General features: G+C 39.3%; 3 protein-coding genes across 5 annotated transcripts; 1 reads left to right on the forward strand and 2 right to left on the reverse strand.

Annotated features, from left to right (window-relative positions):
- Window positions 1–1,095: 1,095 nt before the first annotated feature.
- Window positions 1,096–4,704, reverse strand: LOC115969846. 2 transcript variants are annotated; one of them, XM_031089472.1, is made up of 4 exons: window positions 4,150–4,704; window positions 1,822–2,233; window positions 1,673–1,753; window positions 1,096–1,581 (listed from the first exon to the last, which is right to left on the reverse strand). In XM_031089472.1, the coding sequence occupies exons 1-4, from the start codon at window positions 4,602–4,604 to the stop codon at window positions 1,261–1,263; spliced, it is 1,269 nt and encodes a 422-aa protein (XP_030945332.1). In that variant the 5' UTR covers window positions 4,605–4,704; the 3' UTR covers window positions 1,096–1,260. The 2 variants fall into 2 exon arrangements, with proteins under 2 accessions (XP_030945332.1, XP_030945331.1); XM_031089471.1 differs by having other exon boundaries at window positions 1,664–1,753.
- A 21,816-nt stretch (window positions 4,705–26,520) lies between these two features.
- On the forward strand, window positions 26,521–27,597 carry LOC115970407. Its single transcript, XM_031090045.1, has one exon. The coding sequence runs from the start codon at window positions 26,521–26,523 to the stop codon at window positions 27,595–27,597; it is 1,077 nt and encodes a 358-aa protein (XP_030945905.1).
- Window positions 27,598–43,842: 16,245 nt separating this feature from the next.
- Window positions 43,843–54,361, reverse strand: LOC115972435 (mediator of RNA polymerase II transcription subunit 33B-like). 2 transcript variants are annotated; one of them, XM_031092723.1, is made up of 12 exons: window positions 53,833–54,361; window positions 52,461–52,571; window positions 51,404–51,751; window positions 50,847–51,166; window positions 50,648–50,739; window positions 49,538–49,898; window positions 48,795–49,005; window positions 47,753–47,867; window positions 47,467–47,628; window positions 46,175–46,835; window positions 45,515–45,721; window positions 43,843–45,140 (listed from the first exon to the last, which is right to left on the reverse strand). In XM_031092723.1, the coding sequence occupies exons 1-12, from the start codon at window positions 54,132–54,134 to the stop codon at window positions 44,020–44,022; spliced, it is 4,011 nt and encodes a 1,336-aa protein (XP_030948583.1). In that variant the 5' UTR covers window positions 54,135–54,361; the 3' UTR covers window positions 43,843–44,019. The 2 variants fall into 2 exon arrangements, with proteins under 2 accessions (XP_030948583.1, XP_030948584.1); XM_031092724.1 differs by having other exon boundaries at window positions 51,404–51,642; window positions 53,833–54,358.
- Between the last annotated feature and the right edge of the window lie 17,728 nt (window positions 54,362–72,089).

Here is a 72,089-nt window from a genome sequence, read left to right on the forward strand (position 1 = left end):
ATTTTTAGAGTTTTTGAGATAGAATTTTGTTGAGAATGAAGGAGGGCCTTTTATTTTTGTGTTTGTGTTTGTTTTTTAATTAGATTTTTTTTTTTTTTTGAAACCATTTTTTAATTAGATTTAAGTTTTGTTTTTTAATTTATTTTCTTTTTTGGTTTAAATTTTCTGACATAGCTTTTTATAAAAAAATTAAAATGCTGACGTGGCATATAAAAATGCCAAATAATATTTTTTAATAATATTTTAATCGCTACATTAGTGCCACGTCAGCTAATAGGGTGTTCCGTCTGCCACCTCAGTTTTTCCCGTTAGTTGGCTAGCAGAAAGAACTTAAATGTCACGCATTAATTGATTTAGCAACTAAAAGTGCTAAAAATAAAATATAGGGACCAAAATGAAAAAAGTGCAAAATGTAAGGATCAAAAGTACATTTATGCCTATTTTCTATCATAACAATTAACAAAAGATTTTTTCTTCCATCTACTTTTCCACTTTCAAACCAAATACCATAAGGAAAAACTAAAATATCTTCTATTCTTCCACTTTTCTATCGTTCTTCATTTTTTATCATCTCACTTTCCATTTCTCCAACTAAATGGGAAAACTAAGGCACTTCCTATTAAATAATCAAAGGAGGTTTTCACAATCATTTTCAAGTGTCCTGCATGCCTAGTTCCCATAGAAGAAGTGTCCCAAAAATCAAAGCTCAACTTCTATTGCATGAATGTTCTTTCCAAATGACCAAATAGCCAATTTTATCAGTTCTCAAAATTTTCCTTTGCTTAATACGTACGCAGGTCTCTTGCTCGTTATCCATACACATTCCAAGTATTAGTTATACAGTATTTGTTACACGAATTAGATTACTAGACCATAAGAATTTTTAATTTCTTACAAATTCAAAGCCAAAAATATTCCAATACCCGGACAAGTTTAACTAATGTATTGCAATGGCTTGATGTTGAATAATTTGTTTTTTTTCCTCCCCAAATTTATGCAACGTTACAAGCCGTGTGGAGAGTATCAACCAAATCCACACCAAACCCCCCCCCCCCCCCCCACACACACACACACACACACACACACACACACAAATAGAGCTACAATCCATATATTGGCAATTTTCAGAAAACAAAACTGAAAACCGCATCACACTTGCACCTGCAGGTGCATATGCAGTTTTTACACCTCCACCGCTGTTGGCATTGCGGCAACCACATTTGGTAGTCAGTTTTGGTTGGTTCAAGTATAGTCGTGTGGTTAGAGCAGCTTTTTAAACACCCCTAGATCACGGACCCAAAAATAAAAAAAACAAGTAAACAAAAAAATAAATAAACAATAAAACAAGAAAACAACACAAAGCAAGTTTCCGTGTTTTGCAAGGAATCGGCGGGGCTGATTGTTTTCATCTTCATCAGAAGGACCTTGGGTTCTCCGACGAGACGGCCTTCTTGTACCACGACTCCCAGAACCTCCTTCATCATCCCGATGTGATCGACTTGGACAAGCTCCAACTCTAAGCCTTTCAAACCATTTCTCCAAAGTTTGGACAAGAGACGGTGAGCTTGCCAACTGGGCCCTCTGCAAGGATAAATGATCTAAGAACCCAGCTTCACAAATTGCAAACATGGAATCTACAAAAGACAAAAGAGCAAGAACACACCGAAGAGACCTTTTGGTCCGATTGGGTATAAACGGCTTGTTTAAGAGATTCAATCATCAACATGCTCTCATCAACAAGATCAACCCCAATCTGCATGAAGAGAACTATTAGGTATGCACCAAAAGTGGAAAGCATGACTAGATGAATGCAAGACATACTGGGCCTGTCCATAGAACATTCGGAGCTTGTTTTGGCCTTTCAAGTTGCATACAACTGATAGATCCATCTTGATTCTTCACTTGGCAAGACCATGGAGGAAACTGAGGGTACCTCTCCAGGAAAGAACCACTGGGGTCTTCAACATGACTAGAGGGTTGAGAAGCAGTCCTTTCAAGCGATGAACCTTCATAATCAGAACTATGCCCTACAGAATGAGCAGCAAAATTTTCCCCATCAACTTCAAAATTCACATCTATTCCCTTTCCAGTTTCAAATTGCTGCCCCAAATTCTGACCAATGTTAATTTTGTATGATCTCACAACACCTACCCTACAGTGAACCTTGAGGCAATCATTTTTGAGGTAGTCAGATGTCTCTAGATCAGTTCTTTTGATAAATCGCTTGTAACCCCTGCAACATCCAACAAACAAAACTATTATACCACACTTGCCACTTGATTACATTAAATGAGAAATGAAGCAAAGGTATACAATTGAAAATGATTGCATGTAGGTCATAAGTATTAACATAATAGCATAAAAACATTACGCCCACAAGATGCATATAGTAGTCATCGAATCAAACATAGTTGTCACCTGAAAAGTCCATGGTAGGTATCACGCCTAATCAACAAGATTTTGTCATCACAAATTCACAACACAATATGTGGTGAACTAATTAGATGAGCCAAATATTACATCTTGCTTCTATTAATCTCTTCAATAGCTCAAAATGAAACCATACACAATAAATAAACATTAACACCACTACATTTTCAAAGTATTCATCTACAAAATTATATACATCTAGCCAAAGAATTACATATAAGAGAGTTCACAACTCCTTACAGGTACTCAAAAAAAGTTCATAAATCAGAAAAACACCCTCTGTCTGGTTCCATCTAATTCTAATGCGATATGGAATAATAAGATTATTCTACCGATCTCAATTTAATCTCATGGATATGTTTGTTGTAATGTTGTTTGTTGCTAAGCTCTCTAGAAATTTATGAGTCTAACAATAGATGCTTGTTGCTTCATATTTTGTACATCATTTGTACCTATCAAAAAATATATTTTATACATTATTTGGCTTTCTTATGTTATATAGCTGGGAGGCGGAAAAGAGTTCATGTAGCAGACCCCTACTAGTCGAGAAAGTTACTCATCCAGCAAGCTAACATCATATGGAATAAAGGCTTTAATGATTCAAGTAATCCACACAAATTTTGAACAGTGTTTGCCAGGAAATTACGTCTTTACATAAACAATAAGGGGTTCGCGAATTAACAATCCTAGCTAGCTCTAAAATTCAAGCCTAGAAAACCATTACCTATCAAATTCAACAAGCATACCACCACCCACTTGTACGTATCAACCTCTTTCAAAACTTCAGTTCTACAACAACAACAACAAAAATTCGTAATCTTACCATTGGTTTCTGTCCACAATTCATGCAATTGCTCTTATACTTAATCAAATTATTATTAACTATAACAATAAAAATGGTAACATTGTGCGTAATTGTGTTTTGTACAGGGCCAGCATCCTATAAGCAATTACTCCCTGCGTCTTATACTAAATGAAACTTTGTAAATGGTATGCATTTAATTTTAAAAAATCAACATGATATTTTTTTCATGAGTCATTAAGTCGTTCAAAATGATGTTCAAAATGAAGTAACAGATGCAAGCATGGGGGTACTATTTCAAACAAACATCATCCAACAAAGAACCTTTTTAGAGAGAACTTATATACAGTACTTTATATGCAATCCTGCAGTACATTAGATTCCTCAATTTAATAGCATTGTCCACTAAAACACAAACAATTCTATCTTTTCCCATGACCATATAATTCAAAATAATCATGTGATTGAATTTAATTAAGGGAAAAAGTTAGTAAACCATTTTTAAAAAGTTTTTATGAAAAAAAGAAAAAATAATTAATATTTTCAAAGTTTTTTCAATTTCCTAGTAAAACTTTCATGGTTTATTTACCGTTACCTCCGTTACTTTTTAAACTGAACATGTCATTTTATTTTAAATATACAGTGATAAGTTATAATAAATTTTAATCTCTACATTTTATTTCGTTAATAAATAATGTGACAAACTCTCATTAAAACAAAAAATAAAAGAGGATTCCTTTAAAAAAATACTAAAAGTAAGCCAAACCCATTAACATTGACACACTTAGCAAAAATAAATAAAAACCCACTACATAAACATGACAAACACTATCATAATCATAACAATTATAATCAAGATCATAAAAAAAATAAATAAATAAATAAAAGACCCAAATTTAAAAAGAATAATCGATTACCACATGCTACCGCGATTTTTGATCGTGTAAGGCCCACTTTCCGGCGTCCTCCCGAACTGGGTGTGAACCTTATGCCTATTTTTCCCACTCTGATCCAATAGCATCAATTCAAAAAGCGCTCTCACAGAAGTGTCTTCGCTCGCCAAAACTATAAACAGCGAAACATACGTATCATTGTCCACATTCTTGCCGTCCGGGTAAAAATAGATCGCCCAAGAGTACCCGCCGACGGTGAAAGAATCGGACTCCACGTACTTTCCGATCCCCATACCTTTCACGAGCGAGTACCCTGAGATGCTGAACCTGTGGGATCCATTCACCGTCTTTGTAATCGACGTCGATGTTGTCGGAGTTGACCAAGACAAAGAAGATGAAGATGAAGAAGAAGAACTCGCTAACGTGGACTCCCAACAAGGAAATATCGGCTGAGAATTAGGAGAGACAATTCGTCCCATTTATCGAGAGGATCGGGATAGAGATAAAAATTTTGATGTTTGGTTGCTGAGAAAATCTAGGATTTGGTCAATTATTGGAGAGAGAAGTAGCTGAACTATGACTTTTTTCATATTATTTTGTCTAGCCGTTAGGTAAAATATACTATTTTTTTTATCAGATTTTTTTTTACTTGAGTAAATTATAACTTATCTCACCTACGATTTTGTCAAAATTTAATTTGTCTACTTGTGATTTAAAATTTGATACTTTACCTATTTGAAGTTTGACTGAAATTTAAATTGTCTACCTGGGGTTTGAAATCTCATAATACAAGTGTTCTGTTGGATTCTTTTTAACTTATTTAATCTTGTCTGGTTATATTTTTTGTGTTTTTGGAGGAGAGAAAAATAAAAATGGAACAAAATTACATATTTAGTCATGTTTTTAATAGAAGTGGGTTACAAAATTTTAACTAAACTAATCTCAGGTGGGTAAAGTGTCAAATTTCAAATCACAGATATGCAACTTAAATTTTGGTCAAACCACAGATAAGTTGTAATTCGCCCGATTTTTTTTTTTTTTTTCCAAATCTGTAATATTATATAGTTTTTTTTTTAAGATATATACTTTTGCATTTCCTTTTCTTTGATGCCATATATCTTTCAATCTAAATTTTGCTACAAATTAAGGTATTATTCATTATTGAGTACATCATAAGGCAAACAATTATATATTTTTAAGCCATTTTTTTCCTATTATTTGTTTTTGATCATTTCATTGTTCTTTCTCTTTATTGTGAATCTTCAAGTTCTTCCTTTCTATGGGGTCTTCGAGATCCTCGATAAATGCAAGAATTTGAATCACTTGATTAAGAATTATGAATTTAAAAAAAAAAATTATATTTTTTAATCCAAATAATATACCAATGTGTCCATTAGAAGCTGTCCCCAAAAAAACTTTGCCCATCAGATTTCTTGCCATTAAAGCCTCAGATGTCGCATGTTTCGAAACCATTAAGTTTTCCAATGGTTTAATTGAAATATTACAATGGTTTGAAGTTGGATAATTGTTCTTTTTTTTCTTTCTTTTCAAATTTATGCAGCATATGTACAAAGCCATGTGGAGAGTATAACCCCAACCCAACCCCACGCCACCCCCTAAAAAATAATAATAATAATAAGTTTTTTTTTTTTTTTTTTTTGGTCTCTCCTCTTAAAGATTTTATTTCCAATAAAAAGAATAATCAATGGTTAAAGAGGTAAGCATGAATTCCTTACAAATCAATTCCTACCCTTTATACTAGCCGTAGAGCTGCAAATTATAAACCTAAAAAATGTATTGTGCCATCTGGATAGGGTACTGTAGGGGTAAAATTCCCAAGCTAAATAACGGGCCTTGGGCCCTATACAGAGTCCAGCTACAACCAAGAAGAAAATGGGTCACCAAAACAACTTCCAACCCAACTCTAATAAGTCCAAACTTATTTAAAAAAGACGTCCGAGGAGGAATGTCTCCTCAGACGTGCCAAATATGGGCCCAACATGCACCCTATCCATAATGAGGAGTCATTCCAAACAAATATTGGTAGTAAGGATGAGCCTCACAAAGCAAGGAGAAGAACGAGAGCATAGGATGTTCAGGGGGAGACCCCAATTGCCGCATTAAACGCAAGGAAACTACTTTTCTGGCCGCATTAATGTGGAGAGGACAGGCGAACAGTGTTACCTTGGCCACTGCAACTCATAGAAAGGTAAGGTGGATGTCCGATGGGACAGACACTCAAGTGAAGGTCCAGATAATCAACAAGTGTAGGGCTCTTATTACTTTAAGGAGTCTATATAAAAGAAGGGCATCCCCTTGAAGAAGGGATCGAAAAACTCCAGAAGAAAGGGAGTAAGACTATATCCTTTAATCAGTAACCTAGGTACACCCACACATTTTCTCGGACCGAACATCCAGCGAAGATAAGGGAGATATTCTTACGTTCAACTGCTGCATGGCTTAAAATTAATTAACATTCACTTCGTTGAGTCCTAGTTCTGTAACCCGCTCTCTACAAATTCATTGTATAGGGTTCTTTGGGCCAGAGTCGCCTACTTGCTGGGCTTGGGCCGTAAAAACTGACCCTACAATTGGCGCCGTCTGTGGGAACAACTTGTGTCTCGACAAGTGAAACCATTAGAGATAGAAGGATCAGGTCCGTGCCAAATCGGACACGCAGATTCCCAACGGCAGGACAACTTTTTGAATCTCGAACAGGAGAAAGATCAAGACAAGCAGCAAGAAGGCAGTGTGAACACCTCCCACAAGAGCAGAAGCAGCTCGAAAGGGAAAGGTCATGCATCCCATAAGCAAAACGATTGAAAGGCTTTACAGTAAGAAATTGATGACTTAAAGAAGAAGCTACGCCGAGCGCAGCGAAAACGTCTATTGAGGTCTAAAAAAGGGTCATAGTGAAATAAGCCCAAAAAAGAACAAGTCAAGCCCAAAAGGAAAATTCAAGCTAAGCCCAAAGTAATAGATACGGGAGACCCATGAGGGAATAAAAGAAAGGCCCAGAGGATCCTGAAGCCCAGAAAAAAGAAGCATCCAAAAAAGAGGACCACGGCAAAGTATAAGAAGCAAGGATCCTCAGGAACCATCAATAAGCACGGATCCCTTCAGGCACAAAGAAAAAGGAAGACCGGGACAGATCGATAGAAAGAAGACAGAAGAAGAAAACAAGAAATAAAAGCAAAACGCGAGCGACCTCTCATGGCACAGACAGAAAAGGCCTCGGGGAACCAGGACAGGGAAGAAGAATGATAACAAACGACTTTCAAAAATGGCAGAACAGGATTCCGCCCAAATAGGAAAGAAAAGGGAAAAGTGGAAGACGCCAGAAATGGGGATGCCGAGAAGGGCATACCTCAGCACGTCCCAAAGAAGATGACCAACCAGAAGCTTTCAAAAGAATTAGAACTGAGAAAAGGAAAGAATGAGAAAAAACGGAAAAGGGACTTACCGAGACGATGGGGACAGGACATGCTCTGTTTGTAAAAGAGCAAAACAGGGGAACCAACGGTTCCCCGGGAAGCCCAGAAAACTCCATTATAAAAGGAGGGGATGGGTTATGAAGAAGGCAGCAAAAAAAAAGAAAGAAACACAAGAAAGAAGAAATTCTCCAGGAAAAACTATTAGAAAATCTGTAGAAGGGAAAATACTAAGGGAAAAACAAGTATTGCTTCCCGGTATCCTGTAAAAGCCACTATTGCACATACTCGGATTCAACGAGAATCAAACTTTACAAGTTTTGAAGGCTGAAATAGCCATTCAAGACTGCAATTTTTGAGCTTGACTGAACCTTGTATCACGTCCTAGTGAGCTTTCTGTAATCAAACGGATAATGTATTAATGAAACATTGCTTCATATTTCCCAGGATCCCCACAGCACTAATTTTTATCGCTTTGTTAATCCTGTTTCTTTCCTTCTGAATTTACCTTGTTAATTTTTGGCACTCTTCGATATCCTTGTTTGTCATTTTCTTTATATTGTCAGGAGTATTCTCTGCATCCTACTTGATTCTTAAACAGCTCGTTAGCTGCGGTGAGTCAAGGCCCGATCCACCAAATCCTCCTTTTCATTTAGGCCCGGGATCCTTGGGCCTGAGTGTCACGAAAAGGGCACTCTCACAACGTCCTTTACCCGGCTCGGACACCAACAGTGATGAGGACAATGAATACAGGCGAAGATCGAGAACCCCTCCAAGCGAGACTTTTTCCTATGAGGAAGAGCAGCCTCGTAAACGCGGCCACAAGAGCCCACCATACCAAGGCCTGGCCAACGATGCCATGAGTAAGGCCCTGGACCGCATCTCTCAATCTCCTTTCACGCGCAGAATAGAGGAAGCAGAACTTCCTCGGCGGTTCCATCAACCAACCTTTGCCATATACAATGGTCGGACAGACCCAGTAGAGCATGTAAGTTAGTTTAATCAGAGGATGGCCGTCCATTCCAAGGATGAGGCATTGATATGCAAGGTGTTTCCGTCCAACTTGGGACCTATGGCGATAAGATGGTTAGATGGCCTTTAGCCAAATTCCATAAATTCCTTTAAGTAGCTGACACAGGCTTTTGGCTCCCGCTTCATTACCAGCAGCAGAGTCCCTCGGCCCCTAGATTCCCTCATATCCCTGTCCATGCGAGAAGGAGAGACACTGAAGGGGCCTGCCGATAGAGCACGGTTTAAGAAAATCCCTGACTGGGAAGCCGGTCACTAGTGTGCGCCAACTCATGGATATAAGACAAGTACAAAAGGGTCGAGGAGGACCAACAGACGGGGAAGGGCAAAGCGAAGGTTGTCCCTCAAAAGAGGAGGGACTTCAGGTCGGACTACTTTAACAGCAGTAACAGGCCGAGAAGAGACTATGCGGAACAATTTGGATCCACTGGGGCACAGGCAGTCCATGCTGTGTTCCGAGAACCATTACACAAGATCCTAGAGAAGGTGAAGTACGAACCATTCTTTCAATGGCCGAGGAGGATGGCAGGTGACCCCTCGAGACTTAACCAGAATCTGTATTGCGCATACCACCAAGAGCCGGGTCACCTCACCGATGATTGTAGGAATCTGAAAAACCACCTGGACCGACTAGTCCGAGAAGGAAAGTTGAGACACCTATTACATCACCCTGCGGGATGGCAGGAACAATCAAACATCGAAACCAGGCAAAGCGCATTGAGGCCGCCCATTGGCACAATAAATGTCATTCTCGCCGCACCTAGAAGGACCGGACCCAACCCTCTTAGAGTAATGTCAGTGGGCAGGCTCCCGCCTGAAGCTGACGACAGGGAATCTAAAAGGGCCAGAGCGAATCCCACGCCCTTAATCGGATTCTCGGATGAGGATAAACTGGGAACCCTTCAACCCCACGACGATGCCGTAGTCGTCATGCTCAGAATTGGGGGTTATGACGTGAAGAGGGTGCTAGTTGACCAAGGCAGCGCCGTGGAAATAATGTATCCCGACTTGTATAAAGGATAGAACCTGAAGCCAGAGGACCTGTCAGCATACGACTCCCCTTTGGTCAGTTTTAAAGGAAAAACAGTCACCTCGAAATGCATGATTAGGCTGCCTATACAAACAGACTCAGACGTGGTGGACGTGAACTTCATTGTGGTAGATGCGTACTCCCCTTACACAGCCATCGTGGCCCGCCCGTGGCTTCATGCACTAGGGGCTGTGTCGTCAACGTTACACCAAAAAGTGAAGTATCCGTCAGGAGGTCGAGTGAAAGAAATAATAGGGAACCAGGTGATGGCCCGGCAATGCATCGTGTCAGCAATCTCACGACGACCAAACAGTGAGCCCTCCACCTCAGTCGAGAACGACTTATAGCAATTAACGACCCCGGTCCCAGTCCCGAGTAGTGGAGGACCCACCATGGAGGTGAGCTGCGAGGATCTGGAGAAAGTACTTGTTGGATCAGACCCAGAGATTTTTTTCAGGTCGGCTCGGAGTTACCACCCCAAGAAAAGGCGATACTGATTGATTTTCTGAGACAAAATGTGGACGTATTCGCCTGGGACGCCTACGAGGCCCCTGGGGTTGACCCAAATTTCATTTTCCATCACCTTAATGTTAACCTGGCTGTAACACCTAAGAAGCAACCTCCTCAGCGACCATCGAAAGAACATGCAGACGCCGTGAGAGAGGAGGTCATAAAATTAAAGAAAGCGGGGGCTATCAAGGAAGTATTCTACCCCGAATGGTTAGCCAACACAGTCATGGTAAAAAAGAAGAATGGGAAATGGCGGGTCTGCGTAGATTTCACGGATCTAAACAAGGCCTGCCCGAAAGATCCCTTCCCCATGCCGCAGATAGGCCGATTGGTGGATTCAACTGTCGGACACCCCCGAATGAGTTTTTTGGACGCCTTCCAGGGCTACCATCAGATACCCCTGGCTGCTGAGGACCAAGAAAAAACTGCTTTTGTCACCCCCGTCGGAAATTATCATTATAAGGTGATGCCCTTTGGCTTAAAGAATGCCGGGTCGACCTACCAAAGGATGATGACCAGGATGTTTGAACAGCAGATGGGTAAGAGCATTGAAGTTTACATAGACGACATGGTAGTAAAAAGCAGATTAATGGCCAACCACGTCAGAGACCTCGGTGACATCTTTCAAGTTCTGAGAAAGTACAAGCTGCGACTCAACGCGTCCAAGTATTCATTTGGGGTGGAATCAGGGAAATTCTTAGGTTACATGGTGACCCACAGAGGCATCGAAGTGAACCCTGACCAAATTAAAGCTATCCATAGCCTGCAGCCCCCTCGGAATCCAGGTCCAAAAGCTCACCGGTATGATCGCCGCTTTAAACCATTTCATTTCCCGCTCAGCGGATAGATGTAAACCTTTCTTCCTCCTACTAAACAAGTGGAAGGGCTTCGAGTGGACCGAGGAGTGTGCTCTAGCTTTCCAACAACTCAAGGAGTACCTCGCCCGACCACCAATTATGTCCAGTCTCGAGGTCGATGAGGTGCTATTCGCCTACATTGCTGTGGCCTTTCATGCAGTAAGCTTAGTGCTAATCCGAGAAGACAATGGCACGCAACGGCAAGTCTACTACGTAAGCAAATCGCTGCACGAGGCAGAGATCCGCTACCTCCCCCTCGGAAAGGCCGTCTTGGCAATCGTACAAGCCACGCGAAAGCTCCCCCACTATTTCCAGGCACATACTGTGGTTGTACTAATCCAGCTTCCGCTAAAGTCCATTCTCCGGAGCGCCGACTACACGGGTAGAATTGCAAAATGGGGAACGATCCTGAGCGCCTTTGACATTAGGTTCATGCCTCGCACTGCTGTGAATGGTCAAGTCCTCGCAGATCTAATAGCCGAATTTGCAAAGCCCACACTAAAAGGAGGGGGAGGATCACTAAGCCTTGACGGGAAACTGATAAGCGCAATCACTCAACAAGAGCCCAGTTGGTGGAAAGCACACATTGACGGCGCAGCCAACCAAAGGGGCTCAGGTGTGGGGCTCGTTCTAGTCTCCCCCGAAGGTATCACCATCAAAAAATCGTTAAGGCTTGGTTTCTCGGTCACGAATAACGAAGCAGAGTATGAGGCATTATTGGAAGGAATGTCAATGATCCAGAGATTGGGTGGAAAATCCGCGAACATGTTCTCGGATTCAAGACTCGTCGTCGGACAAGTAAACGGGGAGCTGAAGGCGAAGGATGAAAGAATGCAAGAGTACCTCGCCCAAGTTAAACGCCTGTAAACCCATTTTTGTCACTTCAATCTAGTGCACGTGTCCAGAAGCGGGAACACCCATGCTGATTCTCTTGCAACGCTCGCCACCTCCTCGGTCCAGCCACTTCCCCGGGTTGTTCTAGTAGAAGATCTCTACCGCCCAGCGACGGAGAGGGCCAACAGAACACGGGTCCACAATATCAGGTCTGGACCTAGTTGGATGGATCCTCTAGTGCTATTCTTGAAGCACGACGCCTTGCCAGACGATAAGCACGAGGCCGACAAGATTAGAAGGAAGGCCTTTCGATTCTGGTTGTCCGAGGACTCCAAACTATATAGGCGCTCGTTCTCAGGGCCGTACTTGCTGTGTGTGCACCCAGACGCCGCTGAACTCATCCTGGAGGAATTACACGAAGGAATTTGTGGAAGTCATACGGGGGGTAGGTCCCTGTCCCATAGGGCCATAACACAGGGCCACTAGTGGCCAAGCATGCAGAAAGAGGCGCAGGAATATGTGAAGAAGTGCGACCAGTGTCAAAGGTTCGCCCCGAATATACACCAGCCAAGCGGAAACCTTAACCAACTGTCCAGCCCTTGGCCATTCGCACAGTGGGGCCTAGACATCCTGGGACCATTCCCCAAAGCAGCAGGGAACAAGAGATTTATTCTAGTCGGCACGGATTATTTCACGAAATGGGTTGAAGCTAAGGCGCTGGCGAATATTAGGGACGTTGATGCCAAGAAATTTATTTGGAAAAATATCGTCACTAGATTCGGAACCCCTCACACGCTGATCTCAAACAACAGACTCCAGTTTGACAGCAAGGCTTTCAGAAGATATTGCAGCGAGCTGAGAATTACCAACAGATACTCCACACCGGCTTACCCGCAGGGTAATGGGCAGTCGTAAGCTATCAATAAAACTATAGTGAATGGGCTGAAAAAGAGGCTGGACGACGCGAAAGGGAGGTGGGTTGAAGAGTTGGCCCATGTCTTGTGGACATACCGCACCACACCTCGCAGGTCCACAGGGGAAACCCCCTTTTCGATGACCTATGGGGCCAAGGCTGTCATTCCACTGGATGTAAACTTCCCAACACAAAGGACCACTGCATTCTGCCCCAATGCCAACAACGGACTTCTGGAAAAAAGTTTGGACCTCATCGAGGAAAGAAGGGAAAGCGCAATGGTCTAGCTTGCCCACTATCAACAAAAGCTCAAGCAAGGTTATGATGCCAAGGTGAAGCTAAGGCCCTTAGCACCAGAGGATCTGGTACTGAGGAAGGTCCTGGGCACTACGAGAAACCCTGTGTGGGGAAAACTCGGACCAAATTGGGAAGGCCCATATCGTATCACCTCCATAGCTGGCATAGGAGCCTACTTTTTGGAAGAGTTGGATGAACATGTAGTGCCACGCCCTTGGAATGTAAATAACCTGAAAATATACTGTTATTAATGAAAGACATAATTCTTGGCGCCACATTACTGTACAGCTACTTGGGCTAAGTGTTTGAACAGAACCGAAGTCCTGCCTGGCTCCTCGGACCACAGGCTTGGGGGAAATTAATCTCGAAACTTGGCTCCTCAGACCACAGGCTTGGCGGAAATTAACCTCGAAACCATTTTCGCTAAGTGTTAAACAGAACCCAAGTCCTACCTGGCTCCTCGGACCACAGGCTTGGGGGAAATTAACGACTCCATCATTTTTGCTAAGTGTTAAACAGAACCCAAGTCCTGCCTGGCTCCTCGAACCACAGGCTTGGGGGAAATTAACGACTCCATCATTTTCGCTAAGTGTTAAACAGAACCCAAGTCCTGCTTGGCTCATCGGACCACAGGTTTGGCGGAAATTAACCTCGAAGCCATTTTCGCTAAGTGTTAAACAGAACCCAAGTCCTGCCTGGCTCCTCGAACCACAGGTTTGGGGGAAATTAACGACTCCATCATTTTCGCTAAGTGTTAAATAGAACCCAAGTCCTGCCTGGCACCTCGGACCACAGGCTTAGGGGAAATTAACAACGCCATCATTTTCGCTAAGTGTTAAACAGAACCCAAGTCCTGCTTGGCTCCTCGGACCACAGGCTTGGCGGAAATTAACCTCGAAGCCATTTTCGCTAAGTGTTAAACAGAACCCAAGTCCTGCTTGGCTCCTCGGACCACAGGCTTGGCGGAAATTAACCTCGAAGCCATTTTCGCTAAGTGTTAAACAGAACCCAAGTCTTGCCTGGCTCCTCGGACCACAAGCTTGGGGGAAATTAACGACTCCATCATTTTCGCTAAGTGTTAAACAGAACCCAAGTCCTGCTTGGCTCCTCGGACCACAGGCTTGGCGGAAATTAACCTCGAAGCCATTTTCGCTAAGTGTTAAACAGAACCCAAGTCTTGCCTGGCTCTTCGGACCACAGGCTTGGGGGAAATTAGCGACTCAATCATTTTCGCTAAGTGTTAAATAGAACCCAAGTCCTGCCTGGCTCCTCAGACCACAGGCTTGGGGGAAATTAACCTCGAAGCAGTCTTATCTAATTATTGACTATCATTTTTTACATATTCATTCATGCTGGGTTCTCAACAGTTAGTGGCAGAATAAACATTCATTCATGATGAAAGTAGAAAAGGAAGCAGAACAGCAAAATTTAAAGGAAAACAACATCCTTCATTGAAATCCAAAAGCGTTCTTTTACAAGCATTAACGGAACAAAATGTAAAGGGTAAAGAAAGCAGCTACAAATAAAAGTCCTATACTACTTTCCTAAGTCTAAACCCTGAGTAGGCTCGGGTTGATCATCTGCTGCCTGAGGTCTCGGAACAGCCTCCTTAGCCTGTGCGACAACATCCCTGATTGAGAACTGTCCTTGGGCGACTTGTCCTTCGCAGCGGGATGCGCGTCCTTAGCTTCAGGCATAGTGGAGTCCGAGGCTAAGGCCTTCGTTGAGAGAGGCTCCTCCGGGGCAACCGCGTCCAAAATCTCACGAATATCTTCCGGAAAAAAGTTATTCTCAACTTTCCAGAGATCAAAGTCCGCTGGAACTGCTGCCCGATCCAAGGCTACATCCCAAGACATGGTGATGTAATCCCTGCATACGGCAGCCACCTCCTCGGTCAGCCTAATCTCCATATCCCTGACTCCACGATCATATGAGGTTGCCACTGCCGTCTCAGCCGCCTCCCTGGCCACGCGAGCCGCCTCCTTGACCTTTGCTAGCTCGGCCTTAAGATCTGAGACCGTCTGCTTCTCTGTTGCAAGATTTGCCTCGGACTGACGGAGTTGTTGGCGCAAGTCCTCAGCTTGCTTGGTAGCGTTTTTAAGTCCGGCCTCGGCACTCGCGCGACCCTTTTGCACCTTTTTGACTTCACTACTCAGGCGATCCTTTTCCTGCCTAAAGTCGCCGGCAACCTTCTCAGCAACAAGGCGGGACTGAGCCTCGCTGTTTAGGTCCTCGCGAGCCTTCTTGGCCCACTCCTCAGCAACAAAAATTTGTTGAGTGACCTGCGCCAAAAAAATGGAGGCCATGTTAAAAGAAAATAATGAATAAACAGATACGGAATAAGAGAACTAGATGAATGAAGTCTTTACTTACCATAGCCATATCTCTCTTCAGCGACATGAAAAGGTCTGGCTGTCAAGTAGCCCGAAAACCCTCCATATCGCGAGGCAAAAGAAAGGGCTGTTGTAGGGCCTCAGCCAAGTAGGACGTCTGTCCTCGTTGGGACTCCCACAGAGTCGCGTCCTAGGAAATTGGAGCGCCGTCTAACTCGAGTCGTGGAGACCAGGTACGCTGTTCCCTCCGAATAGCCTTCTCGCCTCGGCTGTCAACAGACCTGGTCCTTTTGTCCTTGGGCTCCTTGCCCTTCTTCTGGTGCTTGGCCTTATCAGGGCCGACCTCGCCCTCCTCCAATTCTTCCACGGGCCTTTTTCGCCTCGAATTGGGCATAGGCTGTAGTGCTGCATTCGATGAGGGAGGAAGAGGAGGAGGAGCCTTGGAGGTAGGTTGTTCCTTTGGGGCATCTTTAGAGGACTACCCCTTGTTTCTGTTGGAAAGGAGGCCCTTGAGACCAAACCTTGGTTTCAGATCCATTCATTCTTCCTCGATCTCTTGGCTGGTATCAACTTGTGCAATTACCAAACCAAAATTGGGGGCTGCCGAAGCGCGGTCTAAGTCTGAATCGGAGTCCGAAAGCTCTACTGGCCTGGCCGACACCTCTCCCTCCTCGACGAAATGGAACTGGTCTATCTGATCTTCCAAGGACGAATGCGAGGAACCAGCTTCTTCCCCTGGGACAACTGTTGCGGGAAGAGCATGCTAAGCAGGTAGCTGGACGGGAGGTAAGTCTCTCGAAGCGAGAAATCCTGGTATGGAGACGTCGATGCGTGCTAATCGCGGACTACTAACCCTGATGGCTTGACCAGCGTCCACTAGAGCACGCGAAAGGGGCTTGTAGTCCAAGATCAGAGGTGCAGCCCGCAGTTGCCCGTCCGCACTCACATAAATTTCAGATCTCAGAAGGAAATTGAGTGCCGGGACGTTGACCAAACTTAGCCGAGGAGTCGTACGCTCCTTGTCTGCGAAGCCCAAAGAAAGGGTTACGTTAGTCCGAGGAGGCAAATAAGCAAAACCAAAACTGAAACAAAGAAAAGAAAGATCAAGACTAAGGTCCCCTCCAAAGGATCTAATTCTATGGTGCCCCACCTGGTGTTCCTGCCCTGACTGGACAGTGAATACCGTCGTGCCATGGTCCGGAGACGATCAAAATGTCGTCCTTCAAGCCTTTGTTGGACTTGGGAAGGCAGGATATCAACCTCACCTCTTCGAACCTGGATTTCAGGTAATATGATTCGCCGAGACTATGGCATTCATATAGATGAACCACGTCGTGCCATGAAAGGCCGAGGTTCATCTGATCGTTCAAGACGTCTATGCACCCCAGGATCCAGAACATGTTCGCGACGCATTGGTGAGGGGCCAACCTATGACCACGCAAATAATCCCTAGTTATCCTCCCCATGGGGATGGTCATTCCTCCTTTCACAAAGGCCATCATTGGAATGGCGACTTGCCCCGTCTTTCTTTTGATCAAGATTTCCTCCAAAGAGCAATACTCTAGACCTACTTCCAGTGGAATACGGTACTTAGCCCTGAAGCCTTCCATATCGGCCGGAGAATCTACCATTTTTTCAAGTTTACCCATCCCCCTAATCCTAGGTGACGCGAAGACAATTTACTTAAGGAAAAACGCCAAGAAAAGCAACGGAAAGGAAATTGGCAGTTACGGGTGAGGAAGTCGCTAGGAATCTTCAAGGGAATGTCTGCGGAGGTTTGAACGCTTTGAAAGAGAAGGTGCTGGAGTGCTCGAGTGCTTTTCCAAAAAATGGGAGTAAGTTCCTTCAAAAATCTTATATATCTGGGAGAAGCTAAACGGACTTACTCCCACCCAGAGAAATGGAGAGAATATCAGTCGTTGATCTAGCACCCCACCGTTGGATTGAAAGGATATAAAGCCGCTAAGCGCATTAATTAGCGCCTCGTGGGTTGCAAAACGCTTTTGGCAGTAATGAGGCACGTGGGGAGCATACCTCCGCACGGGTAAAGCAGGAATCCACAATAAATGACCCTGTGAGTGTCAAAATCCCGCCTTTTCTCCTCGGATAAGAGGGAAAGAACCGGAATTTTGAGGGGCTATTGTAGGGGTAAAATTCCCAAGCCAAATAACGAGTCTTGGGCCCTATACAGAGTCCAGGTACAACCAAGGAGAAAATGGGTCAACAAAACAACTTCCAACCCAACTCTAATAAGTCCAAACTTATTTAAAAAAGACGTCCGAGGAGGAATGTCTCCTCGGACGTGCCAAATATGGGCCCAACATGCACCCTATCCATAATGAGGAGTCATTCCAAACAAATATTGGTAGTAAGGATGAGCCTCACAAAGCAGGGAGAAGAACAAGAGCATAGGATGTTCAAGGGGAGACCCCAACTGCCGCATTAAATGCAAGGAAACTACTTTTCTGGCCGCATTAATGTGGAGAGGACAGGCGAACAGTGTTACCTTGGCCACTGCAACTCACAGAAAGGTAGGGTGGATGTCCGATGGGACAGGCACTCAAGTGAAGGTCCAGATAATCAACAAGTGTAGGGCTCTTATTACTTTAAGGAGTCTATATAAGAGAAGGGCATCCCCTTGAAGAAGAGATCAGAAAACACCAGAAGAAAGGGAGTAAGACTATATCCTTTAATCAGTAACGTAGGTACACCCACACATTTCCTCGGACCGAACATCCAGTGGAGATAAGGGAGATATTCTTACGTTCAACTGCTGCATGGCTTAAAATTAATTAACATTCACTTCGTTGAGTCCTAGTTCTGTAACCCGCTCTCTACAAATTCATTGTATAGGGTTCTTTGGGCCAAAGTCACCTACTTGCTGGGCTTGGGCCCTAAAAACTGACCCTACAGGTACCATTAACAGCCTACAGAATCTTTACTAAACCTGCAACAATAATTGTAGTTCAATAATACTGCTAGAAGAACAAAAGTATCATCTATTCCTACCAGTAAAAATTTCAGAGGCACTAGTTGAGGCCTCCTATGATTTATTCATATATAGCATCTTCTCAAAACAAATCAATAGGGAGCCAAGGTGCAATCCAACTAGTCCCATGAACTTGAATTGCAAAAGATATCAGACTAAAAGAAAAGGCACCATAGAGGTTGCACTAAAACCTAACATAACATTATAGAGTTGAGACTAAACCCTAAAATCCAGTTATTCAAAAAAAAAAAGGGGGGGGGGGGGGGGGGGATGTTAGGCCCTGTTACATACAAAAGAAAAGATCATTGAGTTCTACAGAAAAACACGCTAGCTGTGGCTATCATGCAGTTCAAGTTCAACTAAAGCCATAGGACATTAATTTTGTATATCTGAAGCACACCTTGCTAATTTCAAATCCTGCTGGAATAAGAACGCTAAATGGGTCCTCTTTTGGAAAGGCGACAACCAAGTGTTTTTTGCACTCACTACATGCTAGGTTGAAAACTGGAAAAAGACAAGAATAATAATAATAATAATAATAATAATAATAAATTTAAATTTGAGACAGAGGAAAATTTCAAAGGTTAGGGAGCAAAATGATAATTTTTTGATAAACTGGAATTCATTAACAGGCAAAATGATAATTTACCTATTTAATTATTTATCTTCTATCAGTAATCACTTTCTTCTCCCCAAACCCCAGCCACAGACCCGAGATAGAGAGAGAATCACATTAAGTCATCAACGACGCCTGTCCGCTGTCGGGCGCTCGTCCTTCCTCCACCACCCCATCGTATTCCTCATCCCTCCGGCCAAAACTTCACCTCCGTCACGAAGCAGATCGTCCTTGTGTTGACTTGCGGATTTTGGTCTTGATTTTGGGTAAGCTTCTGTTGTTTTGACTGATTAATTGTTAATGAATTTGGGTCTTGATTTTTGTGTTTTGACCAATTAAATCTGGTGTTGTTTTTACTGATTAATTGTTTGCGGATTTGGGTGTTGATCAATTGTTTGTTGATGAAAAACTAGACCCAATCCTTTGTGTTCTCATTCCAATTTCCTTTTATCTTCCTTCACTATAAAAGTTATATTGCCATATATGATTGCTACCGCGTGCACAACACTACTTTCTTGCAGAAACAGAAAAAAGAGGAAGAGAGAACTTGAAAAAAAAAAAAAAAACCGGTTCTTGCTCCTTTGCTCCTCTGTGTTGCAACCATGGCTCGTTCTTTTGTTCCATTCTTATCGGTCCTTGCTGCTTTGCTCGCACCAATATTACTTCTGTGTGTTGCAACCATGACTCATTCCGAAGGCCAAGAAAATTTTGATCGATCCGCTTTAGACCGTAAAGGGATTCGTGCGTATAGAGATGACATAAATCTCCCTAGAGGGGGAGAGATTGGACCCGAGTTGTTGAAGGCAATTTGAGACTTCAAGGATTGCAGTTGTGTTCTCGAAACCTATGCTACTTCGGATTGATGCTTGGATGAGCTGGTGAAGATTATGGAATGCAAAAGTGTGTTAAATCAAAGGGTGCTACCTATTTTCTATGGTGTGTCTCAATCCGAGGTGCTAGAACAGAAGGGAATCTCTGCAGAGGCGCTCCTGAATGGCCCTGTTCATAAGGTGAACAATTGGAGAACTGCATTGACGGAGGCTGCAAACTTGACGGGCTTACATTTGGAACAATATAGGTAAATAATATATTACATGTTTGACAGGCTTGCAAGCTTGTTATAGAATTCATATTTTGAAAATCTCATTATTAAATTACATGTTCTATATGTTCTTTAACATTCATGTCAATTTTTATGTTAATCGAATATTATTTATCATTCAATCCATAAACTTATCTTTCATATATTATTTTAAATTACAAAAACTTAAATTTAAACAATTGATTAATGACATAACTATTAATTTTTTATTACCTTGAAATTTTGTAAATATAAAGAATATACAGAGATAATGTAATCTAATAGTGGATTTGTCAAAATTCGCATCCAATTAAAAAATATTGAGTGGTATAATATTGCTTAAAGTTACACAAGGTGTTTGTATATAAAAAAATATATATATATATATATATATATTATAATAAAATTTAAATTTAGTTCTATATTTAAAGACAAATACTAAAATATATAATTCTATATAAAAACACAATTATAATAATTGTCTATTAATAACTATTATAATTATAAGATTTCACCATATTACATACTAGTTTTTTTTTTAATTTAATTTGCATAATTTATAACTAGCCTCATCACAAGTGTTACGCATGTATTATGAGACTCTTTTTTTTTTTTTTTTTTGAGTTTAATGTCATAATTTTTCAATTTGAGTTTGTCTATTGTTAATGAGGTTACACGATATTTTTGAGAAACTAAAATTTAAATAACATTGCTTAAAGTTATACCAGGTATAACTCGAATCCAACCCTCTATATATATAAAATAAAATTTAAATTTAATTCTATATTTAAAGAAAAATACTAAAATATATAATTCTATATAAAAACACAATTATAATAAATGTTTATTAATAACTATTATAATTATAAGATTTCACCATATTACATATGTCCTAAAGTGTATGTTGGGCCTTGGGCCTGGTCCGAGGACACGAATGGTCCGAAGAGGAATAAATAGCTATTGATGACTCCAGTCTAAAGCCTCATAAGTAGGGACTGAGTGGAAGGTGGTCTGAGGAGGAACATCTCCTCGGATAAACTGGGAACGGCTCCAATATGTATCTTGATAATTAAGATGACCTTCTAGGAAGCTCCAATGACAAGGAGTGCATCATAAACGTACCTGATGATGGGAACTCAAAAATATCTAAGGGAAAGCTGCTACCACCACATTAAATGCACTATAGCTACTCTTCTGGCCGCATTTATGTGTAGGAGACCTCTAAACAGTGCTGCCTTAGCAATCACAACTCACAGAAAGCCAAAGAAGGTGTCTAATGGGACAGGTACTCAAGTAAGGGCTCAAATGATCAACAAGTGTAGGATCAAGATGGTCCAGAAGGAGTTATATAATGTAAGAGACCACCCATGAGAGAAGGGGAGGGAGAGAACACTGTAGCAACCTAAATTGTATTTGTACTCAACTGTTATTGATTTATATAAAAGAGACCTCCTCGAATTATAAGTTCATTCATATCAACACCTCTTACTTGTGTTTGATTGTCATCTAATTCGACATTAGTTGTTGTTCAACTCATTAAGGCCTAGTTCTTTAACCCACTCTCTACAAATTTATTGTACTAAGTTCACTGGGCCAAAATCTCGCACACATTGGGCTTGGGCTGCAAAAAGTGCCTTTATAACATACTAGTTTTTTTTTTTATAATTTAATGTGCATTATATATAACTAGCCTCATCACAAGTGTTACGCATGTATAATGAGGCGCTTTTCTTTTCTTTTTTTTCTTTTTTTGAGTTTAATGTCATAATTTTTCAATTTGAATTTGTCTATTGTTAATGAGGTTACACAATATTTTTAAGAAACTAAAATTTAAGATTTTAAAAAGGAGTAAACAAATGAGTTTAGTTTGTGCTAATTTTTGGGGAAAAATTTATAAAACGTGTGTAAGATATATTTAAATAGAGTGTTTGTGCTAATTTTTAGGAAAAAAAGCTTATCAGGTAGTTTTTTTTTTTTTTTTAATTTTATTGAATTACATTTTTAACCTTATTTTTTTATTTTATAGGAATAAAGACTATCTAATTAGATTAAGGAAATTTTTGACAATTTTTGAAATGATAACTAACTTTCTGAAATGTGAACCCTCTTAATATATAGAGAAGAGATAATTAACATTTATCATTCTCTATTTTTTCATGGCTAAAATACAAAACCCACCATCTAAGATTCACCAGATTACTTTCTCAACCAAAAAAAAAATCACCAAACTTCACTTTAGTTTTCTAAATTCTAAGTTTATTTAATTAAAGTCTCTTCATCAATTTTCGTTTTTTTTTTTTTTAATCTGAAAAGTATTTTTCAATCATTATTTGGATTTTTTTATTTAAAAAAATTTGATAAAAAAATTGAAAAATTGACTACAATATATAACAAAAGTTAATGGAGATGTCTTAATTGAATAAACTTGAAATTTAGATGATTGAAATAAACAAAAACAAAGTTAGAGAACTGAAATAAATTTTGGTAAAACGTAAATGATGAATTTTGCATTTTAGCATTTTAGCTTCTTTTTTCTTTTTCTTTTTTTTCCAAATACCAAATTGTCAAAACAACATCACAGGAAGCGTTCTCTCTAGGTAGCAAAAAAGAAATAACAAAAGACAAAAACAAAACGGCAAATGTTAACCAGCACAACATAGGTGCTTGTTAAGGTTGTACAAAAGTAGGTCCCATTTAATAAAAAAAATTAAATAAATAAATGAAAATGACATAAAACTAGTCATTTGGTTATTTTAATATTTTTTTCTCTTTACAAAATTGGCCTCACACTTAAAAATATGACATAAAGCTGCAAATAAAGACAAAAAATTATACTTAAAAAAAAATCAAAAAGTTGCTGTTAATGAATACCCATAAAGCTGCAAATAAAAACAAAATATTGTAAAAACAAAGTCAAAAGTTGCTGTTAACCGGTAACACAACCCAAACAAAAAACAAGCTGTTGCTCCTATATAAGTCAAAATTTACACTACGTACAAGGCTACAACATTGAAAACTAGAGAGGGAGAAATTCCAAATAAACAACCGGTTCTTTCTTCTTTGCTCTTCTATGTGTTGCAAACATGGCTCGTTCCTTTGCTCCATGCTTATCCATACTCATTCCTTTGCTTTTCTTGAGTCCGGGCAGCGCACTGGTCTTACCTCGATTAGGTCTTAGTGTTGGAACCATGGCTTATCCCGTGGGCAAAGAAAACTTTGCCCCATCCTTATCGACCCCAGCGTTGACCTATGAATATGAGGTCTTCGTTAGTTTTCATGCGGAAGATATCCGCAAAAGTTTTACCAGCCATCTCTTTGCTGCTTTAGACCATAAAGGGATTCATGTGTATAGATCGGATTTGTGCTTGGATGAGCTAGTTAAGATTATGGAATGCAAAAGGGTGTTAAATCAAAGCGTGCTCCCTATTTTCTACCATGTGTCTCCATCCGATGTGCGAGAATGGAAGGGGAATTTCGCGGAGGCATTGCTGAATGGCCCTGAAGACAAGTTGAACAATTGGAAGGCTGCTTTGAGGGACGCTACAAACTTGGCAGGCTAGCATTTGAGACCACTACTTCGGTAATATTATTTACATACATAGGATTTTTTAAATAAAAAATAGCTCTCATTTATGTACTAAATAATAGTATTTTGAAATATATAAATATAAACTATAGCAGTTTAAATTTTGATTGATCATATATATGCTCTATACATATATAATTTTTTTAAAAATAATCAAATATATAATTCCATACACAAATAAAATTATAATAATGCTTTTTAATAATTAGTAACTTTCATATTATGTTAAATCTTCATGTGCATTGCACTAGTTAATGGTTAACAATAATGGCTACTTGTGTATAAGTGCAAAAATATATGATTAACATTTTTTTTTTTTTGTGCCAAACTGTCAAAACGGTACTAAATAGTACATGAAGAGTAGGCTTTTGTTTCATCAAAAAAAAAAAAAAAAAGAGTAGGCTTTTGTAGAACCTACATTTCTCCTTGGTTGGTGGAGAATTGTTTCTCTTTGTGCAATATCACAGGAAGGAGAATGCTATGTCTGATAATATATCAGTTGGAATGTGGTGTGTTGGTAGGAGACATTGGCAAAAAGAGAGAAAGTGGAAAAAGCTTTCCTTTTTGGTAAATGAATGGTGTAAAATTGAACTGACCATCAAAGCAAAACGCAATGTGCTATTGTTGCTTCATATCTAGAAGGGTATTGAATCTAGATGCGGTAGTGAGAACTTTTAACCCTTTATGGAGAACTAATTGAAAAGGCTTCCAAATTTGTGATATAAAGGAGCATAAATTTTTTTTTTTTTTTTGGGGGTTTGAGGAAGAGACAAATGCGGATAGAGTGATAATGGGAGAACCAAGGTTCTTTGATAAGGATTTGGTTGTTATGTGAAGGGGCTAAATTTAGCATGATGAACCTTCACCACATTGGGCCTGACGGATCCAAGCCCATGGGCCGGCAGCAGGTGAGCCCAGGGCCTAGAGTGATTCCAGATACTTGTTACGCACGTAGAGTCTCAAAGAAAATCAGAAACCTAGTGCAAAGAGCATTCCGGAAGATACGTGCGTTAATGAAAAATCCACTCTACAAGGAAATGTCTTGCCCATCACGTTTGGGATTACTCAAGAGGATTCCTATAAGGAAAAGACTTCTACATCAACGAGGAGAGGCCAACCTACTACTACTATAAAAGCCCCAATACCTTCACAAATCAAGGTACGCATAATTTCCCCTTCTCTAGCACTCTAGAGTTGAGAATAATTATAACTTGACCTTCGGAGGGTATTTGGCTGACACCACACCGGTGCCCTCTGCGAGATCACTTCTTTCTTCTTGCAGGTTGTTAGTTTAAGCAAGCGTGGATCGTGTAGCTCACTGGTGATTTTATGGCATCATCAGTTGGCGCCGTCTGTGGGAAGCGAAGAGTTTAGCCAGACTATCGCCTCCCGGACATAAGAGTCGCATGGTACTCACTCAGCGATGGCTACCATCAACAACATTCAAGAAGACGAGCTGCCAAGGTCTACTGCATTAGAGAGACAGGTCCAGACTCTCATGGCAGTAGTAGAACGACTTACAAAGCAAAACCATGATATAGAGGAGCAGCTATGACAAAGGGATGCAGGACCTAACGTTCAAGAGGAAAACCAAGAAGGTAACAGTGCCGAATGAAGGGACCAGGAGAAGCCAGAGGGCAGCAACGCCCCAAGCAGACCAGAGCGGCAGAACATAAGCCTTCCATCTCTCATGGATTTTGCCCCTCCGCCTATTATCGCAGAGATGCAGGCAATGAAGGAGCAGATGGAGGTCATGATGAATGCCCTCAAAGGACGAGTATCCACTGATCTTGATGATAGTAAGCAAAACCAACTCACCATTCACTACCTCCGTCAACTCATTCCCCCTGCCACCAAAATTCTGCATGCCCCAGATCGAAAGTTATGATAGGGTCAAGGACCCCCTCGATCATCTAGAGACTTTCAAGACCCTAATGCACCTTCAAGGGGTACCAGAAGAGATCATGTGTAGAGCATTCTCGATGACGCTGAAGGGCCCTGCGAGGGTTTGGTTTAGTAGACTGACACCAAGCTCCATCAATACTTTCAAGGAGTTGAGCGCCCAGTTCACCTCGCACTTCATAGGCTGACATCGGTACAAAAGGTCCACCGCGTGCCTAATGAGTATCAAGCAGCGAGAAGACGAGACGCTGCGGGCCTACATAACTCGTTTCAACAAGGAAGCCCTTTCAATTGACGAAACTGACGATAAGATACTCGTAGCTACATTTACTAGCGGGCTACGGAAGAGTAAGTTTTTGTTTTCTTTATACAAGAATGACCCGAAAACCATGACGGACGTGCTCTATAGAGCTACCAAATACATGAATGCAGAAGACACATTGCTGGCCCGCAAAGAAAAGCCAAAGAAGAGGGAGAGATAGGAGGACACGCGACAAGATAGGGGGCAAAAGGTTACTAAGACCGGAGATCAACGAGATGAAAAGCGCTCTAGACTCCCCACTGGACGATTCACCAATTTCATCCCATTGACCGCCCCGATCAATCAAGTCTTGATGCAAATCAAAGATGAAGGAGCACTGACGTTCCCTGGTAAATTAAAGGGAGATCCCAACAAAAGGCCAAAGGACAAGTATTGTCGCTTTTACCGAGACCACGGGCACGACACAGCCAACTGCTACGACCTGAAACAGCAAATTGAGGCCCTTATCAGACAAGGGAAGCTACAGAGGTTCGTCAGCAGGGAAAGAACCGATCTGCCGCTTCGCAGGAACAAGCCTCACGACGAGAGAACGAGCGCCCTAGACCACCTATAGGTGACATAAGAATGATCGTAGGGGGCACAACCGCAGCCGGATCTTCCAAAAAGCCCGCAAAACCTACCTCAGGATGGTCCATAGCGTCCAACTTACAAGATCTATACCCAAGATGTCGCAAATAAATAACCCCGTTATCGGATTTTCAGAGGATGACGCTCGGAGACTTCACCATCCTTATGACGACGCACTTGTGGTCAGCCTGCAAATAGGGGATTATAACATGCATCGGGTCCTCGTCGACAATGGTAGCTCAGCAGACATCCTGTACTATCCAGCATTCCAGCAAATGAGAATTGACAGGGAACGGTTAACCCCAACGAATGCTCCACTCGTGGGATTTGGGGGAACGAAGGTGTTCCCCTTGGGCGCAATAACAGTAGCTGTGACAACAGGAGACTATCCTCAGCAGATAACTAAGGAGGTAACTTTTCTCGTGGTCGACTGCTCGTCCGCCTACAATGTCATCCTTGGGCGACCTACTCTCAATTCCTGGAAGGCGATAACTTCAACATACCACCTGATGATTAAATTCCTGACGGAGTATGGGGTGGGAGAACTGCGGGGAAATCAAATAGCGGCGCAGGAATGCTATATTGCCATGTTAGAAATGGAGGATCAACAGCAAACAATGTGTATCGGAAAGCAGCGAGCATTAGCAGAGCCAGTTGAAGAGCCAGAAGAGGTGAGGCTTGATGACAGGCGGCCTGAACGGACGACTAAAATTGGCACACTAGCTAGTTGGCTAGTGCGCCAAACGATCACGACTTTCCTCAGAGATAATCAAGACGTGTTCGCCTGGAGTCATAAAGACATGCCAGGAATCGACCCCTTAGTCATGGTCCACAAGTTAAATGTGTCGCCCTCATTCCCTCCAATCAGGCAAAAGAAACGAGTCTTTGCCCAGGAGCGAGACAAGGCCATAGCTGAGGAGGTTCGAAAATTACTAGAGGCAGGTTTCATCCGGGAAGTCTACTACCCCGACTGGTTGGCAAACGTCATTATAGTTAAAAAGGCCAACGGAAACTGGAGGATGTGCGTAGATTTCACGGACCTCAACAAAGCTTGCCCTAAAGATAGCTACCCGCTCCCATGGATATACCTTGGTGGATTCAACTGCAAGACACCAACTCCTAAGCTTTATGGAAGTTTTCTCCGGCTACAACCAGATCAAGATGGACAAATCTGATCAAGAGAAGACCTCCTTCGTCACAAGCCAGGGATTATTCTGCTACAAGGTGATGCCTTTCGAACTCAAAAATGCTGGGGCAACATTCCAAAGGCTAATGAACAAGATGTTTGCACATCAGATCGGTAGGAACGTACAGGTTTATGTTGACGACATGTTGGTAAAAAGCCTGCATGAAGTTGACCACCTAGACGACCTCAGGAAGACCTTCGATACGCTCCGATCATTCAACATGAAGCTGAATCAAAACAAGTGCGTATTCGGAGTGACAGCTGGGAAGTTCTTAGGTTTCATGGTGTCCCAAAGAGGAATAGAGGTCAATCCAGAGAAGGTGCGAGCCATAATGGAGTTGGAACCACCAAGGACGGTTAAGGAGGTCCAAAGTTTAAACGGAAGGATCGCAGCCCTAAACAGGTTCGTCTCGAGGGCGACAGACAGGTGTTTACCATTCTTCCGCACTCTAAGGAAATCATTTGAGTGGACAGATGAATGCCAGACGGCATTCAATGACTTGAAGGCATATCTCTCATCTCCACCGTTGCTTAGTCCATCTATGTCGGGCGAAGAACTCTACTTATATTTAGCCGTTTCACAAGCTGCAGTAAGCGCAGCTTTGGTGAGAGAGGAGGATGGATCCCAGAAACCAGTCTACTTTACCAGCCGAGCACTCCAAGGAGCAGAAGAGAGGTACCCTCAGATGGAGAAGTTGGCTTTCCCGTTGGTAATCGTCGCGCGAATACTTAAGCCATACTTCCAAGCGCATACAATCGTTGTCTTAACGGACAAGCCATTGAGAAGAGCAATGAACAACCCAGAAGCAGTAGGAAGAATGGCTTTGTGGGCAGTAGAGCTAAGCGAGTTTGACATCTAATACCGCCTGCGGACGGCCATAAAAGGGCAGGTAGTAGCTGACTTCATCGCCGAGTTCACTCTCGGGGAAGGCCAGGTGGAGGAAGAGAAAGAACAATGGAATATCTATACAGACGGATCTTCAAATAGACGAGTCGGAGGAGCCGGTGTAGTGATCCAAACTCCACAGGGGGACAAGATCCAATGTATGATCCGACTGGATTTCCCCGCAACCAACAACGAGGCAGAGTATGTAGCCTTGGTGGCAGGGCTAGACCTTGCAAAGGCCGCGGGAGCAGAAAACATAGTCGTACACTGCGATTCACAGGTGGTAATGAGTCAGATCAATGGCGACTACAAGTGCAAAAACGATAAGATGAAGAGATATTTAGAAGAAGTAAAATACCGAATCATCGACCTCAAAGTCGCATTCATTCAGATCCCAAGGGAAGAAAACGAATGCCCCGACCATCTAGTAAAAGCTGCGTCAGCCGAGTTTATGCTGGTTCCCGAACAGGTATTATCATTCGTTCAAACCTCCTCACTCATCGATGACGGAACAAATATGCAAGTGGTAAACTCTGAATGCAACTGAACTACGCCATTGACATCCTACCTAAAAACTGGGGTGTTACCGAACGAGAAGGGCGCTGCAAGAAAGTTGAAGGTTCAGGCATTATGGTTCGTGCTGATAAAGGACGTCTTATATAAAAGAGGTTTCTCTCGACCGTACCTGAGGTGTTTAGGCCAAGAGGAAGTAGATTACGTGATGAGAGAAGTACACGAGGGTATCTACAAACCACTCGGGTGCACGATCACTAGTACACAAATTGATCCAAGCAAGATACTACTGGCCTACAATGATGAAGGATGCGCAAGCCTATGTCCAGTCCTGCGACAAATGCCAAAGGTTCAGCAATTTTATCAGGCAGCCGTCAGAAGAACTGACACCTATGACGGCACCCTGGCTGTTCGCACAATGGGGACTTGATATCATGGGCCAATTCCCAACGGCAATCCGACAGCTAAAATTCCTGGTAGTTGGCATAGACTACTTCACTAAGTGGGTAGAGGTGGAAGCCTTAGCCGCCATCACGAAGAAGAACATCCGAAGTTTTGTCTAGAGGAATATCATATGCAGGTACAGGATACCTAGAGTACTGATCTCTTACAACGGTAAGCAATTCGACAACAACGCGTTCAAACACTTCTGCTCAAAGCTAGGGATCAAGAATCACTATTCGTCACCCGCACACCCACAGGCAAACGGGCAAGTCGAAGTCACGAACCGATCCTTACTCAAGATAATCAAGACCCGGCTCGAGAGGGCAAAGGGTATCTGGCAGGACGAACTACCAAGCGTCCTATGGGCATACCGGACCACGGCAAGAACACCCACTAGAGAAACACCATTTCGACTTGCATATAGAACCGAAATTGTCATTCCCGCGAAAGTGGGGCTCACGAGCTACCGGGTGGAGAACTACGATGAAGATAAGAACAAAGAGGCCATACGCCTCCAGCTCGAACTAGTGGACGAAGTCAGAGCGGCAGCAGAGCAAAGGTTGGCGCATTATCAAAATCTCATGGCAAAACACTACAACACCAAAGTGAGGCATAGGGACTTCTAGGTCGGTGATCTTGTACTACGGAAAACAATGGGTGCTGCTAGAGATCCTTCACAAGGAAAACTCGGCCCCAACTAGGAAGGACCCTACAAGATCGCATCATGGCAAAGGAAGGGGACCTACCACCTCGAGACAATGGACGGACAAAAGCTGCAGCACCCTTGGAACACGGAGCATCTACGGAAATACTACCAGTAGAGAGAATATGAACAAATCCCCATTTTCCCAGTTTATTTAATCTTTAGTTACAATTTACTAGTTTTTCTTTAACTATTCTTGCTACAATCTTTTTGTACCTTTTTAAGCCCAAGGGGGCAGGCACTTTTTTCTACAAACGCATTTTTCTTTAAAGAAGAATATTCAGATACAGCTTTGATTTTCCACGTGGATTTTTTATGAATGGATAGGCTACACAAAGTCCACAAAGTGGACGAATTACCCAAAGGGTGAAAATAATTTACAAAGTCCACAAAGTGGACGGATCACCCAAAGGGTGAAAATAGTTTACAAAGTCCACAAAGTGGATGGATCTCCCAAAGGGTGAAAATAATTTAGTCCACAAAGTGGATGGATCACCCAAAGGGTGAAAATAATTTACAGTCCACAAAGTGGATGGATCACCCAAAGGGTAAAAATAATTTAAAGTCCACAAAGTGGACGGATCACCCAAAGGGTGAAAATAATTTACAGTCCAGAAAGTGGACGGATCACCAAAAGGTGAAAATAATTTGCAAAGTCCACAAAGTGGACAGATCTCCCAAAGGGTGAAAATAATTTACAGTCCACAAAGTGGACGGATCACCCAAAGGGTAAAAATAATTTAAAGTCCACAAATTGGACGGATCACCCAAAGGGTGAAAATAATTTACAGTCCACAAAGTGGACGGATCACCAAAAGGTGAATAATTTGCAAAGTCCACAAAGTGGACAGATCTCCCAAAGGGTGAAAATAATTTACAGTCCACAAAGTGGACGGATCACCCAAAGGGTGAAAATAATTTACAGTCCACAAAGTGGACGGATCACGCATAGGCTGGAAATATTCGTATTCCGCAAAATAGACGGATAAAAGAGAGTCCATAAATACACGGGTAAATAGACGGATACCAGATCGTCAATGCCGTTATACAAAAATTACAAGGAAGGATATTTACTCAAATTTCTCCTTTCTAAAGAGGACGGATATTTATGCATCATTCAAAAAAAATAAATAAATATTGATATATAGCAAGCATAAAATTTTAAGATAATGCAATAATGACGGATAAAACCCTCAGATGGTAATTGTTTAATACACAAAATGAAGGACGGATCATTCTCAAATTCAAAAAATAATAATAAAATAATAATCTACATTTTTGGGTCGGCATCTTGGACATTTTTCGCTGGAACTGATTCTCCGTCACCCTGAACTGCATCCTCACCAAAAAGGTCGTCTGTGTTCTCTGAAGCAACGGGCAAAGCAAACGTCTGATCTTGGTCATTGACAGTTATCATCGACACATCCAGATTAGGGTAGGCTCTTTGAACTTGACGGAGCGCGTCATCAAAACCTTGAAGGAATGAGCCCCCCAACTCGCCTAATAAGGCGTCGGAATCACGGTATTCCCGGACCGCTACCTCCTTAGCCTGACAGAGCGTTTCCTTCAAGTCTTGGATTTCCTTTTCTTTAATCTCCAGGGCCTTCCCCACCTCATCCGTCTTCTGCTCAAGTTCTTTCCTTGCCTGCTCTGAAAGGTTAAACTTCTTCTCCATAGTGGACTTCCACTTGTGAAGTTGACCAAGCTCATCCTCCGTCTGCTCTGCCTTTGCTCGTACAAATTCTAGAGCCGCTTCTCGGTTAAGACACCGATCCATTAAGCCCTTCATCATGACCAAGGACTGGAACAAACAAGTTACAAAGTGTTAGACAAAAAACTAAGTAGACGGACTTAGGGCGACGGAGAAAGATTACCTGAGCAACAGCAAAGAGACCCGTCTCCCCTATTGCCTCCGTCGAGTGATTGCCCAGATCCTCGTAGTCCTCCGACGAGATAATAGATGAAAGCTTCTCCAAGGCAAATTTGGAGTCGTCACGGAGGAGAGGAGGAGGTTTCTCTTGGTTTGTGGACGGAGCCTTCATTAGGCCCTTGCCGGACCCGTGCTTTACTGGGGTGACGGTCTTCACACCCTCAGCCATCAACCCTACAACGGGTTCCAGAGAGACCTTTGGCTGCTTATGAGGACAGTCAGATTTGGACAACGGTTTCTTCTTTATCAACGGAGCTATCCCTTTAGGAACCACCTCGCCGGACACATTTTTCTTGACGGCCTGTGATTTTATCAGCGCCCTCCTCTTAGCATCGTCCATCTCTGTAAAACAAGACGAATGAAGTTATTTACATATAGTTGGAGCCATTTATAGTGAAAGTTAACGGACTTACGTCTGTGAATTCTTTCGTCGTATCTGACGGCTTCAGGGGTTGGTTCAGGACCATCACAATACCAATGGATGGTGTTCGGATTTACCAATTTTGCCCAAGTCCTTTCTTCCGGCTTGGTCTTTTGAAAAATCCTCTCTAGAAAGCTAAATTCCTCAACACTAACTTGTGGGCGCCATCTACCTGCAGAGAAAATGAACGGTTAGAAGAAGAATTATAACTAACGGTTATGAAAAGAATTACAAATTAGGACGGGTGCATACGAGATGAATGTAACACTCTCCAAGTTGTGTCGACGGGCATATACTCCGTCTCCCCTGGACGGCTCATCCATTTGTCACCCTCTAGGAAGAAGTAACGACTCTTCCAGTCTCTATTTGAGTCAGGAGTTTCAAAGATGACCTTCAACAAGGGGCTCCTACTGGCAAAACTAAACATTCCTCTTAACCTGTCTATTTCGTCTGGACGGTAGCAATGAAGGAATTCACGCACCGTCAACCTCCTAGCGCCGTCTGTCATAGCACCATAGAGAATCTCCATTGCTATGAAGACCCTCAAGGCGTTTGGAGATATCTGGGTGATGGACAGACCCAAATAATTTAAAAGTTCTCTATGTAGGGTACTTAGCGGAAACCGAAGTCCTGCCTTTAGCATCTGCTCGTACACTTCGACACCTTCTACCCCGTCGTAGTAACATTTCTCCGATACATAGGGTAGACGGATTGGAATGTAGTTCGGAATTTGGAAGTTAGCCCTAAATGTGCTGAAGTGTTTCTCTTTAATGACGGAAGTGAATTTATGCACCGTCTACTCTGGTAGCATGATGAACTCTCTAAGTCCATCAGCACCGACGACGGATCCCAATGCTTAATCCTCGCCGTCATCAGAAGCATCTTCTGGCTCAACCATCTCTGTATCCTCATTTGTTGAGGACGAGGAAGAGGCTGACAGACTCCTCTCTTCGTCGGGACTGTTTGGGTCTCTATGACCGGACGGGTATACTTCCTCGTATTCCGTCCAGTCACGAACCACTGACTAATTACTTGACGCACTAAACATTGCCTACAATTGACGATAAAACCTAAGACTGACGGATCTAAGAGTATTGATGGGTGTGTAGGTCTAGCTAAATATAATTACAAATACAAGACTTGTAAATGAGAATAGCAATACTCACCGTTCTCTGAAGTAACTGAAGGTCGACGGTTGTGTAGTCGACGAGTATGGACGTACGACGGAGTGCTCTGACAAGGTTGACGGTTGTGCTCTGACAATGTGTTTTGGCTGTAAAGTGTAGAAATGAGGATGGAGAAGTGTTATATATATACCTGAAGTACACGGAAGACGAAGCGACGCTTCAATCTGATAGAAAATCCAATCGAAAAGCGACACGTGGCATGCTCATAAATACTTGACAACCTGTCATCAAATAGTCGCAATTCGTGTCCTCCTGGAAAACCTTCAACTTCAGGGATCTTAAGCCGCCATCCTAAATATTCTTGGACCGTCAACCCCAAATAATATCAAACCGTCACCCTAAGGGTCTGTCCATCTAAGTCATGACGGACCCATAGGGTGAAAGGGGCAACTGAAGGGGCTAAAATTAGCATGATGAACCTTCACCACATTGGGCTTGACGGATCCAAGCCCATAGGCCGGCAACAGGTGAGCCCAGGGCCTAGAGTGATTCCAGATACTTGTTACGCACGTAGAGTCTCAAAGTAAATCAGAAACCTAGTGCAAAGAGCATTCCGGAAGATACGCGCGTTAATGGAAAATCCACTCTACAAGGAAATGTCTTGTCCATCACGTTTGGGATTACTCAAGAGGATTCCTATAAGGAAAAGACTTCTACGTCAAGGAGGAGAGGCCAACCTACTACTACTATAAAAGCCCCAATACCCTCACAAATCAAGGTACGCATAATTTCCCCTTCTCTAGCACTCTAGAGTTGAGAATAATTCTAACTTAACCTTCGGAGGGTATTTGGCCGACACCACACCGGTGCCCTCTGCGAGATCACTTCTTTCTTCTTGCAGGTTGTTAGTTTAAGCGAGCGTGGATCGTGTAGCTCACTGGTGATTTTACGGCATCATCATTATGAAACGATTGTCAAATGATTAATCGATCTAATCGATGAGCATTAAGATGATTTTGTTCTAAGTACTGATCCATGATCTCCTAGTTGGGTTCACCATTTAGATAGTATTATTTATAGGAGTTGACGTCCTTTTGGATTAGAAGCCAATATATTTTTAATCTTATGTTTTACTAGTTATAGTAAACATCCATGTTTTCACTATATTGTTATTAAGATGATCTTGAATTTTTCATTTGATTTATCAAATTCCCTCTATAATTTGAGGATCAAATTTTTATGTGTATGTATTAAAAATTTATTTTTAAAGTGTAATAATATGAGACAATAAATAATTTAATTTTTTTTTTGTTACGCAAAAACACAACTAAGAAAATTTAAATATATTGAATAGTTAATAATTGGGTTTTGATAATATCTTATGAAATTATTATATAACATATACCGTGTGTGTGATGAGAATGCTTGATTCTATGGTACCCGACATCTTTTTCAATTCGAAACTAATATTTTTTTAGTTTTATGTTTTACTATTTTTAGTGCAAATCCGAATTTTTATATTGTGATCATAATCTTGAATTTTTTATTTTGATTTATTAAGATTGTTTTATATTTTAATGATCAAAATTTTAAATCATATATCACAAGCTTACATGTATATAAATTTTTAATTAAATAACAAAATTGTTTTAAAGTTAAATAATACGAGATGATAAATAAATTAATTTGGTATTTTACTTACAAACACTACCAATAAAATATATATACACTTAAATATATTGAATATTTTATGAAATTATAAAAACAAAAATCAAATCATTATATCTTTGGTTGTTAGTTGCTTGGAAGTAGTTGGTTTTAATTTGCCATAGAAATACTGTAAATCAATTAAATTTCAATGAATATACAATTAGATTTTTGGCATTTCATTCTATATATTTTTCATAGATCATTTCCTATTTATTGTATGATCAGTTGATTCACTAACTTCTATTCTTTAAAATAAAAAATAATAATAACTAGTCGCTAACCCGTGCAATGCACGGGAAAACTATTGTGTAAGTAGATGTTAACAACTATTTGTCTCTTCCACTTTGATTGTACATAGTCGCTAACCCGTGCAATGCATGGAATAATTTGAGAAAAATAATATATATTTTCTTTGCTTAAAAACTCACTTTAAAATGAATGGGCTGGCTTTCTACTCATAATATGACTCAACATACTCAAAAATTGGAATCACGTTTGATTAAAGGAAAATTGAACAATATCAACTATTGCAAAAATGGTAAAAGAACAAAAATATATAACAAATGAAAGTTTTCCATTATTTTTCTTCTTTCTTTTACTTATTAGGAAAAAAAATAGCAATAAAAAAGCATATCAATCAATTTATTGAATTTGATTTGAATACAGTTTAGAATATATATAAAAAAAAAAAAAAAAAGGACTCTCTCCTATAATTGAAACACTTCAATTTGGACTCTTTAAATATGCTCTGCACTGAAATCCTGGTATTGTAGATAATAATACACCGTTTCCCCTTGGATCATGACAATAGAAAGAACCTGCAACATCTAACATTCAGTGAGGTAAAAGAGATGACAATCCAACTACAAAGAAAGACAACTCAAAACAAAATGGTATATAATTGATATTAAGATATGGTTGTTACTTAATGTCACCGATCACAAAAATATAAAGAGATGTATATAGGTTGCTAATCCAAGTATACTTTGTTATCCATTAGAAACTGTTTGTTGAAATAGACACATCCATCATCAAAAGTTTAGGTAACATATTAATAACATAAAACTACCCGTCAAGCATTAGTTTTAAAACCAACACATGGTATGTAATAAACTAATTTTTTTTTTTAAAAATGGTCTTCAAAGTGGGATAAGCAAATAAAAGCAGCATTAAATAGAGACACAACTACTAAGATGGCTTTCACATCAATATCTAAAAATTCCTAAGGAAATAATATTCTCACTAACTACACACATGACATATCATGTAATTTACACACTTAGCTTTGAACTCATCATTGATACAATTCTCCTAGATAAAACTTTAAAAGATATCTGAATTTATACATGAATCATAAATATGATTGGAGAGAACAAAGCAAACCATTTTTAGTGTTGAATGGGTGAGCATTGAACCGCAGTCCATAGTGGTTCCCCTGCAATGCTTGTGCAGAAACAGCCTAAACAATAGAGGATATGACGAAAACAAATTAGACTATGAAACATGGAACCACTAATTAGATTGAAAAAGAATACATAAATCCCAATTAAGTCCTCAGGATAATAATATCAATTTCCCGGTGAAAAAATAATATATAAATATGTGTGTGTGTGTGTGTGTGTGTGTGTGTGTGTGTGTGTGTGAGAGAGAGAGAGATGAAAGAATTGACAGTAATAGTGGAGACAGCAAGAACACTCTGCTCACACCAAGCATGATACTTAAGCAGAAAACAGAAACCAAAAAAAATTAAAAAACTCCCATTTGAAAAACCAAATATCAAATAAATAATCACGACTTCAATTAAATCAAAGGGAGCCTAGCAGTTACCTAAAAGCTTCAATCAAGAGTTCAAAACATAGTTCCATAGAATTTGGGAGTAACAGTGGCAACTATCAGTATATATACTGCCCTACATAGTTCCTTACTTCTTTTTTTATATATAGGTTATAAAAATTCATTGAAACAAAAAGGAAAATGGTTTTACCTTATGGAAGAATAAATCCAAAAATACAAATTCAAAATGTTAACTCCTAAAATCTAACTTATGATATCTGTGAATCCATGAAAACTCAAAGGAGAATTTGAGGTCACAACTTGTACCCACTCAATAAGAGTCTTTCAAAACAGAAGATTTTCTAAAACAAAACCCAATAACTATATAGCATCAAATCAACCGTGCCTAAAATTATTATTAAACCCCATAACTATCTGCAACACACTGCCCATACATATCACTGAAAATTCTGAAACCACAATCTACATCAATCATAGGCCGACTCTTAGGCCTTTCAAAAACACAGAAAAAAACCATTAATTCTTACAAAACCTGTAGAATTTGAAATCCCTAAATCGATAGAAAACCTAATTGAAGACATATAATTAAAACATAACTTTGAGGCTTTGCTCCTTTTAAACCAATTTCAATCTGAATTTTAACCCATATCAATCAAATAAAATTGAAACTTGAAAAAGATTAGATTGGAATTCTTCATACCTGAAAAATCGTCCAACATCAGAAATGGAAAAGGATCCAAATTTTTCAAGTCAGTCCTGAAAATCAAATAACTTTGAGGCTCTGTTCCATTTAAACCAATTTCAATCTGAATTTTAACCCATATCAATCAAATAAAATTGAAACTTGAAAAAGATCAGAATTAGAATTCTTCATACCTGAAAATTGTCCAACATCAAAAACGGAAAAGGATCCAAATTCTTCAAGTCAATCTTGAAAATTAAATGCCCAGAAAGGGGGTCAAAAAATAATCAATGCCCAGATGATAAAAACTCAAGAACAAAATAACCATGAATCAAAATTGACATTAGCCAGAGGAGTTGTGGCTGAGAAAAGAATGAGGGAGCTGCATTGAATAAGAGAGTTAAAGAAGAAGAAGGAGATGGAGTGAGTTTGATCGAGGGTTTTGTTAGGGCTGAGTTTGCGTTTGAGAGATAGTGTTGAGAGAGTAGGAAGAAAAAATTTACTTGGTATGGGTAGGGTTTTATATATATATAGATAATAAAACGTTAAAAAGAATTTAAAAAAAAAAAAAGTGACGTGAAGGCTAATGGGAGAGTTGTATTATTGTATACTGTTGGGAGAGTTAAATTGACAAATTCTAACATAACAAAACGTTAAAAAGAATTAAAAAAAAAAAAAAAAAAAAAAAAAAAATGGGTGACGTGGAAAATTGTGGAGCTAGGAAAGGCTTCGGTTTTATATATATAATATATATATATAGATAATTGTGGGTAAAAAAAAAAAAAAATTGTGGGTACGCTTGGAATTTCAGTCAAGAGTCACAGTTTATAGAGGAAATTGTCGAGAACATTCAGAAAATACTAATTGAGGAATCAGCTACCGCCTCATCCCGTCCTCAGATTGATGAAAAGTGCCCTTCAGGCCTTCACCAATCATCCTGCAAAGTGACGCCTCATCTGGTGGATTATTATTGCCAAAGTGGATTCCCTTTTTTTATTGCTAGCACTAATATTATTGGTGATGCTAAAAAGTTATTACTATTTTTAGCACCAATAAATACCAAAATGTAACTATAATGGGAAGTCAAATCCATATTTTTTGGCTCCACGGCTATATTGTATAGCTACTTTTTTTTTTTTATTTATTAATATTGGAGAATGCTGTACAACTACTTTTGACTATACATGATAATTCATAGGTAAAAAAATATACTCTTTCCATCCCACTTTTTTTGTCCTCTATTCTATTTTGAGAAGTCCTAAAATATTGTCCTATTTTTAAAAATAAAAGTCATTAATTTACTAATGTCCCTATTATACTTCTATTAATTTACTAATTCAATTTTTTGATAAATTTTTTTAAGAGTAGTTTTGAAAACTTATACATTTTTAAAAAATAGACAAGACAATAAATAATGCTCCCTTAAAAGTTTGACTTTTCTAACCTAAAAAAAAGGGTACGGATGGAGTATATTATTAAATGTTGTGTTTACACTGCTTTTTAATTAAAAAAACTCTCTTTTTCGCTTTACTGTCTTTTTCTCCATTTCATCTCTCTGCTTCATTTGTCCTGTACATTTCTCTTCTCTGCGTTCGCACTGCTTTAATAATATAAAATCCCTTTTGTATTATTTTGATCAAATAGTTAAAAATATAAATTCATTGATAATAGGTGTATTATAAAGTGAGAATGTAAAATAGATAAAATAACTTTTTGTAGAGTTATATTGCTAAATTAATGGCTCTGGATGCTTAAAGAGGAAATTGTTGACAAAATATCTTTGATTAAATGATGTTGCCAAAAAGTCTTATAAGTCCCTTTCCAACTTTGAATAATAATAATAATAAATAAATAAATAAATAATCTCTTTTAAGAGATGTATGTTTTTTCCCTCTCATACGGAAGTGGACCCAACACATGTGAGATCTACCTTCATGTGAAAGGGAAGAAATATACATCCGATAGAGGATATATCACCTCATAGTATATCATCTCTAACACCATGGAGTCTTGAAAGGGATTTTGTTTTTGCTTTTGCTTTTTTTTTTTTTTATTGCCATTATTATTTGTTTCTATGCTGGGGTCCAAAGCAACAAGAAGTCAACAAGTATCTATTCTCTCTTTTATTAAAGCATCCACATTAGCGGATGCAAAGTCTTGCAAAATAGAAAAAACACTTCATTTTACACATTTCGACCAAAACAACACTCACATCAGTGGGTGTAAAATTGTGTATAAATGCACAAGTGTTACAGTAACTGTGCAAATATGCACAATTATTGTAGCTCTTGTATTTAATATTTTACATTTTTTTTCTCTCTCCTTCACCTTACTCTCTCATTTTCAGCTTCTCACTCTCACCTCTTGCTATGTTGGAAGATAATGTGAAGAAGCTCAAGAGTCCGAAAACTTCACTTGGGCTGACACTAAGTAAGACTCAAATTGATTGTGCGCTTGATTTTCTTACTGATTGGGTGTTTGAGTCATGTGGGTCTGTCTCTTTTTCGAGCTTGGAGCACCTGAAGTTCTAAGCTTTCTTGAATCAAGTTGGGTTGCTAGGGATTTCTCGGAGAGAGTTCACAGGTGGTAAATTGGATACTAAGTTTGAGGAAGCTAAGGTTGAGTCTAAAGCGAGGATTAGAGAAGCTATGTTCTTTTAGATTGCCACTGATGGGTGGAAATTCAAGAATTATGGGGTTTTGGGGGAAGAGAGTTTGGTGAATTTGACTGTGAATCTTCCAAATGGGACTAGTTTGTATAGGAGGGCATTGATTAGTGGGTTTTGAGGTTTTGATCCTTTTTAATTTTTTGTTTGATCAGTTTTGGATTTTCTGTTTGATCATGGGTTTTGGGGTGATGGTGGTTAGGTGGGTGTGGATTGATCGTTGATGGTAGGTGAAGATGAATATTTTATTTGAATAAATGTATATAATAGACAAACTAATGTAGGTATTTTGTAAAAATAGGAGTGTAAAATAGAAAAAGTAGGTTTTTTCGGTGCAAATTTACAAAATTTTTGCATCCACTGATGCAGATGCTCTTAGCTCAAGAAAGACAGGTACGTGGAAAATACGAGAGAGCAAGGAAATCACAAATTGGATCATTCTCAGCCTAACATTTGTTAAAAGAATATGTACTTTTTTTTAAAGTACGATTGCATAATTGATGTTTGCTTGAGATTGCTAAAATGACTAAATAGTCATTTTAGCAACCCAAACACCAAAAACACACCCCACAACAAAGTTGTTAAACCTATAATATTTTGACTCATTGCTACAGTGGGCTGCTAAAGATAACAGCCCACTGTAGCTGAAAGTTATTTGCTAGAAATATTATTTTATTCACTCACACGCTCAGACACTTTCCCACACACGTGAATTGATGGGTCATGATTTCCCGATTTGGGTGTTTTTTTTTTTTTTTTTTTTGCTTTGGCTGGTGGTTGCGGGTTGAGAAGTGGGAGAGGAAGGTTGTTGGTTTGTGGTTGGTTTTTTTTTTTTTTTATGTGGTTTGTGGTTGTGGCTAGTAGGGGCAACGGTGGAGGTGTTGTTGCCATTGGTTTTTGTAGTTGTTGTTTTTTATTATTTAATGAATTGTTTATATTATTTTAAATGAATTGCTAAAAAATAAATGTTTTAATATTGGATGCACTGTAAAGTACGTTAATAAAATAGATAAAGTAACTTTTTAAGTTTTTAAAAACTATATTTTTTTTTAGCTTTGTCAATCCTCTTAGAGGAATTGCCCTATTATTTTATTACTGCTATCCAAAATTAGCTCTTGGGAATTGGGATCCACCCAACCTATCCCTTCTTTATTACTGTAAATTAGTGTCACTATTGAACTTTATGGTTATCATATCACGTATCTCATTGCATACTAATATATGTGAAAGATGTGGAAGTTTCTGTCTTTCATCACTATACTAGTTCATTAAAGAAAGAAAGAAAGGAAAAAAAAAAAATATATATATATATATATATATATATGCAAAATGAGTGGGGGGTTAGCAAAAATGAGTGGATGATTAAAAATGCCAAATTACGCAAAGGATTAGTAATAGAGACGGTGTCATTTTCCCCCAAGGATATTTACACATAATATAAAAAGATAGCAGTAGTAATTAGGCCATATTCTGTGTTCATAATAGTAAGCCTTATAATCAAACGATATTCTTTTCTCATTTCAATAAAAATATGTGAAATCTAGGATTCAACTTGTTGTAGGTGAAATTTGTTTTCATACATGAGATGGATGGTAAATTAGCAAGCCTGGAAAATCCAATTTTTAAGAAATTGAGTTGTTTGATGGAACACAATTGAATCCTATTGGCTATTGCTAGCAATTTATCCTAAATTTCTAACTGGTGAAACTACTGATGTTATACAAGGGTCATAGATTACAAGGTTGCCTCTTATCCTGTAATCTCTAAATCTAAAATGGACCTCCAAAAACTTGGGGGAGGACCTAAAACTTAAAAATGCTTGACTTAGGCTAGGTCTTTTCTTTTTCCTTTTTTAAAAAACTCAAACTAGTTGAGCTAACTCGTGGAGTACTTCGGACGGATTTTTGGCACAAATATTTGGTTATTAATTTTCCAATCCAAATAAAATGATAATGATGATAGTGATGTAGTCGCTAACTCGTGGAGTACTTTGGACGGATTTTTGGCACAAATGTTTGGTTGTTAATTTTCCAATCCAAATAAAATGATAATGATGATAGTGATGTAGTCGCTCACTGCGAAGGTAAATTTGAACAAATTACAAGATCTTTCGATTACTGTGTAAAAATAAAATTATATCTTAATGTGGCGTTTGGTATGGGGGAATCCACATTATTTTTGGCATCCAGATTCCTAAGAATGTGATTCCTTGCAATCTGGATGCTTAAAAATGTTGTTATTTCTATGTTTGGTTTCATTAAGAATCTCTTAAGATTTTTAGGAATGTGAGATGATAATGTTTGGTTTATTCCCAGGAATCTTAAATTAATTATTTATTTTTCTCATTCTATCGTTAGATTTGAATGTAAACTACCAAGTCCTTTAAAAGAAAAAAAAAAATCTTCCTCTAAATAAATAATGAAAAACAAAATATAAATTATTAATAATTTGTCAAGCAACACACACACAACAGCAAAAGTGAATACCTAGTAATAATGGAGGGTCATTTTCAAACTTTTTTTAAGGATAAAGACAAGAAAAAAGATATTGATGATTTGTTTTATAATTTATCTTAATTGCTTAAATGATAAGGAAAATGGGTTAAAATTGTCAATTTATAAAAAATATAATTTTCTTTAAACTTGAGAATCTGGATACTCACCTCTTTTAAAGGGAATCTTCATTCCTACTGAGAGGGGTTTAAAGGGAGAATCCAGATTTCCCTGGCATCTGATTCTTTGGCGTGATTTACAACTAAACATGAGAATTTTTAAACATTCTTGAGAATCTTAAAACATCATCCAGTACCAAACGCCAAATAAGAGTATTGATAGCACGACAAGTTCTTTTAGTCATAGATGAGTGCTTTTGAAGATTTTCATTTCAGTTACAGGTACTTTGTTCTCCTCAAACAATTATAGGAGTTAGCAATAAATTTCTTGCAAGTCTAGTAAGCAAATGATTTTATTCACCTTAAACCAATGGGTAACAATTATATTCATGAGGATTAAAAGAGAAATACTCATTGAGCGTCTCAATTCTGATTGGGTCTCAAACAGGCTTAGAATTTTCTCTCAAAAACCCAAGATCAAGTTCGTTCATTTTTATGAGGATTAGAAATCTTAGGCTCTAAGATTTGATTCCCGACTCTGACACGAAGACGTCATTTTTCTCCTCATACTAATTCCTTTAAATCCTACTTTTAGACCTCCGCTCGTTCCACTTAGTAAAATGTTGTCACATATTTTACATTTGTAAAATGTGTGAGCATGAATGTGTATGTGCACAGCTTTATCCTTAATCAGATCATCATGTTATGAGAATGAAAATGATAGTAAGCATGAAAATTTTCCAAACAATGTACAGAAACACAAAATCTATTCTTCTATATATCCTGTTCAAAATTTACATGACCTACGATTCTACAGAAAGCTATACTAATTGGATGATGTATTCTAGTGGACAAACAATGCCTCTACCTGTAGTATCAAGGATATAAAACACAAAAGTAAATCAGGCATTTTTCCAAACTCAGTTTAAAACTCAGTTTCAATAATCAATTCAGCTGCTGCACCCATTGCACCTATCCCACCAATTCCCAGCAGGGCCAGAGCCAATTCTTCCTCGCTCCACTGCCTCAATCCTTTGCTCAGCCTCTTTAACACATCCACATTCACCTCTAGCAACCACATTGGTGCGCAACCAACCATCAAGCTCACAAATCCTGACACGTATGCCTGCCAAGTGGCACAATCACAACCAAGAGAGATTTTTCCATCTAGTGCACTTGCAAGAAATTCTAAGTGGGCCCCAAGAATCTTTGGCCGCCGGTGTGATGCTGGCAATGATGAGTCCACTCCCCAAGCAAATGTACCACAAAGCACAGCAAAGTATGCCAGCGCATAACCCCCTAGCATCGCAACCATTCCTCCAGATTCTCCACCTTCCTGCCTTAATCCATGGACTGATAGAAACCAAGAAGGAAGAGTTTCTTTGATCAAGGATTGCACCAAACTTGATCCACCAGATATCCAAACTAATGATGCCCCAAGTGAAGCTGCAAGTTTGACACGTGTCATTGCTGCAGCAAGAGAAACCTGCCCATATCTCATCCCATACTTGGTCTTCTTCAATTTCTCCACTTTATCTTTAGGCAACCCACTACTTGCAATATCTCTAACAGAGAGAATTAGAATAGAGACAATTTCCTCTGTCATGAACATTACATCTCTGATAGACCGATGCACTCTTAAGTAGAGAATTCCAGGGGCAACTGGAGAGATCCCACCTGAGAAGTGGGAGCCAAAGCCATGGCCAAGGAGGGCACCTACACCACCATTGCTGCAAATGTGGGAGGAATTTAGCCCAAGGGTAGATGTGAAGCAGGCCTTAATAAGCTGGACCACAGCATCACTGTTATGGTAGAAAACAGTACCAGAAGCTGAGAACACAAGGAAGTCACCCCAGCGCTTTACCTTCTGGGCCCATAATGAGGCAACGATGGCCATGCATGGCCAGGGGCAACCAGATGCAAGGGAATTCAAGGCTGGGCCTATCATTGTGAGGAAGCGTTCACTGGCTTTATCAAGTTTATAAGTAATTGTGAGGCTTACTAGGGCAGCCAAGGGTAAAGGAAGCGTCGCAGGAGAGCTCCCACCTGCAAACAAAGCAGTTGAGACATCTAACGTCAACAGATTGATTTGTTGAACCCAAAATTTGCTGTCCCACATATATTAAAATTACAAGCAACTGCAGAAAAATAGAAGATCATTTTGTGTCATTATTATAGGTGTTTACCCATATTACAATAATATATTTATCATTGATGAACCCTTTACGATAGAACCCATACATTTATATAATTATGACATATTATGTACCTCAAACTCCAGAGTTGCAACTTTTGCTGAAAGACACTCAGGATAGAATATGTAATCTTGACGTGGGGGCAGAATGAATGGAGATTATTCATAACATGTATTCAACAGATAACAATGATAATCCACATATCTAGAGAATAAAAGGACATACCTACAGCAAGGCTTGGGACATCAACACCAGTAGCAGCTAAGATTTTCTTAATCTGTTGCTCAACAGTAGACAAATTCGCAGCAGGGCTTGGCCAATCAGTTCCATTCATAAAAGCTGGCTTCCATATGCCCCGCGTTACTTCAGCTGAAAAGTAGCTCATAATGGTGGCCAACGTTGCCGGAAGAAAATCAGCAAGATCTTTGAGTCCTGAGATAAAGAGTGTGAGGGGCTCAATCAACAATCTAACAACTGCACTTAACATCCAAAAATTTAAATAAAAAACAAGACTAGGCAACCATTCCCAAAGGTCCTTTTTCTTTCTGTCTTTTTTTCCCACTTTTTCATAAAAACACCAACTTTAGCAAAATTTACCATGAATTTTGCCAAGATTGTGAGCAAATTTTTGTAAAGAAATAAATATTAAAAAACTAAGGAAAATGAAGTTAAGGCTCAACTCCAGACATCCAGGTTCAGTGATTTTGCATATAGATTTGCTTTAAAACTCACATTATTACAATTAATCACCTCTAACCCAGCAATACTACACTTGACTTGTTATTCAGAAGTTCTTGTGATACTTTTTATGCCTCCTTTAAACTAATGCATGAACATTGAATAAAATTTGAAAGCATTTAATCATTCTTAGAGAATTGAATAAACCTGTAGCAAGTTCACGGGGAGAGACTCTTCCATGGGCACATGCTGTAAGAGCAGCATCAAGTACAAAGGGAGTTGCCTCCAGAATATCCCATGCAGGCACTTGGAGTCTAATCGAGGCATCTTCAGTTCCAGATACTGATGAATTGCTGCTTCCTGAAGCTGAAGGAGTTAAAGGCTGACCACCTCTATTTATTTTTCGAAACATCATACTCAGTAGTGCATCAACTATCTGATGAACAGGAGTCCCAAGGACAAGACCAGAGAGGGTGGAAGCAATACATTCTTGATGCTGCTGGTACCAGCGCTTTAATTTTGGAAAGGTTTCCATAAATATAGGTTCTACAGAAAAAGTTATTAATCTAGAGAGTCTTCTGGTTTTCATCCGATCCCTGGGTAATCTTCCAAAGGAAGACAATCGTGAGTTCCGAACCAATAAGAGATATTCAGGACATAGCTGGGATCCCACTGGTGGCGCATCTCCCATCACATGCTCAAGAGGTGGATGATTAAACCTCCATAACTTCAGCAGAAGTGTAAATGCATTGCAGAACACTGCATGACAAGAGAGTTCTTCACCTGTTGTAAGAGTCCATGGCGCAATCGGTACACAAGACCCAAAAACCTCACAGATGGGCATCAATGCACCTGCAAGCAATGGAACCTGGCAATAAATGGAAACCATCATCAGTTCAGAGAACATGAAGCATTGGAGTTATTCATTTCTTTCTATGGTCCATTCACGCTACACTCCTTTTGTTTAGATTAAGTTTCTTTATTTATATTCACTCGCTGTGTGTGTGTGCAGGGCAGAGGAAGGAATTTAGCCTTGCTGGAAGAGAAGGTGCCGGAACTAATACACGACTCAATTTTCCAGCAAAACTAGTTTGTACCAGTCTAAATTGTTGGCAAGCTATTAAAACCATAATCGTGTCAACAATTCAAACAATTTATTATCTAAAAGTTCATTAAAATGATGATACAAATGAATTGAGGTGTATAACAAATATTCTAACCATTGGCATAGGGGCATGTGTGTGTGTGTGTGTGTGTGCGCGCACGCGCGTGTTTTGGGGGGGCAGGGCCAAGTTTTTGTTTGTTCCACAATCATAAAGTATTTAGACAGTCATGTACTCTCTTCCTCTCTCTCAAATCTAAAGACCTGCCCAAGTCCCACCCCACCCCTTTTACCAGACAAGATCAAGGAGAAAATTTCCTCCAATTGAACACAATTACAATGACTAATCTAATGCAGTCTCTGCATACATAGTAGAAAGATTTACAGTGCAACCCACCAAGCCATGTAAGGAGAAAATCTGAACACAATCCACATTTGATATTCCAATAAGAAGGACATTCAAAAATGGAGCACAGATGATCAAATGGCTATCACTGCCAGAGTAGTCAGCAGGAACTGGAGGCGATAGCAGGCTTGTAATAAAAATAATGACGTGCTCCTGCACAAAAATAAAATCATAACTTCAATGGATAAAGCTAAGGGTGGTGAGGGGAACAAACTTATGATGCGATAAAGAAGATATGCTCTTCCATGAAACAACAATATGGCCTTTACCGTACTACCTGTACATTCCAACCACGAATTAGAGACGCCCCACAAAGAATGGTAGCGGCAGATATCTTCTCATCATCTGAACCATTGACCGCAATTTCAAATATTTTCTCGATTTCTGCTAAGCTTCCATCAAATCCATGAGCTTAAATTCAGTTGCCATACCACTGGGTAAATTTACAAAAAAGAGCATCTGATACACCTGGCTTCAGGAAAAAGAAGGGTTTAACTGAAGACCAGGTGATAGTCAGGAATTATAATAGTTAATTAAACAGCTACTACCTTCAGCATATATATGTACATATATATACTACGACACACATGCATATTAATGTATGTGTGTACTAGTTATGGTATGTAGGTATTCTCTTATATGGAACATTATAGTCAGCTTAAGAAAGCCTTGTCCCAACAAAATATGGACAGCTCATGATGAATGGGCATAAGTTGTGTGTATGACTTTTTTTATTAGTAAGTTTACACACCCACTTATCAAAAGGAAAAAAGAAGTTTACACACACCCAATGGGTTTTGAATCCATGACCTTACCCTCCACCCTTCATTATGGAGGGGGGAGGTGTTATTTGAACTCATTGGCAAGTTGTATGTGACTCTTAAGTCTGATGTAGGATGTCTTGAACCTAGACAACTATTAGTTGAAAATCCTACTCCTCAGTTCAATAAGGGATCAGCTACTCAAAAGATACTGTACACGACAGAGGATTTTTTTTTTTTTTTTTTTTTGTTTGTTTGTTTGATAGGTAACAAAAAAATTTATTGAAAAAGAAGCCAACCCGAGTACATTGGGGATGTACTGTGGGGGCAAAAATCAAGAACCAAGGTTACAATGTCAGAGGAAATTATTTGAAACTAATTTATACAAATTGGGGGGGGGGGGGGGGGGGGTGGTTAGGTAGAAGCAAGGAATGATAGAAATGATAGCATCTGAGTTCAGTTTCCCTAATCCCCATCCCCCTCTTCCTCCCATTTCCCTTTCTTTCTCCAAGAAAAAAAAAAGGAAAAATTATAGAAATAAGAGAAAATGGCAAATACCTAGAAGCTGGAGTGGCAACCAAAGCATTTACCAATGGTGGAGTTAGAGGGGAACCCTTCATCAATGATGACCAACCAGATACTTGACCAGGAATACTACGAGGAACTTGGTTGCTACGTGCATTGACATAGCCTGGCCAGTAATATGCCGATGTGTCCAGTAGATTCCTTGCGATTAATGACTCAACAATCAGATGTCGCATGTTTCCAGCTGCAAGAAAAAGAAATGGAATATAAGAAGCCTCACAGGCTTACCACAAAGACAAATATCAAGAACCATCAGGTGAGGGAGGAGCCTTAACCAATTTACCATATTTGCACCGAAGATAAACAGGAAAAAGGAAGAATTAAAATAGAACATAAGCCTTTTGAACTGAACTAAAAGAGAAATCAACAAATTTCAGGAGGAAAAAAAAAAAAAAAAGAGTCTAAGATGAACACAAAATAAGAGAGGCATCATTTTTTCAGGTGAAACCAAAGTGATCCAACTCAGCACGATCAACCTGATCTTTTAGTTTAAAATAACTTCTCTACAGGAAACTCGAAGGAAGAATGCAGAAATCAACAATCAGGTGCATTTGCATTAAAAAAAAATGCCAAGGTGGGCCATCCAGAAACATTGTTGTTATAAATAAAAATTAGGCCCATCAAAAATATTTATCAAATTTTCATCTATTACTTCTTTCAAACTAAAAGCCTCCACAAAATCAGAATTCTGATGCTGAAAAGTAATAATTACTTACAACAGTTCATTGGCATGTCAGTTACGCTCACACATTCATAGTGTCCATTACTGACTGGAAGGTTTGAAATGAACATTATTGCTTTGGCAGCAGCCTGATTGGCTACTGAAACAGCATACTGAGGGGGTGTCAACAAACCATCATAATCGCTCAATAACTGCAAGCTGGTAACTAACTCCTTGCACCGTTTTCCCTGAGGCTGTTTTTCTATCCTTTGATTGGTAGGGCTGAGTTCACTTTCATCAATAAGTTCACATTCCTCTTCCTCAATAATATTAGCAACCGCAAGTGTCGTAACAGACAATAACATGCACAAACATGTATCTAGGCGAGGCACAGGACCCTCACTTGAATCCCTCTCCTAAAAAGAAGTAAGATGAAGACAGATCAATGTAATATCTAGAAACAGAAGTTACATAGAACCAAATGGGAATCTTATTCTTCCTCAGATCCAACTGCATTCTAGTCTCTGACTCTACCTTACAAATACATTAAATGCTGTGATTTGTGGAAATAGACACAAGTGATGTATTTCAATAGTAAAAATGGGTCTTGGCAAAACCTGAAACAAGGTCTCCAGTATATACATGCCATTGTGAAATTATAATAGTTTAGCAATTTAGATATAAATGAGTTTTAGGCACAATGGAATATGAACCATTCTAGTGAAATAATTATGAAAACATTCACTAAGTATAAAATCCTCAGGAGCAACACAATTCTTTGATAATTTTTCACTTCTTGAAGGTGAATAAAGGCACTTCCCATTACCAAATAGCCAACTTTATCAGTTATACACTATATGTTACCCAATTTAGAATACTAGACCAAAATAATTTTTAATTTCTTAGCAAGTAATCATATTCAAAACCAAAAGATTTTCCAATTCCTGGGCAAGTTAAACTAAGGTATTACAATGGCTTGAAGTTGGAATTTTTTTTTTTTTCAAATTTATGCAACATATGTACAAGCCATGTGGTAAGTGTCACCCCAAAACCACCCCACCCCCAAAAAAAAAAAAAAAAAAAAAAAAAAAAAAAAAAAATCCAATAAAAAAGAATAAATCAATGATCAAAGATAAACATTATTTCTTTACAAATTAATTCCTACCCTTTGCACTAGCCGAAGAGCTGCAATCCATAAACCTAAAAATGTGTTGTGCCATGTGGTACCATTAACAGCCTGCAGAGCCTTTACTAAACCTGCAACAGTAATTCTGGTTCAATAATGTTGCTAGAAGAACTTAAGTCTCATCCACTCCAGGTAAATCAAAGACTGAAAGCACTCATATACAAGAATTGACTCCTACCAGTAAGAGTTTCAACAGCACTAGTTGCTGCCACTTGTGATCCATCCATAGCATCTTCCAAAAACAAATCAATGGGGAGCCAAAGGGCAGACAAACTAGTTCCATGAACTTGATTAGCAGAAGATATCAGAGACCCAGAAGCCATAACTGCATGAAACTCTTGCCCCGACATTGTTTTGCATTCTCTAGATAGAAGTCGACGTGTGTCAGACGTCAACTGCAGAAGGGTCTCTGGAGTTATGTGTTTTGAATTCCTCAAGACCACTGATTTTACGGAAAGCAGTTGCAGTCGCTGAATGAAACCTCCCCAATGTGATGGCCTACAAAGGGAGAAATATTTAGGTCTCAAGTACCTTATATTCAATAAATTTCTCAAAATTCTAACTGGCCACTCTGAATTTATTTAATCACATAACTGCACCAATGTTAGGCTTTAGGTTGAACATGACACACTCAATAAACTGCTTACTTTTCTCTTCTCTCTCACAAACAAAACACATTAACATTAAGATGCACAAGAAGTGAAGAGGAAATCACTAGCAAATATAAGTTCTTACATGTTTCGACGTGCCAAGTAAAGAATCCTTGAAGTCACTTTGTTTTGGAAAAACTCTCCAATTATCTCAATAGCCATTACGGTATTTACTTTCTGCAGTCCTTCATTGTGCTCTATTCTCTTCTCACTAAAGCCATCATGACCATCTATTTCCATATCTTGGGACCTCGTTGGCCATCTAGACTTCTTGTCTGGGGTAAGTTCCAACAACCCTTCATCATCCAAAGATGCATCAAGTAACTGCCATACAATTGAAAAGACAAATTCAACAAGAATTACCCCAGGTTCAGACACTTGAAGGCCATATATCTGGGAAAGATGAAGAACGTCATCAATGGATTTCATGATCCTGTAATTTCAATTAAAAGGTATTTTAGTACTTTATTAATCTATGGAAGAAAAAGTATCTGAAAGAACAAACATAAGAAAGGCCACTCAAAACCAAGCTCAAGATAGGCTTTCAATATTTTCCTGTAGGTTTATGTGAACAAGAACAACTCTAACATTAACTGGATTTTTTTTTTTTTTCTTTCTTTCTATTAACAGAAAACTTAAGGGAATGAGAAAGCCAAAGACATCTCATCCAAACAACGAAGGGATTTGCCTTTTGTTTGGCTTCAAGGAATATTACCGTAATAATAATAATAATAATAATAAATCATTATACTAATGCGTGCTTTATAGCACTATTTAATATAATTAGAGTTAATAGGGTATGGCTTAAAACTGTGAAGAACAGGCCTCTTAAGAAGCGTGTTTTTCATGAAAAACAAATATTAGTAGTACGTGACATTAGAAAACTGCCACTGCTGCATGAGGCAAGTCGCCATACTAGCAAACTAGCAATCTTTAACAACATTAGTCACAAAAATCTTTCTAATTTAACACTCCATCATGAAACATTAAATTTCTTTGTTGAACTTTTAAGCCAACATTATTTTTGGATATTGCAACATATAATGGGCCCAGTGACAGTACGTTTTGACTATAAAACTGAGCAAGAGATCATCAAGTCATCTCTGCACAACAAAATAAGGAAAAAAAAAATTGAACCTTACTTATGATAATTTGGACCACGGATTTGAGATGCAAATGACAACGCATGTCGCTTGAGGAGTTCCATATATAGTCTGTATGCTCCAGGCTGGTGCTGCCGATTTGGAATGACCCTGTATAAAAACAAGGTTTAAAGTGAAAAGATGCACATAGTCTGATGGGTGATCAGCAATGTTCTTAGGGGCAAAAATAAGGACACAGTTTAAGTCTTCGACATACTATGACATAAGCTACAGCAATATCCCAGGAAAACAAAAAATTTCTAAATCAAAGAGTAGCACATAAGCAAACTCCGTTACCACCACTCCACAAACGATATTCAATGCCAGTCAATTACCAGATGGTACTACCAAGTAAACAAAGCACAATTGAAGAATAACTATATCCCAAAGATTGCTTCACAAGGAAAGTCCCCCACCCAAAAAAAAAAAAAAAAATGGCAATGATAAGGAAAACAATGTAACATTCATATACAACTCTTCTCAAATAAATAAATAAATAAATCTTTGAAACAAAACCAAAATGTTGAAGACTTGAAGCCAGTGAAATTGGACTAAAATGGCATTTCCTCCTCCCATAAGAATGGATAGTGTAAAGTAGACTCATAGGTTCAAAATCCATTGGCTGTCTGTCTAACTTACTAACAAAAAAACGAAATTTATCAAGGCATAATTCGTGCAACATTACCTAATAAAAAATAAAAAATAAAAACTTTAAAAGACCATAAACTTCAATTACTTGCCCCCAAATATCCCAACTAGTTTCAAATGCCCATACAATTCAAGCTTCATAATCTTCATACATGCACCCAATTAGGCAATGACACATAATCCTCTACGCACATACATACATTTAACACAAACATCTAAACATAAAAACACAAATACATACATATTTAACACAGAGCCCATGCAGTACCCAACACAAGTTGTAGAATGGAAACATGGTTTGAACTCAAAATCAACTGCTTTGATACCATAATAAATTCAAAAAGTATAGGCACTCACATTTTCCATTACTTTTTTGCATAAATAAAAGTGATGTCAGTAACTGACCCATGTGAGAAGAAAGTGGCATTGCTCCAATTCCAACTACCTAAGGGTTGTTTGGTACATGAACCGTATCCAGATTTTAAATAACATTATACATATTTCTAAAAAATAAAAACATCCTTGCTAAAACAAGGTTATCAAAAGCCCTAAATAAGTCATGCCGACTAAACAGTTAATTTTAGCCATTTTAACCATAATTCTAACAATTAAACAAGACATTTATGTATTTCACACCTAGTACAATAATACCTTAATCGTTAAGAATAAAAAAAACCCAACCAAAAAAAAAAAAAAAAAAGTGGGAGTGAGAAAGTCACGTGACCTGGTGGAGAGGAGAGAGAGAACAAGCATAGGAGGAGCGATCTTAACAGTCAAAGCTTTCTCGAGGAACTTCCACGTGACAGGCACGTGATTAGCGAAGCAGATGTGAGAGACCAACAAGTGAGCCAACTCCACCGACGGCAGGACCACTCCGGCCGAGCTCAGGCTCGTGCTTAGCTGCACCGCCCAAAGCAGCGGGTCGCTGTTCTTTTCCTGTGCCGATTTCGTCAACTCCAACACTCCGTCCCATAGTCGCTGCCTCTGACGCGTGGCTTCACTCGCCTGTACACTCATCATCGACATCGTGTACTTGTAGATTCTTCTTCTTCTTCTTCTTCGTCGTCGTCGTTTTGTGGGTTTTTGTCTATGGATTCATTGAGAAAAAACGGAGAGGAAATTAACAAATCACTGTATGTGTTTGTGTTTTTGACTGACAGAAACAAATAGCGAGAGAGAGAAATAGTCAGTCGTGGAGGGCGCGCTTGTAGGGATTCTCTATGCAAAAATACTATGCGCGTTGTTTTTGTTGACTGGTGGAATGACTTTTTTAAAGAGCAAAATGGATGCGTGAGATGAGAGGATTAAAACTAAAAATTTTAATTAGAAGAAAAAAAAAATGTGTGTTTTTCTCTTCTGTTTTTTGATACCACAACAAGTGTCTTATTCCTTAAGCTTTTGCTTTTACTTTTACATTATGATTTTTGACCTAATCTAATTCCACTCATTGGGTTAATGTCTAATGTGGTGTCCAAAAATATCTTAATCGGATTTCGGATTTATGGAGTGTGAATCTCTCACCAGTTTATGAGGCCTACATGTGTGTGTGATCCACGTGGTGTGACTTGTGAGACACCCACAATATGGCATTTTTTTTGGTTGTTATGGTATGGACTTTTGTTAAGGCAAGGGCTCCTTGGACACATATGTGGAATGAACTCCATATGCAATAGCCCTTACATAGTCAAGTGAGAAAGTTTAGTATTTTGAGCGTGAAGAAATCTCCAAATAGGGGATTGAAAACTATAACTATGATGTTTGGGTTTACAACTCATCATTGTGTGGCTCTTGAAGACTAAGACAACGGCGTACAAGTTTCAAGGTATTTTTGGATTTTATAATTTATTTTATTTTATTTTAAAGTGTGTGGACCTTATCCATATCTATATATAAAATAATAGGTGAAGTAGAGAGAAACTCAAATTACAATTTCAAATTAGAACTCTAATTTTGTGTCATGTGTCCAGATTGCAATTCCAAATTAGAACTCTAATTGTGTGACATGTATCTAGATTCATGTGAGAATCACACCAATTTCAATATGAAATTAGAGTCTAATTTGGAGCCATGTGTCCCAATATATTTTTCTAAATTTAGGTGTCAAGTGAAGACCACACCATACATACATATACAAATTTCCTCAAATCACGTGGGAGCCTTTAATGACTCTCTCGTCTCTTGGCTTTTCACGTTTGTTTTATTTTATTTTATTTTTTTTTCACATCAATCCCAATCACTCTAAAATTCTTTCTTAATTTTTATGCCAAAGGAATTATATAAATATATATACATATATATATATATATATATATATTTATAAAATCAAAGCTGAGAGAAAATATAATTTAAATTATAAATTGGATAATTAATCTTGCATCATCTTATCTAAAATTTTAAATTTTTGTGCATGCATTAACACCTAACACGGAAGTTAGAAAACCACAATAATCAAGTTCATTCACCTAAGCAAAAACATTTAACTTGCACACGATAAAAATCCCTGCCATCCCATTCATTGTTCATATAAGCATAAACATACAACCTTCCAGAAACATTCAGCCACATGAATGAGGAGAATTAAGTTTTCGTTAGATTCCATTTTTTCAGAAAATTGCATCCAGTCATGCCTTTATTGTTTCATCCCCATCAGTGTATATTCTGTAACATTTATCTTATATATATGCTTTCAAGTTCAAAAATTGTATTGAGTTACTTTTTATTTGTGGCATGAAGGACTCAGGATCATTTCTTGAGAGAAGAGTTACTGGATTACATAGAGTAAGGATACTAAACAAAAATGATGCCGAAGATTTCACAGACTATACATGGGGATACCAGGTTCATTTCTTATATCTATATTTGTATTTTCAATCTGTAATGCTTTATTTATTCACAAATTATATTTTCATATCAAGTGCTCGCTCAAAGATTGTCATAACCCATTTTTCATCTACAAAGTTTATAACTAATGAGATTATGATCTCGAACTCGCTAATTCCATGCAATAATTTCATGGAGGTTGGGCTGTCAGGAGAGAAATTAAATATTCACACAGAACAAGGGTCAAGTTATATTCAATGGAGAAGGTTTGGAAACTCTAATCATCAAAGACTCACATGGTACAAGGTATAAATTCTGCTAATGCTTTGTCATGTTAATTATTATTGCCTGAACTATTTCTGTATACTTAATCAGCACTAACCTTATCTTCATGGATTGTCTTTATAGACTCAATTTGATGCACCCAAAGGAAATGACCCTGTTGCATTAAACCTTGGTTCTATGGGAAAATGGGAAGCTTGGGTTAATGGACAAAGTATTGGGCAATATTGGGTCTCATTTCTTACCCCAGAAGGGAGTCCGTCACAAACATGGTATGCCTTAGAATTTATGTTTGGTACTTTTGTTTGAATACTTAAAATAACAATACAAGCGATTAATTAGTAACAATACACATACAACTATTGTCACTGAGCAATAAAATGCAATTTTTCGTTTGTACTTAATAGTAAAAAGGAAGCCAATAGTTCTATGCTAAAAAATTAAAAATTTGGTCTTCCACCTTTACTCTTATTTCAAACCCATTCTTATACAGTAAAATATTTCTTCATACTTTCAGTCGTCAAAGTGACCTTGGCTTCATGAATTTCATTTACTATATATTTCAACATTTTTCATCAATTAGATGATGGTAAGGATTTTTTAAAATATTTTTAAATAGGGTAAAATTTATGTACAATATCTTAAGTACATTACATTAGATTTTTCAATTAAATTCAAATATAGAATTCCAAATTAGAGTTCTAATTTTAAGCCATGTGTCCCAATATATTTTTCTAAATTTAGGTGTCAAGTGAAGACCACACCATACATAAATATACAAATTTCCTCAAATCACGTAGGAGTCTTTAATGCCTCTCTCTGTCTCTTGGCTCTTCACGTTGTTTTTTTTTTTTTTTTATCAATCCCAATCACGCTAAAATCCTTTCTAATTTTTTGTGCCAAAGGAATATATATATTTATAAAATCAAAACTAAGAGAAAATATAATTTAAATTCTAAATTGGATAGTTAATTTTGCATCATGTATTTTATCTAAAATTTTAAATTTTTGTGCATGCATTAACACCTAACACGGAAGTTAGAAAACCACAATAATCAAGTTCATTCACCTAAGCAAAAACATTTAACTTGCACACTATAAAAATCCCTACCATCCCATTCATTGTTCATATAAGCATAAACATACAACCTTCCAGAAACATTCAGCCACATTTTCCACCAAAAAAAAAAAAAAACTCCTACATCTTCACCACTTAAAAGTTAAAACTAACACAAACTTTCACCCTCGCATAGATCTTCACATTTAACTTTCGTCTATTTCTCAAATGCATAATATTTTCTCTGAGTTTTTAAAGGCATTGAAGGTAGTTTCTCTCTATCTCCCTTGCTTTCATATTCTTATGTTTTCCCCAATTTGGGCTGCAATTTGTGCAATTGTTTTTTTTTTTAGTGGTATGATGAAGATCAAAAAAGCAGAGTCTCCGTTAACAAAACAAATCACACACTCCTAAGAAAAGGTGAGTAAACGTTTTCCTTTCTTTTTGTGAAAATTTTGTTTTTGAATTATATATAAATAATAATTAAAAAAACATTATGAAGCAGGCAATTATCACTTAGAAAATAAGCAAGCAAAAAAAGAAAAAAAAAAGTGCTTCACAATATCAAAAATTAAGAATTAATAAATTTTTTTTAAAAACAATATGGACAATTTACATTTTCTACCTAATAATATTCTTATAAGATTTTTTAAAGAGTTAACAAAAAATAAGAATAACTATATATCAATAGTATTTAAATTATATATATATATATGAATTATACTATGCACCTCAATGTGTATTTTTTAAGTATATCCATGCATATGCATGGGGTTACAGGCTAGAACCATAAAATTTGAATCATCTGCATTTTCTAATAAAGTTTGCTAAATCATAAATTAGAACTATCATTTGTAACTTAAAATCTCCGAATTTATACATCTAATCTACCAAACAATACCTACTAAATAATAAAGCACAATCTTTCTTGTCCAAAGCATATTTTATGTCACTGTGATGACACTGAACCATACTCATGTGGGACCACACAATAATAATAAAAAAAAATAAAATGAAACCATCCACTGATCACACATCACATATCTCCCAGAAATCAATTATACGAATTCTATCAAACTATACTCATCTAAGCTAGAAGATAGACAATACAAACAGCATTTCATATACACCCAACGTACATAATGCTAAGTTTTATTAATAAAATTTTCTAGTTAATAATATGAATTTAGACTTAACTAAGCCTTCTAAACATGAATAAACTCATGATTAATAATAATAATAATAATAATAATAAAACCAATAGTAACACTTAACTAATAAAATGCAATTTTTTTTTTCATTGTCTTATTTAATTATATTCATTCCCGTGCGGTAGCACGGGTTACATACTAGTAAGTTATAAGAGGAGAATTCCCCACATAGGAGTAAATAATTTCTCCGTGTTTCAAGCTCTAAATATTATAGAATTTCTTCCCTTTCTTTGCTAATAATCTTCTTTCTTCATCCACATGCTCTGCTTACTCATTAGAGTCATTTCTTTAAAATATTGGAAGTGTTTTATTCAGATGAAAAAGGAAAACAAAGGGCATTTTCTTTTTTCTTTTTCTTTTTTTTGGGGTGGGGGGGGGGGGGGGGAATCAATGTGAAGGGACAAAAATTAGTTAACAAGTGTTTTTTTTTTTTTTTTTTTTTTTTTAACTGGAGATGTTATATTTGGATGAAAAATGAATTTTTTTTTTTAAAAAAGCTAAATTTTAGGGAAAAAAGATGAACTTGAGGAAAAAGAAGCCTAAATTTTAGGAGTTCTCTTAGGGATTAGAGGTGTTTTATTCTGATCAAAAAGATATTTTAAAAAATGGCTAAATTTTAGGGGAAAAAAGAATGAAAAAACCTAAATTTTAGGAGTTCTCTTTTTTAATTCAAAACAATAGTAGCTATAAATGTTGTAGAAAACGTTTTGTTTTCAAATTTTTATTTGACATTGTTGTCCTTATTTCTGGTGTTGTAGAAAACGTGTGATTTCAAATTTTTATTTGACATTGTTGTCCTTATTTCTGGTGTTGTAGAAAACGTGTGATTTCAATTTTTTATTTGACATTGTTGTCCCTATTTCTAAGAGAAGTCATTGTCTATTAGTGAGGATATTTTTTGAATCACATAAAAGTTCAATTCAATAAAGGGAATTTTTTGGAAAATAGTGTGATGTTATTAACCCTAAACTAAAATATTTGTAGGAAAAGTCATTGTTTACTAGTGAGGATATTTTCAAACTTGAAAAATGTTCAGATCAAATAGGAGAATCATGTTATAAATAGTATAGTTAAACAACCGAACATATTAATTTATCTACAACCTCTCTCCTTCTCTAACCCATGAATTAAATATTAATAGCAACATGCTATAGTGGTTAGTGGTTTGCTACTGGTAGTAGAGCACTATAATATGTTGCTAGTTTTTTTTTTTTTTTAGCTTTAGCACCTTCGATATAGCATGTATTTTGGTATTTGAAATGCTAAATTTTTTTTTTTAACAGTTTTAGCACATTTGATGTAAATGCTCTTAGGGATGTAACAAAATTAGGGGTGGCAAAATCAACCCAAACCCATTTGCCCCACCTAAACCCACCCACTTAAATGAGACCCAAACCCACCCAATTAAACCCAATTAACATTAATGTTTATTGGGTTTTAATTGGGTACCCAATTAGACCTAATTATGATCCAACTATCATTTCTACAAATCACCCAACTCTAAAATGCCCCAAAACCACTAAAATTACCAAAATACCCCCTAACCTAAAAAATGACCAAAATAACACTTAAACCTAAAAATGACCAAAATAACCCTAAAATCTAAAAAAAGACCAAAATACCTCTTAAACCTAAAAAATGACCAAAATATCCCAAAACCTGAAAATGACCAAAATAACCCCAAAACCTACAAAATGACCAAAATACCCTCGAAACCCAAAAAATGACCAAAATATCCCCGAAACCCAAAAAATGACCAAAATATCCCTCGAAACCCAAAAAATGACCAAAATAACCTCAAAACCTAAAAAATGACCAAAATACCCCCGAAACCTAAAAAAATGACAAAAATACCATCGAAACCTAAAAAATGGCCAAAATAACCCCGAAGCCTAAAAATTGATCAAAATAATCTAGAAACCTAAAAATGACCAAAATACCCCCCCTAAAACTATAAAATGACCAAAATACCCCCTAAACCTAAAAAATTACCAAAATACCCATGAAACCTAAAAAATTACCAAAATACCCTCAAACCTATAAAGTGACGAAAATACCCCTAAACCTTTGAAATGACCCAAATAAACCCAAAACCTCTAAAATGGCCATAAACAACCTGAAACCTCTAAAATTACCAAAAATACCTTGAAACGACCAAAATACCCCTCAAAATATCTAAAATGACCAACATACCACTAATCTTATAAGATGAACAAAATACACCCAAAGCCTCTAAAATTACCAAAATAGGGGTTTAGGGTATTTTGGATGTTTCGAGGGTACTTTCGTTAAATTAGAGGTTCTAAGAGTATTTCAATCATTCTTTAGGTTTTCGAGGTATCTTAGTCATTTTTAGCTTTAGGGGCTATTTTGGTCATTTTTTATGTTTAGGGAGTATTTTGGTCATTTTTTTAGTTTTAGGGGGGATTTGGGTAATTTTTTAGGTTTAGGGTGTATTTTTATTGACTTATAGGTTTAAGGGGCATTTTGGTCATTTTATAGGTTTCGGGATATTTTGGTCATTTTTTAGGTTTCGAGGATATTTTGGTCGTTTTAAGGTTTAGGGGTTATTTTGGTCATATTTAGGTTTCAGGCGGTATTTCAATTAATTTTTAGGTTTTGAGGGTATTTCGATCATTTTTTAGGTTTCGAGGGTATTTTGATCATTTTTTAGTTTCTAGGTTATTTTGGTCAATTTTTAGGCTTCGGGGTTATTTTGGCCATTTTTAAGGTTTCGGGGGTATTTTGGTCATTTTTAGGTTTTGGCATTATTTTGGTTAATTTTTAGGCTTCGAGATTATTTTGGTAATTTTTTAGTTTTCGGGGGTATTAAGGACATTTTTTGGGTTTTGGGGGTATTTTTGTCATTTTTAGGTTTTGGAGGTATTTTGGTCATTTTTTGGGTTTTAGAGATATTTCGGTAATTTTTTTGTTTCAGGGGTATTTTGGTCATTTTATGGGTTTTGGGGGCATTTTGGTAATTATTAGGTTTCAGGGGTATTTTGGTCATTTTTTGGATTCCTAGGGGTATTTGGTCATTTTGTAGGTTTTGTGATTATTTTGGTCATTTTTAGGTTTCAGGGGTATTTTGGTCATTTTCTGGGTTCTGGGGGTATTTTGGTCATTTTGTAGGTTTCATGATCATTTTGGTAATTTTTAGGTTTTTGGGGTATTTTGGTCATTTTTTAGGTTTTAGGGGTACTTTGGTCATTTTTTGGGTTTCAAGGGTATTTTGGTCATTTTTTAGGTTTCGAGGGGTATTTTGGTAATTTTTAGGTTTCAGGGGTATGTTGGTCATTTTTTGGGTTTTGGGGGTATTTTGGTAATTTTCAGGTTTTGGGGGTATTTTGGTCATTTTTTGGGTTTCGGGGGTATTTTGGTAATTTTTTGGGTTTCGGGGGTATTTTGGTCATTTTTTAAGTTTCGGGGGTATTTTGGTCACTTTTTGGGTTTTGGGGTATTTTGGTAATTTTAGATTTTGGGGTATTTTGGTCATTTTTGAAGATTTTAGAGTACTTTGGTCATTTTCACTTTAGTGGCATTTTGGTAATTTTGATAATTAGGTAATTGGGTGGTTTAGAGTTTACCCATAATAATTGGATTGGGTTGGGTTAGATTTGGGTTAGAAGCAATTAGTTAAATGGATTTTAATGGGTAAATGAGTTTTATATATGAAGGGGTAAAAATTTGCATAACGGACCTTCGTTATGTTGGGCCTGACGGATCCTAGCCCATGGGCCGACAATGGGTAAGCCCAAGGCACAGCGGAAACCCTGACTTGAAATACTTGCTACACACGCTTGAATCCTCGTAGAATCCCAAAGGAAATAAGAATCCTAGCACAAGAAGAATTCCGGAAGATACGCGCGTTAATGAAGACCTCTCTACAAGGAAAAGTCTTGTCTATCATGTTTGGGATTATTCAAGAGGATTCCTACAAGGAAAAGACTTCTACATCAAGTAAGAGATGCTAACCTTCTACTACTATAAAAGCCCCAATATCCTCACAAATCAAGGTACGCATAATTTACCCTTCTCTAGCACTCTAGAGTGGAGAATAGTTCTAACTTGACCTTCGAAGGGTATTTAGCCGGCACCACACCGGTGCTCTCTGTAAGGTCACTTCTTTCTTCTTGCAGGTCGCTATTTCAAGCGTGCGAGGATCATGTAGCTCACTGGTGATTTTTACAGCATCATCAGTTGGCACCGTCTGTGGGAAACATCGAGTTTAGCCAGACTATCGCTTCCCGGACATAAGAGTTGCATGGTACTCACTCGCTCGATGGCTACCACCAACAACGTTCAAGGAGATGAGCTGCCCCAATCCATTGCGTTGGAGAGGCAGTTCCAAACTCTCATGGCAGCAGTAGAGCGTCTCATAAAACAGAACCACGATTTGGAGGAACAGCTACGTCAAAAGGACGCAGGACACGATGTTCAAGAGGAAAACGAAGAAGGTACCAGAGCCGAACGAAGGGACCAAGAGAGGCTAGAGGGCAGTAATGCCCCAAGCAAACCGAAGCGGCAGAACCTAAGCCTTCCATCTCTCATGGATACGGCCCCACCACCTATTATCGCAGAGATGTAGACAATGAAGGAACAGATGGTGGTCATGATGAATGCCCTCAAAGGACGAGTGTCCAATGATCTTGATGAACTAGTAAACAGAACCGACTCACCGTTCATCGTCTCAGTCAACTCCTTCCCCTTGCCACAGAAATTTCGCATGCCCTAAATTGAAAGCTACGATGGGGTCAAGGACCCCCTCGATCACCTAGATACTTTCAAGACCCTGATGCACCTTCAAGGAGTACCAGACGAGATCATGTGTAGGGCCTTTCCTACGACGCTGAAGGGACTTGCGAGAATTTGGTTCAGTAGATTAACGCCGAACTCCATCAATACTTTCAAGGAGTTAAGCGCTTAGTTCACTTCGCACTTTATTGGGAGACATAGGTACAAGAAGTGTACTGTGTGCTTAATGAGCATCAAGCAGTGAGAAGACAAGACGCTGCGGTTCTACATTACTCGTTTCAACAAAGAGGCCCTTTCAATTGACGAAGTAGATGATATGATACTCGTAGCAGCATTCACTAATGGGTTACGGAAGGGTAAGTTTTTGTTTTCTTTATACAAGAACGACCCAAAAACCATGTCAGACGTGCTCTATAGAGCCACCAAGTACATGAACGTGGAAGATGCATTGCTGGCCCGCAAGGAGAAGCCTAGAAAGAGGGAAAGGCGGGAGGACACACGATAGGATAGGGGGTGAAAGATGGCTAGAACCGGAGATCAACGCGATGAAAGGCGCTCTAGACCCCCCACTGGGAAGTTCACGAGCTTCACCCTATTAACCACCCCGATAGATCAAGTCTTAATGCAGATCAAAGATGAAGGAGCACTGACGTTCCCTGGTAAGCTAAAGGGAGATCCCAACAAGTGGCCAAGGGACAAGTATTGCTGCTTCCACAGTAACCACAAGCACGACACAGCCAACTGCTATGATCTGAAACAGCAGATTGAGGCCCTTATTAGACAAGGGAAGCTACAGAGGTTCGTCAACAAGGAAAGAACCGATCTGCCCCAGGAGTAGGCCCCACGACGGGAGAACGAGCACCCTAGACCACCTATAGGGGACATTAGAATGATCATAGGGGGCACAACTGCTGCCGGATCTTCCAAAAAAGCCCACAAAACCTACCTCAAAATGGTTCATAGCATCCAACTTACAGGATCCGTACTTAAAATGCCACAAATAGATAACCCCATCATCAAATTTTCAGAAGATAATGCTCGGAGACCTCACCATCCGCATGACGACGCACTTGCGGTCAGCTTACAAATAGGAGATTATAACATGCATCAGGTCCTTGTCAATAACGGCAGCTCAACGAATATCCTATACTACCCGGCATTCCAATAAATGAGGATTGATAGGGAATGATTAACCTCAATGAATGCCCTACTCATGGGATTTGGAGGAACGAAGGTGTTCCCCTTGGGCGTAATCACACTATCTGTGACGGCAAGTGACTATCCTCAACAGATCACTAGGGAGGTAACATTTCTCGTAGTCGACTGCTCGTCCGCCTACAATGCCATTCTCGGACGGCCCACTCTCAACTCCTGGAAGGCGGTGACTTCAACATACCACTTTATGATTAAATTCCCGATGGATTACGGTGTAGGAGAACTGTGGGGAAATCAAGTGGCAGCACGGGAATGCTATATTGCCATGTTAGAGATTAAGGATCAACAAAAAACGATGTGCATCGGAGAACAACGAGCACTAGCAGAGCCAATTGAGGAATTGGAAGAGGTGAACCTTGATGACTCATGGCCGGAACGGACGACTAGAATTGGCACACTAGCTAGTCGGTCGGTACGCCAAGCGCTCACAGCTTTCCTTAGAGATAACCAAGACGTGTTCGCCTGGAGTCACGAAGACATGCCAGGAATTGACCCCCCAGTCATATCTCATAAGTTAAATGTATCGCCCTCATTCCCTCCAATCCAGCAAAAGAAACGAGTGTTCGCCCAAGAGCAGGACAAGGCCATAGCGGAGGAAGTTTGAAAATTACTAGAAGCAGATTTCATCCAAGAAGTATACTACCTTGACTAGTTGGCAAACGTCGTCATGGTTAAAAAGGCCAACGGAAACTGGAGGATGTGAGTAGGTTTCATGGACCTCAACAAAGCTTTCCCTAAAGACAGCTACCCACTCCCACGGATAAATACCTTAGTTGATTCAACTGCAAGACACCAGCTCTTAAGTTTCATGGACGCTTTCTCGGGCTACAACCAAATCAAGATGGAAGAATCTGATCAAGAGAAGACCTCCTTTATTACGAGTCAGGGACTATTCTACTACAAGGTGATGCCATTCGGACTCAAAAATTCTTGGGCAACATACCAGAGGTTAATGAACAAAATATTTGCACACCAAATTGGCAGGAACGTACAGGTTTATGTTGACAACATGTTAGTAAAATGTCTGCGTGAAGATGATCACCTAGACGACCTCCGAGAGACCTTTAACACACTCCGATCGTTCAACATGAAGCTAAATCCAAACAAGTGCACGATCAGAATGACGGCAAGGGAAATTCTTGGGCTTCATGGTGTCTCAAAGAGGTATAGAGGTCAACCCGGAAAAGATACGGGCCATAATGAGTTGGAACCACCAAGGACGGTTAAAGAGGTCCAGAGTTTGAATGGAAAAATCACGGCCCTGAACAAGTTCGTCTCGAGAGCGACAGATAGATGCCTACCCTTCTTCCGCACTCTAAGAAAATCATTTGAGTGGACGGACGAATGCCAGGCAACATTTGACAACTTAAAGACATATCTTTCCTCTCCACCATTGCTCAGCCCATCCAAGCCAAGGGAAGAGCTTTACCTGTATTTAGCCATTTCACACGCCGTTGTAAGCACAGCTTTGGTAAGAGAGGAAGACGGATTGTAGAGACCAGTCTACTTTACGAGCCGAGCTCTCCAAGGGGCGGAAGAGAGGTACCCTCAAATAGAAAAGTTGGCTTTCGCGTTGATAATCGTAGCGCGAAAACTAAAACTGTACTTCCAAGCACATACGATCGTTGTATTGACGGACAAGCCCTTGAGAAAAGCTATGAGTAGTCCAGACGCAGCAGGAAGAATGGCTTCGTGGGCAGTAGAGCTTTGTGAGTTTGACATACAGTACCGTCTGCGAACAGCTGTGAAAGGGCAGGTAGTGGCTAACTTTATCGCCGAATTCACCCTCGGAGACGGGCAGGAGGCAGAGGAGAAAAGACAGTGGAATATTTATACAGACGGATCTTCAAATAGACGAGCCGGAGGAGCCGGCATGGTAATCCAAACCCCGGAGGGAGATAAGATCTGTTGTATGATCTGACTAGATTTCCCCACAACCAACAACGAGGCAGAATATGAAGCCTTGGTGGCAGGGCTAGACCTCACAAAAGCTGCAGGTGCAGAAAATGTAGTCGTACATTACGACTCACAAGTAGTAACAAGTCAAATTAATGGCAGCTACGAATGTAAGAATGAAAGGATGAAGAGGTATCTAGAAGAAGTGAAGTACCGAATCGGCGACCTCAAAGTCAAATTCGTTCAAATCCCAAGGGAAGAAAACGAATGTGCTGACCATCTAGCGAAAGCTGCCTCAGCCGAATTGATGCTAGTCCCCAAATAGGTATTATCATTCGTTCAAATCTCCTCACTTATTGATGACGGAATGAATATGTAGGAAGTATATTTTGAATACAATTGGACTATACCATTGATATCCTATCTGAAAACCAACGTGTTACCAGACGAGAAGGACGCCGCAAGAAAGTTGAAGGTCCAAGCATCACGGTTTGTGCTGATAAAAGATGTCTTATACAAAAAAGGGTTCTCTCGACCATTCTTGAGGTGTTTAGGCCACGAGGAAGCAAATTACGTAATGAGAGAAATCCACGAGGGTATCTGCGGGAACCACTCGAGGGCACGGTCATTAGTACACAAGTTGATCCGAGCAAGATACTACTAGCCTACAATGCTGAAGGACGCGCAAGCTTATGTCAAGTCCTGCGACAAGTGTCAAAAGTTCAGCAATTTCATCAAGCAACCGTCCGAAGAGCTGACCCCGATGACGGCCCCTTGGCCGTTCGCTCAATGGGGATTATGGGCCCATTCCCAACAGCGGTCAAGCAGCTAAAGTTTCTGATAGTTGGCATAGACTACTTCACTAAGTGGGTAGAAGCAGAGGCCTTAGACACTATCACGGAGAAGAACATCCGAAGTTTTGTTTGGAGAAATATCATATGTAGGTACAGGATACCCAAAGTGCTGGTCTCTGACAACGGTAAGCAATTCGACAACAACACGTTCAGAGACTTCTGCTCGGAGCTAGGAATCAAGAACCACTTCTCTTCGCCTGCACACCCACAGGCTAATGGGCAAGTCAAAGTCACGAACCGATCCTTGCTCAAGATAATCAAGACCCGGCTCGAGGGGCCAAAGGGTATCTGGCCAAACGAATTACCAAGCGTTCTGTGGGTATACCGGACTACAGCAAGAACACCCACTGGAGAAACGCCATTTCAAATAACATATGGAAGTGAAGCTGTCATTCCCGCAGAAGTGGGGCTCACAAGCTATTGGGTAGAGAACTACGACAAGGATAAGAACGAAGAGGTCATGCGCCTTCAGCTCAACCTAGTGGACGAAGTTATAGCGGCAGCAGAGCAGAGGTTGGTGCGTTATCAAAATCTCATGGCAAAACACTACAACTCCAAAGTCAGGCATAGAGACTTTCAGGTCGGTGATCTTGTACTACAGAAGGTAATAGGCGCCACTAGAGATCCTTCACAAGGAAAGCTCGGCCCCAACTGGGAAGGACCCTACAGAATCACATCATGGCAAAACAAGGGCACCTACCACCTCGAGACGATGGACGAACAAAAGCTGCAGCACCCATGGAACACAAAGCATCTACAAAAATACTACCAGTAGAGATAATATGAAGAACATCGACCATCCCTAATTTCCCAGTTTATTTAATCTTAGCTACAAATTACTAGTTTTTCTTTGATAATTTTTGCTACAATACTTTGTGCCTTTTTAAACCCAAGGGGGCAGGTACTTTTTCCTACAAACGTATTTTTATTTTTAAAAAAGAGGAATATTCAGACACAACTGTGTTTTTCTACTTGAATTCTTACAAAGTTCAAAAGTGAACGAGAGAAAATGACGACCAAAAAAGTCGACGGACCACCTATAGGGTGGAAACTATTATCAAGTCCACAAAGTGGACGGATCACCCATAGGATGAATTTATTATCAAATCCACAAAGTGGATGGATCACCCATAGGGTGAATTTATTATCAAGCTGACAAAGTGGACGGACCATCCATAGGTTGGAAACTATTATCACGTCCACAAAGTGGACGAATCACCCATTGGGTAGAAACTATTATCAAGTCCACAAAGTGGATGGATCACCCATAGGGTAAATTTATTAAAAAAGCCCACAAAGTGGACGGACCACCAATAGGATGGAAACTATTATCAAATCCACGAAGTGGACGGACTGTCTATAGGGTGGAAAATATTATTAAAGTCCATTAATTGGACAGATCATCCAAAAAAGGATGAAGTTTCTAAAAGTCCATAAAATGGACGACTACACAGAAATCCGCAAGATGGACGGATCATCCTAGACGGGCGATATTCAAAGTCCATAAAATGGGCAAATAACAAATAAAGTCCGCTAGATAGGCGAATCATCCCTGACGGGTGAAAACTTCCTTAGTTAATAAAAGTGGACAATTAGTACAAAATCCACCAACTAGACGGGTAGTCCCGGACGGGTGAAACCTCTAAAGCCCATAAAAATGGCAGTTAATATACAAAGTCCACCAGTTGGACAGATCATCCCAGACGGATGAAACTTTCAAAGTAAGTAAAATGGACGGATAACAGGTTCTCTAAGTTCACATAAACGATGGATACAAGCCCACCAACCGCACGGATCATCCCATAAGGTGAAGATTCCAAAGTCCACAAGGAAGGACGGGATAAACTACCTAGTATTTAAGGACGGTTTGTCCACAAACTAAAATTAATACACACGTCCATAAAGATGGTCGGTTCTACATGTAATGGACAACTGGAGAGGACGGAGATTTGTACATCTCATTCAAATAATAAAGATAGAGCAGGCATAAAGTTGTGAAATAAAGCAACATTGATGGATAAAACCCTCAAAGGGCAATTGTTCAATACACAAAATTAATGACGGATTGTTCTCAAATATATAAAAAATAAAAATAAAAAATAAAAAAAAAATAAAAAAAAAAATCTACTCTTTAGGGTCGGCATCTTGAACATTCTTTGCTTGAGCTGACTTTCCGTCACCTTGAGCTGCCTCCTCAGCAAAAAGGTCATCTGTATTCTCTGAGGCGACGGGCATAGCAGACGTCTGGGCTTGATTGTCAACGTTTATCATGGACACGTCTAGGACAGGGTAGGCTTTCTCAAATTGACAGAGCGCGTCATCAAAACCTTGTAGGAATGAGTCTCCCAGCTCGACCAATAAGGCGTCGGAGTTACGGTATTCTCGGACCGCTACCTCCTTAGCTTGACGGAGCTTTTCCTTCAGGTCTTGGATCTCCTTATCTTTGACCTCCAAGGCTTTCCTCGCCTCATCCGTCTTCTGCTCGAGCTCCTTCCTCACCTGCTCTGAAAGCTCAAAACTTTTCCTCTATAGTGGACTTCCATTTATTAAGTTGACCCAGCTCATCCTCCGTCTGCTCTGCCCTTGCTCGCACATGATCCAAAGCCGTCTCAAGGTTGATGCACCGATCCATAAGCCCCTTCATCATAATCATGGACTGAAACAAAAAGTTAGATGGGTTAGATAAAAACAAAGTGGAATGGACGGATGTAAGCTGACGGATAAGGGTTACTTGTGCAATTGCAAAAAGCCCCGTCTCCCCCATTGCCTCAGTGGAGTGGTTGCTTAAATCCTCGTAGTCCTCCGACGTGATGATGGATGAGAGTTTCTCCAGGGCCTATTTGGAGTCGTCACGGAGGAGGGGAGGTGGCTTCTCCTGGCTAGTGGACGGGGCCTTCATAAAACCTTTTCTAGACCCGTGCTTTGCTGGGGTGACCGTCTTCGCACCCTTAGCCATCAACCCTACGACCAGCTCCAATGGGACTTTTTGTTGTTTAAGGGGACGGTCCCTTTTGGAAGGTTGCTGCTTCCTTTTAATGGACGGAATCGTCCCCTTAGGAGCCACATCGCTAGACTCCTTTCTCTTTGCAACCTGTGTTTTAATCAACGCCCTCCTCTTGGCATCGTCCATCTCTAAAAATAAGGATGGATGAAGTTATTAACTAAAAAAAAAAAAAGTTATTAATGCAAAATAAGGCTGACGGACTTATGTCTGTGAATTTTGCGTTATATTTGATGGCTTCCGGCGTGGGTTCAAGACCGTCACAATACCAGTGGATGGTGTCTGGATTTACTAACTTCGCCCAAGTCCTTTCCTTCGGCTTGGTTTTTGAAAAAATCTTCTCAAGAAAACTAAACTCCTCAATACTAACTTGTGGACGCCGTGTAATTACAAAAGAAATGGACAGTTAAAAGAAATGGAGAAATTATAACTGAACGAATATAAAAAGAATCTACAAATTAGGACGGATGCATACTGGACGGATTTAATACTCCCCAGGTTGTGTCGACGGGCATATATTCCGTCTCCCCTAAACGACCCATCCACTCGTCACCCTCTAAGAAGAAGTAACGACTCTTCTAGTCTCTATTTGAGTTGGGTGTTTCAAATATGACCTTTAACAATGGACTCCTACTAGTAAAACTATACATCCCCCTTAAGCTATCTATTTCATCTAGACGGTAGCAATGAAGGAATTCACGCACCGTCAGCCTCCTAGCGCCGTCTGTCATAGCACCATAAAGAATCTCCATTGCTATGAAGACCCTCCAGGCATTCGGGGATATCTGGGTGACGGACAAACCCAAATACTTTAGAAGCTCTCTATGCAGGGTACTTAGTGGAAACCTAAGTCCCGCCTTCAGCATATGTTCATACACTCCGACACCTTCTACCCCCTTATAATAACATTTCTCTGATATGTAGGGTAGACGGATTGGAATGTTATCTGGAATTTGAAAATTAGCCCTAAATGTGTTGAAGTGTTTCTCCTTGAAGACGGATGTGAATTTATGCACCGTCCACTCTGGTAGCATGATGAACTCCCTAAGTCCATCAGCACCAATGACGGATCTCAATGGTTGATCCTCGCCGTCATCATAAATATCTTCTGGTTCAACCATCTCCATATCCTTACTTGTTGAGGACGAGGAAGAGGCGGACGGACTCCTCTCTTCACCTGGACTCTCTTGGTCTTTATGACCAGACGGGTATACTTCCTCGTAATCTGCCCGGTCACGAACGACCAACTGATTACTTGACGCAATAGACATTGCCTATACGTGATGACAAAACCTAAGACTGACGGATCTAGAAGTGACAGATCTAGAAGTGATGACGAGTGTGTAAAAAAGGTCTAAGAAAATAAAATATGAATTTGCAGGACTTATGAAAAGAAAATACTCACCAAGTCTGAATAAGTGAAGGTTGACGGTTGTATCGATGACGGGTATAGCTATTTGACGGATCACTGTCTGACAAGGTTGACGATGGCGCTCTGACAATATGTTTTAGTTGAAAAGTGAAGAAATGAAAGAGGAGGAGTGTGATATATATATATATATATATATATATATATGAAATGCACGGAAGACGAAGCGACGCTTCGATCCAGGGCAAAATCCAATCAAAAAGTGACACATGTTGTACCTCATAATTGCTTGACAACCTATCAATAATGATCGCAGTTCGCGTCGTCCTCTTTGAGAATCGTCAACCCCAAGAACCTTAAACCATAGGGTGAAGGGGGCAACTGAAGGGGTAAAAATTTGCATGACGGACCTTCGTTATGTTAGGCCTGACGAATCCTAGCCCACGGGCCGACAGTGGGTAAGCCCAAGGCACAGCGGAAACCTTGACTTGAAATACTTGCTACACACGCCTGAATCCTCG

Source organism: Quercus lobata, chromosome 12 (assembly GCF_001633185.2).
Source record: "Quercus lobata isolate SW786 chromosome 12, ValleyOak3.0 Primary Assembly, whole genome shotgun sequence".
NCBI lineage: Eukaryota > Viridiplantae > Streptophyta > Magnoliopsida > Fagales > Fagaceae > Quercus > Quercus lobata.

What these genes read in the sequence shown, in the direction of transcription:
- LOC115969846 (XM_031089471.1), bottom strand. Translation starts at nt 4,604, where the DNA reads ATGGGACGAATTGTCTCTCCTAATTCTCAGCCGATATTTCCTTGTTGG. An exon ending in AAAAATCGCGGTAGCATGTG is followed by an intron (nt 2,234 to 4,149) that starts GTAATCGATTAT and finishes TGGATGTTGCAG; the next exon opens with GGGTTACAAGCGATTTATCA. An exon ending in CGGACCAAAAGGTCTCTTCG is followed by an intron (nt 1,582 to 1,663) that starts GTGTGTTCTTGC and finishes TTATCCTTGCAG; the next exon opens with AGGGCCCAGTTGGCAAGCTC.
- LOC115970407 (XM_031090045.1), top strand. Translation starts at nt 26,521, where the DNA reads ATGTCGCAAATAAATAACCCCGTTATCGGATTTTCAGAGGATGACGCT.
- LOC115972435 (XM_031092723.1), bottom strand. Translation starts at nt 54,134, where the DNA reads ATGTCGATGATGAGTGTACAGGCGAGTGAAGCCACGCGTCAGAGGCAG. An exon ending in CGTGGTCCAAATTATCATAA is followed by an intron (nt 51,752 to 52,460) that starts GTAAGGTTCAAT and finishes TTGAAATTACAG; the next exon opens with GATCATGAAATCCATTGATG. An exon ending in TTTTCTCCTTACATGGCTTG is followed by an intron (nt 46,836 to 47,466) that starts GTGGGTTGCACT and finishes ATTTATTGCCAG; the next exon opens with GTTCCATTGCTTGCAGGTGC.